The 72,089-nt window shown below is 36.0% G+C and overlaps 1 protein-coding gene across 3 annotated transcripts; it reads right to left on the bottom strand.

The window, feature by feature from the left end:
• Positions 1-35,564: 35,564 nt before the first annotated feature.
• Positions 35,565-55,090, bottom strand: RGD1561230 (similar to RIKEN cDNA 4921511C20 gene). Of its 3 annotated transcripts, none has more exons than XM_063279948.1 (2): positions 55,032-55,090; positions 35,565-37,743 (listed from the first exon to the last, which is right to left on the bottom strand). In XM_063279948.1, exon 2 carries the CDS (start codon positions 37,646-37,648, stop codon positions 35,618-35,620), a length of 2,031 nt encoding a protein of 676 aa, XP_063136018.1. In that variant the 5' UTR covers positions 37,649-37,743; positions 55,032-55,090; the 3' UTR covers positions 35,565-35,617. The 3 variants fall into 3 exon arrangements, with proteins under 3 accessions (XP_063136018.1, XP_063136019.1, NP_001100438.1); XM_063279949.1 differs by lacking the exon at positions 55,032-55,090 and adding an exon at positions 43,493-43,765; NM_001106968.1 differs by lacking the exon at positions 55,032-55,090 and having other exon boundaries at positions 35,571-37,648.
• Between the last annotated feature and the right edge of the window lie 16,999 nt (positions 55,091-72,089).

Genomic DNA, 72,089 nt, shown 5'->3' with positions numbered 1-72,089 from the left:
CTAATACAGAGGCGTATGCTTTCAGCCAAGTATTGAACTGAGAATGAGGTCCCCATTGGAGGAGTAATAGAAAGGATTGAAGGAGCTGAAGTGGCTGGAGAAGCTTGTAAACTTATAAGAACAATAAAACCAACCAACCAGAGCTTCTATGGACTAAAATACCATCCAAGAAGTACACATGGACAGACCTATGGCCCCAGCTGCATATGTAGGAGAGGATGGCCTTTGGGGCACCAATGAGAGGAAAAACCCTTGGTCCTGCCAAGGCTAGACCACGTAGTATAGGGTAATGTCAGGGTGGGGAGGTTGGAAGGGGTGGGTGGTTGAGTCGGGAAGTACCTTCATTGATGAAAGGGGAGGAGGGATAGGATAGGGGTTATAGACAGGAAACTAGGAAAGAGGATGACATATGAAATATAAATAAAAATTATCCAATACAAAGAATTATTATAGAATTAATTTTTTTACAAAGTAGATTTCAAGGAAATTAATGAGTCCTTATTTGCTTTAAATTTAGAATAGATTAGGCTTTTATTAATTAATTAATTTATTTATTTATTACATCCCATATGCTGCCCCCTTCCAGTCCCTTATCAATGAGTTTGCTCCCCCATTCCCTCTCCCGTTTGCCACTGCATATGCATCTATCCTACTGCTTCAAGTCTCTGTAGGATTAGGGTATTCCTCTTCCCACTGAGGACAAACAAGGCACTTCTCTGCTACCTATATGCCTAGGTCTTTAGACAGCCCATATAAGTTGTTTGGTTGTTGATTCAATGTCTGGGAACTCCCAGTTATCAAGGCTAAATTTTGGATCATAGCCCTCTTTTGGATGGAGAGTTAGTACAGTCTTTTCCAAATCTTCTGGTTACCTTTTTGTCCTATTGACAGTGTCCTTTGCTATAAAGAAGCTTTTTAGTTTCATGAGGTTTTACTCATCAATATTTTATCTTAGACCTTGAGACATTAGTGTTCTGTTCAGGAAATTGTCACCTACAACAATGCACTTAAGGCTATTTTCTACATTATCTTCTATTATATTCAGTTATCCCGTTTATGTTGAGGTCCTTGATCCACTTGGACAAAAGCTTTGGGCAGGGTAAAATTATGGATCTATTTGCATTCTTTTACATGTAAACTACCAGTGAGAACGGCACCATTATGCTGAAGATGCTTTCTTTTTTTCATTGTATGGTTTTGGCTTCTTTGTCAAAAATGAAGTGTCCATAGGTGTGTGGGTTTATTTATGCGTCCCTGATTCTATTTATTTGATCAGACTATTTTTGTTCCTAACTGATGTGTTTTTTATCACTATTTTTCTGTAGTGCAGCTTGAGGTCAGTGATATTGATTTTCCCAGAAGTTTTTTATTCTCACAATTGTTCTGGCTCTCCTGGGTTTTTGTTTTACATATGAAGTTGAGAATTTGTCTTTCAGGGGTTAAGAACACAGTGTACTCTTCCTGAGGACCTGGGTTCAATTCCCAGCACCAATATGGCAACTTCATATAACTTTTAAATTGACAAATTACTTGGGGTAAGTTTCTAGAAGGAACACATAATCAAACCATATGGATTGTAAGTTGGAAATAGCCCAGATGTCCCATGATAGAAGAATGCATACACAAAATGTGATTCATTTACACATTAAATGTGTAATGAACTATTTCAGCTATTAAGAATGCGGGCATCCTGAGTTTTGCAGTCAAATGGATGTAACTAAGTAAGGTAACTCGGACCCTAAAGGAGCAGAAGATTCTATAGAAATCATTGACACAACTGCAAAAGATAATGTAAAACAGAAAAAGATACTGGCCCAAAACATGCAGGAAATCCAGGACACAATGTGAAGATCAAACCTAACGATAATAGGTATAGAAGAGGGTGAAGACTCCCATCTCAAAGGACCAGTAAATACCTTAAACAAAATGATAGAAGAAAACTTCTCTAACCTAAAGGAACAGATGTCCATAAACATACAAAAACCCTACAGAACTCCAAATACATTGGACCAGAAAAGAAACTCCTCCTGTCACATAATAGTCAAAACACCAAATGCACAAAACAAACAAACAAAAAAGAATATTCAAAGCAGTAAGGGAAAAACCTCAAGTAACATAAAAAGGCAGACCTATCAGAATTACACCAGACGTCTCACCAGAGACTATGAAAGCCAGAAGAAGATCCTGGACAGATGTCATACAGACCCTAAGAGAAAACAAATGCCAGCCCAGGTTAAGGTATCCAGCAAAACTCTCAATTAACATAGATGGAGAAACCAAGATATTCCATGACAAAACCAAATTTAAACAATATCTTTCTACAAATAGACCCCTACAAAGGAAAAAAATGGTAAAGCCCAACATAAGGAGGCAAGCTACACACTAGAAATGCAAGAAACTAATCATTTTGCAACGAAAAGAGAGAGAGAGAGAGAGAGAGAGAGAGAGAGAGAGAGAGAAGACAAGCACATAAACATAATCTCGCACCCAAACACGAACATAACAGGAAGCAACAATCACTATTCCTTAATATTTCTCAACATCAATGGACTCAATTCCCCAATAAAAAGACACAGATAACAAACTGGATATACAATGAGGACCCAACATTTTGCTGCCTACAGGAAACACACCTCAGAGATAAAGACAGACATTGCTTCAGTGAGAAAACATGGAAAACAACTTTCCAAGCAAATGGTCTGAAGAATCAAGCTGGAGTAGCCATTCTAATATCGAATAAAATCAATTTTCAACTGAAAGTCATCAAAAATTTAAGGAAAGAAACTTCATATTCATCAAAGGAAAAAACCAGCAAGATGAACTCTCAATCCTAAATATCTATGCTCCATATACAAGGGCACCTACATACATAAAAGAAACCTTACTAAAGCTCAAAGCACACATTGCACCTTAAACAATAATAGTAGGAGATTTCAACACCACACTCTCTTCAGTGGACAGATCATGGAAACAGAAATTAAACAGAGACATAGACAGACAAAGAGAAGTCATGAACCAAATGGACTTAACAGATATCTATAGAACATTCTATCCTAAAACAAAAGGATATACCTTCTTTTCACCACTTCATGGTACGTTCTCAAAAATTTACCACATAATTGGTCACAAAACAGGTCTCAATAGATACAGAAAGATAGAAGTAATCCCATGCGTCCTATCAGAGCACCATGGGCTAAAGCTGGTCTTCAAGAACATAAGGGAAGAATGCCCACATATACCTGGAAGGTGAACAATGTTCTGCTAAATGATTGCCTGATCAATGAAGAAATACAGAAAGAAAATAAAGACTTTTTAGAATTTAATGAAAATGATGGTGCAACATATCCAAACTTATGGGACACAATGAAAGCAGTGCTAAGAGGAAAACTCATAGCTCTGAGTGCCTGCAGAAAGAAACAGGAGAGAGCATATATCAGCAGCTTGACAGCATACCTAAAAGCTCTGGAACAAAAAGAAGCAAATACATCCAGGAGAAGTAGAAGGCAGGAAATAATCAAACTCAGAGCTGAAATCAAACAAGAAACAAAAAGGGCTGTACAAAGAATCAACACAACAAAAAGTTGGTTCTTTGAGAAAATCAGTAAGATAGATAAACCATTACCCAGACTAACGAAAGTTCCCAGAGAGCATGTCCAAGTTATCAAAATCAGAAATTAAGATGGAGACATAACTACAAAATCAGAGGAAATTCAAAAAAATCATCAGATCCTACTACAAAAGCCTATGTTCAACAAAACTTGAAAATCTCCAGGAAATGGACAATTTCCTAGACAGATACCAAGTACCAAACTTAAATCAGGAACAGATAAACCATTTAAACAACTCCATAACTCCTAACGAAATAGAAGCAGTCATTAAAGGTCTCCCAACCAAAAAGAGCCCAAGTCCAGATGGGTTAACTGCAGAATTCTATCAGACTTTCATAGAAGACATCATACCAATACTATCCAAAGTATTCCACAAAATTGAAACTCCCTTATAAATATCAATGCAAAAATACTCAATAAATATCTTGCAAACCGAATCCAAAAGCATATCAAAACAATAATCCATCATGATCAAGTAGGCTTCATCCCAGGCATGCAGGGATGGTTTAATATATGGAAATCCATCAAAGTAATCCACTATATATATATATATATATATATATATATATGTGTGTGTGTGTGTGTGTGTGTGTGTGTGTGTGTGTGTGTGTGATATGTGTGTGTGTGTGTATATATATATATATATATATATATAACTGAAAGATAAAAACCACATGATCATGTCATTAGATGCTGGGAAAGCATTTGAGAAAATTCAACACCCCTTCATGATAAAAGTCCGGGAATGAATAGGAATTCAAGGACCCATACCTAAACATAGTAAAAGCCATATACAGCAAACCAGTTGCTAACATTAAACTAAATGGAGAGAAACTTGAAGCAATCCCACTAAAATCAGGGACTAGACAAGGCTGCCCACTCTCTCCCTACTTATTCAATATAGTTCTTGAAGTTCTAGCCAGAGCAATCAGACAACAAAAGGAGATCAAGGGGATACAGATCGGAAAAGAAGAGGTCAAAATATCACTATTTGCAGATGACATGATAGTATATATAAGTGATCCCAAAAGTTCCACCAGAGAACTACTAAAGCTGATAAACAACTTCAGCAAAGTGGCTGGGTATAAAATTAACTCAAATAAATCAGTTGCCTTCCTCTATACAAAAGAGAAACAAGCCGAGAAGGAAATTAGGGAAACGACACCCTTCATAATAGGCCCAAATAATATAAAGTACCTCGGTGTGACTTTAACCAAGCAAGTAAAAGATCTGTACAATAAGAACTTCAAGACACTGAGGAAAGAAATTGAAGAAGACCTCAGAAGATGGAAAGATCTCCCATGCTCATGGATTGGCAGGATTAATATAGTAAAAATGGCCATTTTACCAAAAGCAATCTACAGATTCAATGCAATCCCCATCAAAATACCAATCCAGTTCTTCAAAGAGTTAGACAGAACAATTTGCAAATTTATCTGGAATAACAAAAAACCCAGGATAGCTAAAGCTATCCTCAACAATAAAAGGACTTCAGGGGGAATCACTATCCCTGAATTCAAGCAGTATTACAGAGCAATAGTGATAAAAACTACATGGTATTAGTACAGAGACAGACAGATAGACCAATGGAATAGAATTGAAGACCCAGAAATGAACCCACACACCTATGGTCACTTGATTTTTGACAAAGGAGCCAAAACCATCCAATGGAAAAAAGATAGCATTTTCAGCAAATGGTGCTGGTTCAACTGGAGGGCAACATGTAGAAGAATGCAGATCGATCCATGCTTATCACCCTGTACAAAGCTTAAGTCCAAGTGGATCAAGGACCTCCACATCAAAACAGACACACTCAAACTAATAGAAGAAAAACTAGGGAAGCATCTGGAACACATAGGCACTGGAAAAAATTTCCTGAACAAAACACCAATGGCTTATGCTCTAAGATCAAGAATCGACAAATGGGATCTCATAAAACTGCAAAGCTTCTGTAAGGCAAAGCACACTGTGGTTAGGACAAAACGGCAACCAACAGATTGGGAAAAGATCTTTACCAATCCTACAACAGATAGAGGCCTTATATCCAAAATATACAAAGAACTCAAGAAGTTAGACCGCAGGCAAACAAATAACCCTATTAAAAAATGGGGTTCAGAGCTAAACAAAGAATTCACAGCTGAGGAATGCCGAATGGCTGAGAAACACCTAAAGAAATGTTCAAAATCTTTAGTCATAAGGGAAATGCAAATCAAAACAACCCTGAGATTTCACCTCACACCAGTGAGAATGGCTAAGATCAAAAACTCAGGTGACAGCAGATGCTGGAGAGGATGTGGAGAAAGAGGAACACTCCTCCATTTTTGGTGGGATTGCAGACTGGTAAAACCATTCTGGAAATCAGTCTGGAGGTTCCTCAGAAAATTGGACATTGAACTGCCTGAGGATCCAGCTATACCTCTCTTGGGCATATACCCAAAAGATGCCTCAACATATAAAAGAGACAAGTGCTCCACTATGTTCATCGCAGCCTTATTTATAATAGCCAGAAAATGGAAAGAACCCAGATGCCCTTCAACAGAGGAATGGATACAGAAAATGTGGTACATCTACACAATGGAATATTACTCAGCTATCAAAAACAACGAGTTTATGAAATTCGTAGGCAAATGGTTGGAACTGGAAAATATCATCCTGAGTGAGCTAACCCAATCACAGAAAGACATACATGGTATGCACTCATTGATAAGTGGCTATTAGCCCAAATGCTTGAATTACCCTAGATCCCTAAAACAAACGAAACTCAAGACGGATGATCAAAATGTGAATGCTTCACTCCTTCTTTAAATGAGGAAAAAGAATACCCTTGGCAGGGAAGGGAGAGGCAAAGATTAAAACAGAGACTGAAGGAACACCCATTCAGAGCCTGCCCCACATGTGGCCCATACATATACAGCCACCCAATTAGACAAGATGGATGAAGCAAAGAAGTGCAGACTGACAGGAGCCGGATGTAGATCGCTCCTGAGAGACACAGCCAGAATACAGCAAATACAGAGGCGAATGCCAGCAGCAAACCACTGAAGTGAGAATAGGTCCCCTGTTGAAGGAATCAGAGAAAGAACTGGAAGAGCTTGAAGGGGCTCGAGACCCCAAAAGTACAACAATGCCAAGCAACCAGAGCTTCCAGGGACTAAGCCACTACCTAAAGACTATACATGGACTGACCCTGGACTCTGACCCCATAGGTAGCAATGAATAGCCTAGTAAGAGCACCAGTGGAAGGGGAAGCCCTGGGTCCTGCTAAGACTGAACCCCCAGTGAACTAGTCTATGGGGGGAGGGCGGCAATGGGGGGAGGGTTGGGAAGGGAACACCCATAAGGAAGGGGAGGGGGGAGGGGGATGTTTGCCTGGAAACCGGGAAAGGGAATAACACTCGAAATGTATATAAGAAATACTCAAGTTAATAAAAAAAAATGGGTTTCAGAGCTAAACAAAGGATCCAGAGCCGAGGAATGACAATGGATGACAAACACCTAAAGAAATGCTCAACATCTTTAGTCATAATGGAAATGCAAATCAAAACAACCCTGAGATTTCACCTCATACCAGTGAGAATGGTTAAGATCAAAAACTCAGATGACAGCAAAGGCTGGCAAAGATTTGGAGAAAGAGGAAAACTCCTCCATTTTTGGTGGGATTGCAGACTGCTACAACCATTTTTGAAATCAGTCTGGAGATTCCTCAGAACATTGGACATTGAACTGCCTGAGGACCCAGCTATACCTTTCTTGGGAATATAGTCAAAAGATGCCCAACATATAACAAAGACACGTGCTTCACTTATGTTCATAGCAGCCTTATTTACAATAGCCAGAAGCAGGAAAGAACCCAGATGCCCTTCAACAGAGGAATGGAGGATACAGAAAATGTGGTACATCTACACAATGGAATATTACTCAGCCATCAAAAACAATGACTTTATGAAATTCATAGGCAAATGGTTGGAACTGGAAAATATCATCCTGAGTTAGGTAACCCAATCCCAGAAAAACACACACGGTATGCATTCATTGATGAGTGACTATTAGCCCAAAAGATGCACAGAACACATGAAACTCAAGAAGGACTACCAAAATGGGAATGCTTCACTCCTTCTTTAAATGGGGAACAAGAATACCCTTGGCAGAGAATAGGGAGGTGAAGTTTAGAACAAAGGAAGAAGGAACACCCATTCAGAGCCTGCCCCACGTGTGGCCCATTCATATACAGCCACCAAAGTAGATAAGATGGATGGAGCAAAGAAGTGCAGGCCAACAGGTACCAGGTGCAGATCTGTCCTGAGAGACACAGCCAGAATACAGCAAATACATAGGCAAATACCAGCATTAAACCACTGAACTGAGAATGGAACCCCCGTTGAAGGAATCAGAGAAAGTACTGAAAGAGCTTGAAGGGGCCTGTGACCCCATATGAAGAGCAATGTCAACCATCCAGAGCTTCCAGGGTCTAAGCCACTACCCTAAGTAGATATATGGACTGACCCTGGGTTCTATCCTCATAGGCATCAATGAATAGTCTAGTAATAGCATCAGTGATAGGGGAAGCCCTTGGTCCTGCCAAGACTGAAAGTCCATTGAATGTGATTATAGGAGGGTGGGCGATAATGTGGAGGGGAACACCCATTGTGAAGAGGAAGGGAAGGGATTAGGCTGATGTTGGCCAAGAAACCGGGAAAGGGAATACCAATCAAAATGTAAATAAGAAATACCCAAGTTAACTAAGATGAAAAAAAAAAGAAAATTGGTTATAGCTTTTATTACTAAATGGTAAAAGATTTACCTATGGAAACTCTCAAGAATAAGGAGGAATAGCAGAAAGATCCTAAGCAGGGCAGGAGGAAAGTATTCTCTCATTTTTCTCTTTGGAGCAATTAACTTCTACTGAACCAGTAGAAGAGAATAACACTCAGAGAAAGGCAAACTTTTACATAAACAAGTACACATAAACTTTCATAAATTCATATAGAAATTCACACATGTTTATTTGTACATTTCTATTTATATCAGTTGGGTCCAAAAGTATACATTTTCATAATTACATACTTACACACACATATCCATATTTGTATATGCATTTGGAGCAAAAGACGAAGCAGCAGAGCAGAAAAATTCACATATTATGGATGAAAAATGAGCTCCAATCTTTATTGTATACAAAAGTACGGTTTTTAATTTTTACTGCTAAATGAAGTAAACCTATGTCTATAAGAAGAATGCTTTGTTCCTTTTAATGAGACTAAGCCTTTCTTGTTATTAAGAAAAGCCCTGACCATCCCACAGTTCCCTGTACCCAAATACCGTGGGGAAGAGAGTGGAACACCCAGAAGTACAGACATCCTGGGACTGCAGGACAGGCTACCATCTCTGCACACCTAGGTCCACATTCCTGGTCCGAGGGGTAACTGTACAGTGCCTCTGGATATAGGAACAGACAGCTGCTGGTACCCTTAGTTCTGGTCTGTGCCCAGGACCGAACAGAACTGGCCAAAGATCTTCCTACACCCAAATCTTGTGGGAGAGGGCTGAACCCTCAGAAATGTGGATAATCCTGAGAAGTCAGAGGAGAATACCCTCTGCCCACAGTCCAGACCCAAGAGGGAATCACATAGTGCCAACTGTGCCCGCTGGGTTTAAGGACATACACAAGCTAGCAGGGGCAGGACCCTTTGATTCCTGTCCATGCTTAGAGCTGGAATATAGTCTCCAGATGTGCCGACACACCTGAAATTAGAACACCTGTTCTCAGGAAAGGCTGAAAGAAAACAGGAAAACAGTTCTACAGGAGTGCTGACACAGAGGCCTACAGCAGGGTCAAGTTACTCTCAGAAACAGCAAGACAAGCAAATATCAGAAACAACCCAATGGCTAGAGGCAAGTGCAGGAACCTAAACAACAGAAACAAAGACTACTTGGCATCTTCACAGTCAAATTCTCCCACCAAAGAAAATACTGGAAATTCAAACACACCAGAAAAGAAAGATTTAAATTTAAAATCGTATTTTTGATAATGATGGGGGACTTTAAGGAAGACATAAAGAACTCCCTCAAAGAAATACAGGAAAACACAAGAAAACAAGTAGAAGCCCTTAGAGAGGAAACACAAAAATCCCTGAAAGAATTACAGGAATATACAACCAAACAGATGAACTAATTGAAAATGTAAATAGAAGCAATAAAGAAAGCACAAAGGGAGACAAGGCTGGAAACAGAACAACAAAGGAAGAGACAAGGAGCTGTAGATACAAGCATCACAAACAGAATAGAACAGATAGAAGAGAGAATCTCAGGGGCAGAAGATACCATAGAAAACATTGACACAACTCTCAAAGATAATGTAAAACCCAAAAAGTTCCTAGCCCAAAACATACAGGAAATCCAAAACACAATGAGAAGATCAAACCTAAGATAATAGATATAGAAGAGGGTGAAGACTTCCAACTTAAAGGGCCAGTAAATATATTCAACAAAATAATAGAAGGAAACTTCCCTAATCTAAAGAAACTGATGCCCAAAAGCATACAAGAAGCCTAGAGAATTGCAAATAGATTGGACCAGAAGAGAAATTCCTCCCATCACATCATTGTTAAAACACAAAATGCATGAAACAAAGACAGAATTTTAAAAGCAGTAAGGGAAAAATATCAAGTGACATACAAAGGTAGACCTATAAGAATTACACGAGACTTCTCGCCAGAGACAACGAAAGCCAGAAGATTCTGGACATATGTCATACATGCCCTAAGAGGACACAAATGCCAGTCCAAGTTACTGTATCTAGGAAAACGTTCAATTAACATACATGGAGAAACCAGGATATTCCATGACAAAACCAAATTTATGAAATATCTGTAAACAAATACAGCCCTACAAAGGATAATAGATGAAAAACTGCAACACAAGAAGAGAAACTACACTGAAAAAAAAGCAAGAATATAATAATTTCCTTGCAATGAAACCAAAAGAGAGAAAAACAAATTCCACCTCTAACAATGAGAATAATAGGAAGCAACAATCGCTGTTCCTTAATATCTCTCAACAGCAACAGACTCAATTCCCAAATAAAAAGACATAGACTAATAGAATAGATATGTAAAGAGGACCCAGAATTTTGCTGCATGCAGGAAACACACCTCAGAGGTAAAGATAGACACTACCTCAGATTAAATGGCTGGAAAACAACTTTCCAAGCAAATGGCCCAAAGAAACAAGATGGAGTTGCCATTCTAATATCAACCAAAATTGACTTTCAGCCAAAAGTCATTTGAAAAGATAAGGAAGGACACTTCATATTCATCAAAGGAAAAAAATCCACCAAGATGAACTCTCTATTGTAATTATCTATGCTCCAAATGCAAGGGGAACTACATTCATTAAAGAAACCTTACTAAAATTCAAAGCACACATTGCACCTCACACAATAATAGTAGGAGATTTCAACTCCCCACTCTCATCATTGGACAGAACATGGAAACAGAAATTAAACAGAGATGTCGAAAAACTAACAGAAGTTATGAACCAAATGGATTTAACAGATATGTATAGAACATTCCATCCTAAAACAAAAACATTATACTTTCTTCTCAGCACCTCATGGAACCTTCTCAAAATTGACCATATAATCAGTCACAGAATAGGTCTCAACAGATATAGGAAGATAGAAATAATCCCATGCACCCTTTCAGATCACTACACACTAAGATTGGTCTTCAATAACAAAAATAATGACCAAAAACCCATATATACATGGAAGTTGAACAATGCTCTATTCAATGACAACTTAGTCAAGGAAGAAATACAGAAAGAACTTAAAGACTTCTTAGAATTTAATAAAATGAAGATACAATATTGCCAAATTTATGGGACACAATGAAAGTGGTGCTAATAGGAAAACTCATAGCTCTGAGTGTGTGCAAAAAGAAACAGGAGAGAGCATATGTCATCAGATTGACAGCACACCTGAAACTTCTAGAAGAAAAAGAAATAAATAAACCCAAGAGGAGTAGATGGTAGGAAATAATCTATTTCTGAGCTGAAATCAACCAAGTAGAAATGAAAAGGACTATACAAAGAATCAAGAAAACCAGGAGCAGGTTCTTTGAGAAAATCAACAAGATAGATAAACCCTTAGCCAGACTAATGAGACGACACAGAGAGTGTGTCCAAATTCACAAAATCAGAAATGAAAAGAGAGTCATGACAACAGAATCAGAAGAAATTAAAAAAAATATCATCAGATCCTACTACAAAAGCTTATATTCAACAAAACTGGAAAATGTGCAGGAAATGGAGAATTTTCTAGACAGATAACAGGTACCAAAGTTAAATCAGGAACAAATAAATCAACTAAACAACCCCACAACTCCTAAAGAAATAGAAGCAATTATTAAAAGGCTCCCAAACAAAAAGAGCCCAGGTCCAAATAGGTTCAGTGCAGAATTCTATCAGACCTTCATAGAAAACCTCATACCAATACTGTCCAAACTATTCCACAAAATTGAAACAGATGGGGCACTACCAAGTTCCTTCGATGAAGCCACAATTACTCTTATACCTAAACCACACAAAGACCCAACAAAGAAAGAGAACTTCAGACCAATTTCCCTTATGAATATTGACACAAAAATACTCAATGAAATTCTTGCAAGCCGAATATAAGAGCACATCAAAATGATCATCCATCATGATCAAATAAGGCTTCATCCCAGGGATGCAGGGCTGGTTTAATGTATAAATATCCATCAACGTAATCCATTATTTAAACAAACTCAAAGATAAGAACCACATGATCATTTCATTAGATGTAGAGAAAAATTTGAAAAAATTCCACACCCTTTCATGATAAAAGTCCATGAAAGATCAGGAATTCAAGGCCTATATCTAAACACAGTAAAAACAATATACAGCAAACCAGTAGCCAACATCAAACTAAATGGAGAGAAACAGTAAAATCAGTGACTAGACAAGACTGCCCACTCTCTCCCTACTTATTCAATATAGTATTCGAAGTCCTAGCCAGAGCAATCAGACAGCAAAAAGGTCAAAAGGGATAAAAAAATGACAGGAAAGAAATCAAAATATCACTATTTGCAATGATATGATAGTGTCCTTAAGTGACTACAAAAGTTCCACCAGAGAATTATTACCCTTATAAACAACATCAACAAAGTGTCGGTGTAAAAATTAACTCAAACAAATCAGTAGCCTTCCTCTACTCAACAGATAAACAGGATGAGAAAGAAAATAAGGAAATAACACCCTTCACAATAGTCCCAAATGATATAAAATATCTTGGTGTGACTTTATCCAAGCAAGTGAAAGATCTGTATGACAACAACTTCTAGTCTCTGAAGAAAGAAATTGAGGAAGATCTCAGAAAATAGAAAGATCCTCCATGCTTATGGTTTGGCAGGATTAATATAGCAAAGATGAGCATTTTGCCAAAAAGCAATCTACAGATTCAATGCAATCCCCATCAAAATTCCTACTCAATTCTTTATAAAGATAGAAAGAGCAATTTGGAAATTCATTTGGAATAGCAAAAAGCCAGGATAGCAAAAAACTATGCTCAACATTAAAAGAACTTCTGGGGCAACCACCATCACTGACCTCAAACAGTATTACATAGCAATAGTGATAAAAACTGTATGTTTTTTTTTTTTTTTACAGAGAGAGGCAGATTGATCAGTTGAACAGAATTGAAGAGCCAGAAATGAACCCACATACCTATGGTCAATTGATCATTGACAAAGGAGTTAAAACCACCCAGTAGAAGAAAGATAGCATTTTCAACAATTGGTGCTGGTTCAACTGGTGGTCAGCATGTAGAAGAATGCAAATCAATCCATTGTAATCACCATATACAAAACTTAAGTCCAAGTGAATCAAGGACCTCCACATCAAACTAGATATTCTCAAACTAAAAGAAGAAAAAGTGGGGAAGAGTCTTAAACACATGGGCACTGGGGAAATTTTTCTGAACAGAACATCAATGGCTCATGCTCTAAGATCAAGAATTGACAAATGGGACTTCACAAAACTACAAAGCTTCTGTAAGGCAAAAGACACTGTCATTATGACAAAATGGCAACCAACAGAATGGGAAAAGATCTTTACCAATCCTACATCTGACAGAGGGTTAATATCCAAAATATGCAAAGAATTCAAGGAGTTAGATTCCAGATAGATGAATAACCCTATTTTAAAAATGGGGTACAGAGCTAAATAAAACATTCTCAGCTGAGGATTATCAAATGGCCAAAAAGCACCTAAAGAAATGTTCAAAATCCTTAGTCATCAGGGAAATGCAAATCAAAACAACCCTGAGATTCTACCTTGAACCATTCAGAATGGCTAAGATAAAAATATCAAGTGACAGCAAATGCTGGCAAGGATGTAGAGAAAGAGGAGCACTCCTCCATCGCTGGCAGGATTGCAAACTGGTACAACTACTCTGGAAATCAGTCTGGAAGTTCCTCAGAAAATTGGACATTGCACTACCTGAGGACCCAGCTATACCTCTCTTGGGCATATACCCAAAAGATGCTCCAACATACAACAAAGACACACGCTCCACTATGTTCATAAGTAACCTTAATTATATAAGCGAGAAGCTGGAAAGAAACCAGATTCCATTCAACAGAGGAATGGATTCAAAAAATGTGGAACGTCTACACAGTGGAATACTACTCAGTTATCAAAAGCAATGATTTCATGAAATTCATAGGCAAATGGAATGAACTAGAAAATATCATCCTGAGTGAGGTTGCTCAATCACAGAAAAACGTACTTGGTACGCACTCATTGGTAAGTGGATATTAGCCCAAAAGCTTGAATTACCCAAGATGCAATCCATGGACAACAGGAATCTCAAGAAGAAGGATGACCAAAATGCAGATGCTCCCACTCCTTCTTTTTTTTTTTTTTTTTTTTTTTGGTTCTTTTTTTTTTCGGAGCTGGGGATCAAACCCAGGGTCTTGCGCTTCCTAGGCAAGTACTCTACCACTGAGCTAAATCCCCAACCCCCTCTCCCACTCCTTCTTAAAAAGGGGAAAAATATCCATAGGAGGGGTTACGGAAGCACAGTTCAGAGCAGCGACTCAAGGAATGGCCATTCAGAGCCTGTCCCACATGTGGCCCATATATATATGCAGCCACCAAAACTAGATAAAATTGACAAAGCTAAAAAATGCATGTTGAAAGGTACCGGATATAGATCTCACCTGAGAGACACATCCAGAGCATCTCCAATTCAGAAGTCAATGCTAACAGCAAACCACTGAACTGAGAATAAACCCCCTTGTGTGGAATTAGAGGAAGTATTGAAAGAGTTGAAGGAGCTTGCAACCCAATAAAAACAACAATGCCAATCAACCAGAGCTTCCAGGGGCTAAACCTCTACGGAAAGACTATACATGGACTGACCCAGGGCTCCAACTGCATATGCAGCAGAGAATAACCTTGTTGGGGAACCAGTGGAAGGGGAAGCCCTTGGTTCTGCCAAGGTTGGACCCCCAGTGCAGGGGAATATGTGGAGGCAATAAGGGGGATTTATAGGCGGAATACCTCTATGGGGGAGGGCAAGGGGCGGGAATGTGGTCTTCTGGACAGGAAACCGGGATGGGGAATAACATTTGAAATTTAAGTAAAGAAATATATGTAATAAAAAAGAAAAAAAAAAAAGAAAAGCCCTGTTCTGTCCCATGTTGAAGATAATTCTACCTTATCCTTCTCCTCTCTCTTGAGTTCTGTTCAGATCTGAGTAAAAAAGTTCTGACTAAAAAGTTCTCAGCTCAGTTCTGACTCTTCTTTTTTCTTTGCACTTATACATCTTTCAGAATACAATATCACATGCTAAAAATTTCATCACAAGTTCACATATAAAATCAAATCATAAATTGAAATATAAGTTTACAACAGAGAATGCTTACATGCATAGCCACTACTATTAATTATCTGGCTAAATATGCATCACCAGTCATAGCTCCACAGGTTCATTGAATGTTAAAAAACATAACTATGTTATTTGTGAAGTTTTGTATAGATAAACCCAGTCTATATTTTATCTTTTGCCTAGCACCTGTAATAAATCATTAGTTCCCTTTTTATGATGTTCTGTTAATGATTTCAAAACCTCTTGGAATGTTTTCTGAGTAGTAAATAGTCTGGTTACTATCTAGAAGCAAATAACTGGTGAAAATGTGAAAATGGCAGAGTTCTCATTGCAGTTTTGACTGTCATAAAAGGACCTAATTGCACCCCCACTATAAAATAGCTTAATAAATTCTGATATAATTTTTGAAATTCTTATCAGATCACCATTAAGAATTATGAAGTCATCCATTTGTATATATTCCATTTGTATATATATCATCACTGCAAGACAGTACATCTTTGAAGATCTGCAGAGATGTGATCAAAAGTGTGGGCTAATACCTAGTGATTGTTACACATATTTAATAGTAACAGGAAAAGCATATTAAAAGCAGGAATCTTTCCTAAAATGATTTTTTCCTGGGCCTGGCCCAAGGGACCAAATATGTTTTAGATTATAATCCAAAACAGTCCATCTCTGGAAGATCACCTGATAATTATTATTAGCTTGTTGTTTGATATCTCCATACAGTGTTTCTTCAGGTTATGTGCAAACTCTGTAAAGGTGAGAACTCACATGTAGGCCTAGTCCTTCTGGTACAGAATTTAGCATTAGAATGTATAACAACAGTCCAAACCTAGCAACTGTGACCTAGGCAACTTATAAATATGAGTATAAAGTTGGGGGCTTTCTTAATGTTTCAGAAGTTTAGTCCATGGCTCATTGCAGCATGCAGGAAGATAGGCACGGTACTAGGGCAATGGCTGAAAGTTTACATCTGGATCACAAATATACTGGTTACTTTGGGCTAAACATACCTCAAGCTAAAACCACCAAAGAGGAAGGAGCCTCATTTGAGGAATACTTCAATGAAATCCAGCTGTAAGTCATTTTATCAATTAGTGATTACATGGAAATGGCCCAACAATTGTGGGTAGTGCCATCTTTGGACACCTGTTCCTAGGTATCATAAAAAAAAAGGCTGTGCAAGGCAGTAAAAACAAGCCCATTAGCAGCACCCATTCAAGGCTCCATCAGGTCCTGCCTTGAAGTTCCTGCCCAGTTTAAATTCCATTCCTGACTTCTTTTGGTTATGAATAGCAATATGTAAGTAAAAGCTGTGAAAACCTTTTAATCCAAACTTTCATTTTGGTTATGCTGTTTGTCTTAGCAAAAATATTCTCAAACAACAAGAGGCAGAGAAAGATTTAGACTGTGTCTGGCCTGAGATTTTGTAACCTCAAAACCCATTATTAGTGAGTGACACATCTCTTCCTATAAGGCCATATTTCATAAACCACCCGGAAAATGTTCTCCCATCTAGAGACAAAGTATTAAAATATATGAGCCTATTTATGTGTGGAGGGGTCTTTTACTTCATCACTATGACAAAATTTTTAAAAAACTATTGTCTATAGGTTATGGTAAAGTAAGTTCTGAAAATCAAATTTATAGTGCTACCGGTGTATATCACAAACTTAATAACACAAAAATGAAGCTCGAGGCCTTCGTAAAATAATACCAGATCAAGGCTTAATGTGGTGAATGGAAAGAAATAATAAAAATCAAGTTAGACCCAACCGCCTGGTCAGGTGGGCACTCCTGAGGCTGCAGAGCGGAAGAGACCACCAACACTGCTCACCCCTGCCCACATCCCTGGCCCAAGAGGAAACTGTATAAGGCCTCTGGGCTCCCGTGGGGGAGGGCCCAGGAGCCGCAGGACCCCTGCCTGAGACACCTCCGGAACCTGAGGGAAACAGACCGGATAAACAGTTCTCTGCACCCAAATCCCGTGGGAGGGAGAGCTGAACCTTCAGAGAGGCAGACAAGCCTGGGAAACCAGAAGAGACTGCTCTCTGCACACACATCTCAGACACAAGAGGAAAAAGCCAAAGACCATCTGGAACCCTGGTGCACTGAAGCTACCGGAAACGGCGGCACAGGTCTTCCTGGTTGCTGCCACTGCAGAGAGCCCGTGGGCAGCACCCTACGAGCGAACTTGAGCCTCGGGACCACAGGTAAGACCAACTTTTCTGCTGCAAGAAAGCTGCCTGGTGAACTCAAGACACAGGCCCACAGGAACAGCTGAAGACCTGTAGAGAGGAAAAACTACACGCCAGAAAGCAGAACACTCTGTCCCCATAACTGGCTGAAAGAAAACAGGAAAACAGGTCTACAGCACTTCTGACACACAGGCTTATAGGACAGTCTAGCCACTGTCAGAAATAGCAGAACAAAGTAACACTAGAGATAATCTGATGGCGAGAGGCAAGCGCAGGAACCCAAGCAACAGAAACCAAGACTACATGGCACCATCGGAGCCCAATTCTCCCATCAAAACAAACATGGAATATCCAAACACACCAGAAAAGCAAGATCTAGTTTCAAAATCATTTTTGATCATGATGCTGGAGGACTTCAAGAAAGACGTGAAGAACTCCCTTAGGGAACAAGTAGAAGCCTACAGAGAGGATTCGCAAAAATGCCTGAAAGAATCGCAAAAATCCCTGAAAGAATTCCAGGAAAACATAAATAAACAAGTAGAAGCCCATAGAGAGGAGACACAAAAATCCCAGAAAGAATTCCAGGAAAACACAATCAAAGAGTTGAAGGAATTAAAAATGGAAATAGAAGCAATCAAGAAAGAACACATGGAAACAACCCTGGATATAGAAAACCAAAAGAAGAGACAAGGAGCTGTAGATACAAGCTTCACCAACAGAATACAAGAGATGGAAGAGAGAATCTCAGGAGCAGAAGATTCCATAGAAATCATTGACTCAACTGTCAAAGATAATGTAAAGCCAAAAAAGCTACTGGTCCAAAACATACAGGAAATCCAGGACTCAATGAGAAGATCAAACCTAAGGATAATAGGTATAGAAGAGAGTGAAGACTCCCAGCTCAAAGGACCAGTAAATATCTTCAACAAAATCATAGAAGAAACATTCCCTAACCTAAAAAAAGAGATACCCATAGACATAAAGAAGCCTACAGAACTCCAAATAGATTGGACCAGAAAAGAAACACCTCCCGTCACATAATTGTCAAAACACCAAACGCACAAAATAAAGAAAGAATATTAAAAGCAGTAAGGGAAAAAGGTCAAGTAACACATAAAGGCAGACCTATCAGAATCACACCAGACTTCTCGCCAGAAACTATGAAGACCAGAAGATCCTGGACTGATGTCATACAGACCCTAAGAGAACACAAATGCCAGCACAGGTTAATGAATCCAGCAAAACTCTCAATTAACATTGATGGAGAAACCAAGATATTCCATGACAAAACCAAATTTACACAATACCTTTCTACAAATCCAGCACTACAAAGAATAATAAATGGTAAAGCCCAACATAAGGAGGCAAGCTATACCCTAGAAGAAGCAAGAAACTAATCGTCTTGGCAACAAAACAAAGAGAATGAAAGCACACAAACATAACCTCACATCCAAATATGAATATAACGGGAAGCAATAATCACTATTCCTTAATATCTCTCAATATCAATGGCCTCAACTCCCCAATAAAAAGACATAGATTAACAAACTGGATACGCAACGAGGACCCTGCATTCTGCTGCCTACAGGAAACACACCTCAGAGACAAAGACAGACACTACCTCAGAGTGAAAGGCTGGAAAACAACTTTCCAAGCAAATGGTCAGAAGAAGCAAGCTGGAGTAGCAATTCTAATATCAAATAAAATCAATTTCCAACTAAAAGTCATCAAAAAAGGTAAGGAAGGACACTTCATATTCATCAAAGGAAAAATCCACCAAGATGAACTCTCAATCCTAAATATCTATGCCCCAAATACAAGGGCACCTACATACGTAAAAGAAACCTTACTAAAGCTCAAAACACACATTGCACCTCACACAATAATAGTGGGAGATTTCAACACCCCACTCTCATCAATGGACAGATCATGGAAACAGAAATTAAACAGTGATGTCGGACAGACCAAGAGAAGTCATGAGCCAAATGGACTTAACGGATATTTATAGAACATTCTATCCTAAAGCAAAAGGATATACCTTCTTCTCAGCTCCTCATGGTACTTTCTCCAAATTGACCATATAATTGGTCAAAAAACGGGCCTCAACAGGTACAGAAAGATAGAAGTAATCCCATGCGTGCTATCGGACCACCACGGCCTAAAACTGGTCTTCAATAACAATAAGGGAAGAATGCCCACATATACGTGGAAATTGAACAATGCTCTACTCAATGATAACCTGGTCAAGGAAGAAATAAAGAAAGAAATTAAAAACTTTTTAGAATTTAATGAAAATGAAGATACAACATACCCAAACTTATGGGACACAATGAAAGCTGTGCTAAGAGGAAAACTCATAGCGCTGAATGCCTGCAGAAAGAAACAGGAAAGAGCATATGTCAGCAGCTTGACAGCACACCTAAAAGCTCTAGAACAAAAAGAAGCAAATACACCCAGGAGGAGTAGAAGGCAGGAAATAATCAAACTCAGAGCTGAAATCAACCAAGTAGAAACAAAAAGGACCATAGAAAGAATCAACAGAACCAAAAGTTGGTTCTTTGAGAAAATCAACAAGATAGATAAACCCTTAGCCAGACTAACGAGAGGATACAGAGAGTGCGTCCAAATTAACAAAATCAGAAATGAAAAGAGAGACATAACTACAGATTCAGAGGAAATTCAAAAAATCATCAGATCTTACTATAAAAACCTATATTCAAAAAAACTTGAAAACCTTCAGGAAATGGACAATTTCCTAGACAGATACCAGGTATCGAAGTTAAATCAGGAACAGATAAACCAGTTAAACAACCCCATAACTCCTAAGGAAATAGAAGCAGTCATTAAAGGTCTCCCAACCAAAAAGAGCCCAGGTCCAGACGGGTTTAGTGCAGAATTCTATCAAACCTTCATAGAAGACCTCATACCAATATTATCCAAACTATTCCACAAAATTTAAACAGATGGAGCACTACCGAATTCCTTCTACGAAGCCACAATTACTCTTATACCTAAACCACACAAAGACACAACAAAGAAAGAGAACTTCAGACCAATTTCCCTTATGAATATCGACGCAAAAATACTCAATAAAATTCTGGCAAACCGAATTAAAGAGCACATCAAAACAATCATCCACCATGATCAAGTAGGCTTCATCCCAGGCATGCAGGGATGGTTTAATATACGGAAAACCATCAACGTGATCCATTATATAAACAAACTGAAAGAACAGAACCATATGATTATTTCATTAGATGCTGAGAAAGCATTTGACAAAATACAACACCCCTTCATGATAAAAGTCCTGGAAAGAATAGGAATTCAAGGCCCATACCTAAACATAGTAAAAGCCATATACAACAAACCAGTTGCTAACATTAAACTAAATGGAGAGAAACTTGAAGCAATCCCACTGAAATCAGGGACTAGACAAGGCTGCCCACTCTCTCCCTACTTATTTAATATAGTTCTTGAAGTTCTAGCCAGAGCAATCAGACAACAAAAGGAGATCAAGGGGATACAGATCGGAAAAGAAGAGGTCAAAATATCACTATTTGCAGATGACATGATAGTATATTTAAGTGATCCCAAAAGTTCCACCAGTGAACTACTAAAGCTGATAAACAATTTCAGCAAAGTGGCTGGGTATAAAATTAACTCAAATAAATCAGTTGCCTTCCTCTATACAAAAGAGAAACAAGCCGAGAGAGAAATTAGGGGAACGACACCATTCATAATAGGCCCAAATAATATAAAGTACCTCGGTGTGACTTTAACCAAGCAAGTAAAAGATCTGTACAATAAGAACTTCAAGACACTGAGGAAAGAAATTGAAGAAGACCTCAGAAGATGGAAAGATCTCCCATGCTCATGGATTGGCAGGATTATTATAGTAAAATGGCCATTTTACCAAAAGCAATCTACAGATTCAATGCAATCCCCATCAAAATACCAATCCATTTCTTCAAATAGTTAGACAGAATAATTTGCAAATTCATCTGGAATAACAAAGAACCCAGGATAGCTAAAGCTATCCTCAACAATAAAAGGACTTCAGGGGGAATCACTATCCCTGAATTCAAGCAGTATTACAGAGCAATAGTGATAAGAACTGCATGGTATTGGTACAGAGACAGACAGATAGACCAATGGAATAGAATTGAAGACCCAGAAATGAACCCACACACCTATGGTCACTTGATTTTTGACAAAGGAGCCAAAACCATCCAATGGAAAAAAGATAGCATTTTCAGCAAATGGTGCTGGTTCAACTGGAGGGCAACATGTAGAAGAATGCAGATTGATCCATGCTTATCACCCTGTACAAAGCTTAAGTCCAAGTGGATCAAGGACCTCCCCATCAAACCTGATACACTCAAACTAATAGAAGAAAAACTAGGACAGCATTTGGAACACATGGGCACTGGAAAAATTTCCTGAACAAAACACCAATGGCTTATGCTCTAAGATCAAGAATCGACAAATGGGATCGCATAAAACTGCAAAGCTTCTGTAAGGCAAAGGACACTGTGGTTAGGACAAATCGGCAACCAACAGATTGGGAAAAGATCTTTACCAAACCTACAACAGATAGAAGCCTTATATCCAAAATATACAAAGAACTCAAGAAGTTAGACCGCCGGGAGACAAATAACCCTATTAAAAAATGGGGTTTAGAGCTAAACAAAGAATTCACAGCTGAGGAATGCCGAATGGCTGAGAAACACCTAAAGAAATGTTCAACATCTTTAGTCATAAGGGAAATGAAAATCAAAACAACCCTGAGATTTCACCTCACACCAGTGAGAATGGCTAAGATCAAAAACTCAGGTGACAGCAGATGCTGGGGAGGATGCGGAGAAAGAGGAACACTCCTCCATTGTTGGTAGGATTGCAAACTGGTACAACCATTCTGGAAATCAGTCTGGATGTTCCTCAGAAAATTGGACATTGAACTGCCTGAGGATCCAACTATACCTCTCTTGGGCATATACCCAAAAGATGCCCCAACATATAAAAAAGACACGTGCTCCACTATGTTCATCGCAGCCTTATTTATAATAGCCAGAAGCTGGAAAGAACCCAGATGCCCTTCAACAGAGGAATGGATACAGAAAATGTGGTACATCTACACAATGGAATATTACTCAGCTTTCAAAAACAACGGCTTTATGAAATTCGTAGGCAAATGGTTGGAACTGGAAAATATCATCCTAAGTGAGCTAACCCAATCACAGAAAGACATACATGGTATGCACTCACTGATAAGTGGCTATTAGCCTATATGCTTGAATTACCCTAGATGCCTAGAACAAATGAAACTCAAGACGGATGATCAAAATGTGAATGCTTCACTCCTTCTTTAAAAGGGGAACAAGAATACCCTTGGCAGGGAAGGGAGAGGCAAAGATAAAACAGAGACTGAAGGAACACCCATTCAGAGCCTGCCCCACATGTGGCCCATACACATACAACCACCCAATTAGACTAGATGGATGAAGCAAAGAAGTGCAGACCGACAGGAGCCGGATGTAGATCGCTCCTGAGAGACACAGCCAGAATACAGCAAATACAGAGGCGAATGCCAGCAGCAAACCACTGAACTGAGAATAGGACCCCCGTTGAAGGAATCAGAGAAAGAACTGGAAGAGCTTGAAGGGGCTCCAGACCCCATATGTACAACAATGCCAAGCAACCAGAGCTTCCAGGGACTAAGCCACTACCTAAAGACTATACATGGACTGACCCTGGACTCTGACCTCATAGGTAGCAATGAATATCCTAATAAGAGCATCAGTGGAAGGGGAAGCCCTGGGTCCTGCTAAGACTGAACCCCCAGTGAACTAGACTGTTGGGGGGAGGGCGGCAATGGGGGGAGGGTTGGGAGGGGAACACCCATAAGGAAGGGGTGGGGGGAGGGGGATGTTTGCCCGGAAAACAAAGAATTATTATTACGTATTAAATAAATTTAAAAAAAATAGAATAAAAAAAAGAAAAAAAAGAAAACAAGTATATAGTAAAATATACTACACTCCATTATATTGGAAAATATAAAAGAAATGGGTATATTTCTAGATATATGATATATAATATCATACAGATAGAAATATATATTTCTAGATATATATTAAAAACAGCATTGTGATTAGTTCAGAAATTAAAATTTGATAATTAAAATGAAACTCAGAACTGAATGTATTACCATCCTATATTTCAAGTTATATTACAGAGTTATATTAACAAAACAGCATGGCCTTGGCATAAAAGACACATTGATTGACGTGAAGGACCAGATATAAATCCACACAAGTATGAAGACTTTCCAAAGATGCAAAAAAAAAAATACAAACTGGAAAATAACATAATCTTTAACAATTGGTTCTGTTCAAACTGGAAAATTGAATGTAGATTTATGAAATTGCATCCATATCTCTTACCCTGCACAAAGTCCAGCTACAAATGGACCACAGACCTCAATATAAGACAAGAAACCTTTATCTGATAAAAAGGAAAGAAGAAAATAGCCTCAAATTCATTCTTACAGAAATGGACTTACTGAACAGAACATCATTAGCTTTGACAATAAGAAAAAAAAAATTATCAAAATGGAACTTCATGAACCTAAAACGCTTTGGTAGAGCAGATGGCATCACAATTCAAGCAAAGGGGAAGCCTAAGCCATTGGGAAAAAACTTTTATAGCTATATATCTGATAGAAGATTAATTTCTAGAATATTTAAAATACTAAAAACAAAATAGAACATCAAGAAAACAAAGTAATTAAATATGGAATTTAAAACTAAATGGGTAGTTATCAAAAGATAAAACACAACTAAGAAACATGTAAATAAATGTTCACAATCTTAGTCATCAAGGATATACAAATTAAAACTGCTTGAGACTTCATCTTATTCCAGTCAAAATAGCCAGTCTAAATACCCAAGATCAATAAAATTAATTATATCACATGCTGCTGAGCATCCAGGAAAAGAATAATTACTCATTACCAGTCATAGTACAAAGTAAAACAGCACTATGGAAATCAATATGAAGATTCCTCAAGAAGCTGAAAATTTAATTACTCCAGTATCCAGCTGTACATACAACATTTGGGCACATAACCAAAGAACTCTACATTTTATTGCAGAGATACTTGCCCATTCATGATCATGTGTCATTTATTCATAATAACTGCAGATTGGAAGTATCCTAGATATCCATCAACTGATGAATGGATAATGAAAATGTTATACATTTAAAGAATAGGACATGATTTTTCAGTTGTTAGCAAAAGCAAAAATATGAAATTTTCAGGTAAATGTATGAGTCAAGATATAATCATATTGAATGTGTTAATCTAAATTCCAAAAGGCACATATTGCTTTTTTCTATTATATAAGGAGTTATAATTTAAAGGTTTTAAAATATGTGGTTTAAAAGAAAAACAAATAACCACAGATACTTGACTCAAAGTAAGAAGAAGGGAGGAGTATAACACTACAAAAATACAAAAGGGGAAGTAGAGTTGGAGGGTAAATGAGTAATTTGAGTGTAGATTAGGATAAAAGAAACCATAAGGGGAAGGACAACTAACACTCTAACACTAAATGATTTTGGAAAATGTTATGGAAATCTACTACTGTGAAAGCTTCCTAAAATATATGCATATATATGTAACATGAATATAAATGGTGTTATCATATAGTGAGGGAGGCAGTGTCTAATGCATATATCTTATGCCACTACATAAAATCTACAGGGTCAGGAATGGGATATATCTTGTTTAGTCATGGCCCAAAGGTGTCCCATGTGCCTATGAAATATCCCAGTCTATTGCTAAGGTTATTGGTAACTCTTTACAACCTGATGGTCCTATTATTGAAAACATTATTTACTTACATAGCTTCAAAAATGGAGAAATTTCACTGGGGCTCAGTTAGAAATTTTACTCCTACTGATTAGTGTTCCTGGTACTAGAAGGTACTATGCATACTACTGGAAGAAGAAAGCAGTCATCTATATCATCCAGCTACAAAGTCTAAGACTCACAGGAGTGACCATCTGCAAGAGACACAGATGAAATAGTAGCACAAATGTTATACAAGTAGCCAACTACTTTTTAAATTGGGTTGAAAGCTTGTGCCATGAAGTAGAATCCATACCCAATACTGCTCGTATCTTAGTGGCCAAGACTGAAACTAGATAGATTATTGTCCTAAGGAAATGTTTCTGTTTTTGTCATAAAGGAACACAACACCAGATTATTCCTAATGACAAACAGATAGTGTTTACTCTAACAATATAGTATCTTCCATAAAACCCATGAACAATACCAATATAAACTCATAGGGATTGTGACAGAAATCACAAGACCTGTACAGGTATAAAACCAAACAAAATTCCTATAATGAGAAAGGAAATTCGACACACAAAGCCCCTAAACAAGGAGGTATCTGCAACAAATACCTGCTGGGGAAAATCAGTTTTCTTGATTAGAGGGTCAAAGATATATTAGCCAAATCCATGACAGGCTGCATGCCAAGGAGTAGCTTGCCAATACAAAACTGACAATTTGTGTGTGTGTGTGTGTGTGTGTGTGTGTGTGTGTGTGTGTGTGTGTGTGTGTTAATTTTAACATTTATTCCTTACATGTATTACATCCTGACCACAGTTTCACTTATGTCCATGCTTTCCTACCCTTCTCCCCAAGTTCATCCTCAACCTCCCCACCACCAAAATAAAGTGCAGGCCTCCATGGAATATCAAACAAACATGACATAACAAACTGCAATACAAATGGGCACAAACTCTCACATCAAGGCTTGACAAGACATCTCTGTAGCAGGGAAAAGACACCAAGCATAAGCAAAAGATTCAGAGATGCCCCCTACTCCCACTCTTAGAAGTCCCACAAGAATACCAAGCTACACAACTATAAAATATATGCAGTATATGTAGATCAAACCTATACAGAGTCCATGACTGGCACTTTAGTCTCTGTGAGCCCCTATGAATCCAGCTTACTTAATTCTGTGGGTCATATTTTCATGGTGTCACGATTCGTTTGGATCTAATAATTTTTCTCCTCTATCATTATGGATTTCCATGTGTTTGCCTAAAGTTTGACTTTGGATCTCTCCATCTTTTCCCAACCGTCACTGGATGATGCCTCTCTGATGTCAAATTGGTTACGCACACATCAACATAGCAGAATATCATTAAGAAGCATTTTATTGACATTATTTATTTATTTACTCGTGTATTTATTTATAGTATTTGGTTCTATCCTATATCTCAGAGATGGACAGTTTCTACTTTCTGGCTATTGAAACAGTGTCAGGAATGAACTAACTTTCATGGCACAGGGCTCAAGTTATACTAGTCAATGGTGGCAACTGTAATGCTGCTTCTACTGTCTTAATGAAACATCATGATAAAAAAGCAAATTTGGGAGAAATGTTTTATTTTATACTTCTATATTTCTGTTTATAGCCAAAGGAAGTCTGGACAGAAACTCAAATGCGGCAGGAATCTGCAGGCAGGTGGTGATACAGAGGTCATGAAGAGTTGCTGATTTTACTGGATTGTTCCTCTTACTTTCTTATAGAAGCCAAGACTACCAGTCTATGGATGGCACCAGCCACAATGGACTGCGCCCTTGCCCATTGATCAGTAATTTTGAAAATGCTTTACAGCTATAACCCATAAAGTCATTTCTTTAACTGAGGCTTCTTTCTTTCTGAAGATTCTAGATTGTGTCATGTTGACACATAAAATCAACTAGCACAGCAACTCTTGCAAGGTCTGTATCACCTTTATCTCAGTACATATTGCAGGCAGGACAGATTGTAGGTCAAGGTTTTTGTGGCTGTACTGATTCCCAATTCTCACTAATAGAAGCCTTGTGTAGTTATAGAAGATGACCAGTTCCAGTAGGCTCTGTATTCCCTACTACTAAAAGAGTTTTTTAGTGTCACTCTTGGAGATTACAAGGAGTTTCCACTGAACTAGGATTTTACATTGCCTTCCAAGCGTCCCAAATTCCAGTCATCTCTCTGAGTATTCTCTCCCTCCATTCTGCTTCTAGTCCACATGTCCTTGTTCCCATTCTTAACTACCCCCAATAAACATGCAAAATATAATCTATCTCCCCTTGCCGTGGAGGTTCATTATCATCCCCTGAACTCTCAAACCTCTCAATTACTTAGCCTATTTGGATGTGTGGATTTTGGCATTATTATTTTTTACTTAAAAGATAATGTTCATTTATAAGTGAGTACATATATGTTTTCTTTCTGAATCTGGGTTACCTCACTCAGAATAAATTTTTCTACTGAAATCCCCTTGCCTACAAGTTTCATGATGTCATTTTTCAACAGCTGAGTAATATACATTGCATAAATGTACAATACATTTCTTATCCATTTTTCATTTCAAGGATATCTAGGTTGTCAAAAGTTTCTTGCTATTATGAATAAAACTGCTATGAATACAGTTGAACAAATGTCCTTTGTGTAGGATATACTTTTAGATATATGCTCAAGAGTAGTATAGCTGGTTCTTGAGGTAGATTTATTTGCATTTTTAAGGAAACTCCATATTGATTGACAAAGTAACTGTACAAATTTATGCTCCCACCAGTAATGGAAATGTGTTGGTTTCCCCTTGTTCCACATTCTTGCCACAATAAACTGTCATTTAAGATTTTTATCTTAGTCATTCTGAACTTTGTAAGAAGGAATCTCAAAGCAATTTTGATCTTGATGGCTAAGGTGAATTCTCTATTGAGAACTGTATATCCCATTGTTAATTGGATTATTTGGATTGCTGATGTCTCATTTTTTTTGAGTTCTTTATATATTTTGGACATCAGGCCTTTGTAAGGTATATAAAAAAAACCTTTTCCATTCTATAAGCTTCTGTTTTTCCAATTGATGGTGTCCACTGGCTTTAGGTGTTTCTCAGCCATTCGGCATTCCTCAGCTGTGAATTCTTTGTTTAGTTCTGAACCCCATTTTTTAATAGGGTTATTTGTCTCCCTGTGGTCTACCTTCTTGAGTTCTTTGTATATTTTGGATATAAGCCCTATATCTATTGAAGGATTGGTAAAGATCTTTTCCCAATCTGTTGGTTGCCATTTGTCCCTAACAACAGTGTCCTTTGCCTTACAGAAGCTTTGCAGTTTTAGGAGATCCCATTTGTCGATTCTTGATCTTAGAGCATAAGCCATTGGTGTTCTGTTCAGGAAATTTTCTCCAGTGACCATGTGTTCTAGATTATTCCCCACTTTTTCTTCTATTAGTTTGAGTGTATCTGGTTTGATGTGGAGGTCCTTGATCCACTTGGACTTAAGCTTTGTACAGGGTGATAAGCATGGATCAATCTGCATTCTTGTACATTCTGACCTCCAGTTGAACCAGCACCATTTGCGGAAAATGCTGTCTTTTTTCCATTGAATGGTTTTGGCTCCTTTGTCAAAAATCAGGTGCCCATAGGTGTGGGGGTTCATTTCTGGGTCTTCAATTCTATTCCATTGTTCTGTCTGTCTGTCTCTGTATCAATACAATGAGGTTTTTATCACTATTGCTCTGTAATAGTTATGAGTTCAGGGATAGTGATTCCCCCTGAAGTCCTTTTATTATTGAGGAGAGTTTTAGCTATCCTGGGTTTTTTGTTATTCCAGATGAATTTGCAAATTGTTCTGTCTAACTCTTTGAAGAATTGGATTGGTATTTTGATGGGGATTGCATTGAATCTGTAGATCGCTTTTGGTGAAATGGCCATTTTTACTATATTAATCCTGCCAATCCATGAACATGGGAGATCTTTCCATCTTCTGAGGTCTTCTTCAATTTCTTTCTTCAGAGTCTTGAAATTCTAGTTGTACAGATCTTTTACTTGCTTGGTTAAAGTCACACCAAGGTACTTTATATTATTTGGGTCTATTATGAAGGGTATCGTTTCCCTAATTTCTTTCTCGGCTTGTTTCTCTTTTGTGTATAGGAAGGCTACTGATTTATTTGAGTTAATTTTATACCCAGCCACTTTGCTGAAGTTGTTTATCAGCTTTAGTAGTTCTCTAGTGGAACTTTTGGGATCACTTAAATATACTATCATATCATCTGCAAATAGTGATATTTTAACTTCTACTTTTCTGATCTGTATCCCCTTGACCTCCTTTTGTTGTCTGATTGCTCTGGCTAGAACTTCAAGAAATATATTGAATAAGTAGGGAGAGAGTGGGCAGCCTTGTCTAGCCCCTGATTTCAGTGGGATTGCTTCAAGTTTCTCTCCATTTAGTTTAATGTTAGCAACTGCTTTGCTGTATATGGCTTTTACTATGTTTAGGTATGGGCCTTGAATTCCTATTCTTTCCAGGACTTTTATCATGAAGGGGTGTTGAATTTTGTCAAATGCTTTCTCAGCATCTTATGAAATGATCATGTGGTTTTGTTCTTTCAGTTTGTTTATATAATGGATCACGTTGATGGTTTTCCGTATATTAAACCATCCCTGCATGCCTGGGATGAAGCCTACTTGATCATGGTGGATTATTGTTTTAGTGTGCTCTTGGGTTCAGTTTGCAAGAATTTTATTGAGTAATTTTGTTCCGATATTCATAAGGGAAATTGGTCTGAAGTTCTCTTTCTTTGTTGGGTCTTTGTATGGTTTAGGTGTAAGAGTAATTGTGGCTTCATAGAAGGAATTCGGTAGTGCTCCATCTGTTTCAATTTTGTGGAATAGTTTGGATAGTATTGGTATGAGGTCTTCTATGAAGGTCTGATAGAATTCTGCACTAAACCCGTCTGGACCTGGGCTCTTTTTCGTTGGGAGACCTTTAATGTCTGCTTCTATTTCCTTAGGAGCTATGGGGTTGTTTAACTGGGTTATCTGTTCCTGATTTAACTTCTGTACCTGGTATCTGTCTAGGAAATTGTCCATTTCCTGCAGATTTCCAAATTTTGTTGAATATAGGCTTCTATAGTAAGATCTGATGATTTTTTGAATTTCCTCTGAATCTGTAGTTATGTCTCCCTTTTCATTTTTGATTTTGTTAATTTGGATACACTCTGTGTCCTCTCATTAGTCTGGCTAAGGGTTTATCTACCAAGATGAACTCTTAATCCTAAATGTCTATGCTCCAAATGCTAAGTCACTTACATTCATAAAAGAATCCTTACTAAAACTCAAAGCACACATTGCATCTCACACTATAATGGTACGAGATTCCAACACCCCACTCTCATCCATGGACAGATAATGGAAAAAGAAACTAAACTGAGACATAGAGAAACTAACATAAGTTATGAACCAAAAGGATTTAACAGATATTTATAGAACATTCCATCCTTAAAGAAAATGATATACTTTATTCTCAGAACTTCATGGTACCTCCTCCAAAATTTATCATAAAATCAGTCACAAAACAGGTCTCAACTGATATTGAGGTCTGATATATTCAGTTCTCAGGAGTCCTATCAGAGGACCACAGACTAAAGCTGGCTTTCAAAAACAAACAAAGAAACAACAACAACAAACAACAACAACAAAAAGGACATAAAGCCCACATATACATGGAAGTTAAACAATGCTCTATTCAATGATAACATAGTCAAGGAGGAAATAAAGAAAGAAATTAAAGACCTTTTAGAATTTAATGAAAATGAAGGCATAACATACCCTAACTTATGAGACTCTTTGAAAGCAGTGCTAAGAGGAAAACTCATAGCTCTGGGTGCCTCCAAAAAGAAAATGGAGACAACATACATTAGCAGCTTCACAGCATACCAACAAGCTCTAGAACAAAAAGAAGCAAATATACCCAAGAGGAGTGGACAGCAGTAAATAACAAAACTCAGGGCTGACATCAATGAAGTAGAAACAAAAAGGACAATACAAAGAATCAAGAAAATCAGGAGCTGGTTCTTTGAGAAAATCAACAAGATAGATAAACCCTTAGCCAGACTAATCAGAGGGTACAGAGAGTATATCCAAATTAAGAAAATCAGAAATCAAAAGGGAAACACAACAACAGAATGTGAAGAAATTAAAAGAAATCATCAGATCCTACTACAAAGGCCTATGTTCAACAAAACTGGAAAATCTGGATTAAATGGACAATTTTCTAGACAGATACCAAGTACCAAAATAATATCAGGATCAGATAAACCATCCCAACAATTCCATAATTCTTAAAGTAATATAAGCAGTTATTAAAAGTCTCTCAACCAAATAAAGGCCAGGACCAGATGGGTTTATTATAGGATTCTATCAGACATTCATAAAAGACTCATAGCAGTACTGTCCAAACTATTCCACAAAATAGAATAAGAAGGAGCACTACCCAATTCCTTCCATGAAGCCACAAAACTCTTATACCTAATCCACACAAAAACTCAACAAAGAAAGCAAACTTCAGACCAATTTCCCTTATGAATTCTGATAAAAAATTTCTCATTAAAATTCTTGCAAACCAAATTCAAGAGCACATCAAAAAGATCATCCATCATGATCAAGTAGGCTTCATCTCAGGGATACAAGTGTGGTTCAATGTATGGAAATTCATTATTGTATTCCACCATACATACAAACTCAAAGAAAAAAAGACACATGTAATTTCATTAGATGCTGAAAATCATTTGACAAAAGTCAACACCCCTTCATGATAAAAGTACTGGAAAGATCAGGAATTCAAGCCCATGACTAAACATAGTAAATGCAATATACATCAAACCAGTAGAGAACATTAAACTAAGTGGAGAGAAACTTGAAGCAATCCACTAAAATGAGGGACTAAACAAGTCAGCCCACCCTCTCTCTACCTATTTAATACAGTACTCCAAGTCCTAGCCAGAGCAATCAGACAACAATAGGAGGTCAAAGGGGTAGAAATTAGAATTAAGAAGTCTAAATATCACTATTTGCAGATGATATGATAATGATAGTATACTCCAGCAGAGAACTACTAATCCTGATAATCAACTTCAGCAAAGGTGCTAGATATCAAATTAACTCAAACAAATCAATAGCCTTCCTCTCCTTAAAGGATCAACAGGCTAAGAAGAAATTAGGGAAATGACACCCTTTACAATAGTCACAAGCAAAATAAAATACTGTTGTGTGATTCTAACCAAGGAAGTGAAAGATCTATATAAAAAGAATTTTAAGTTTCTGAAGTGAAAAATTGAAGAGGATCTCAGAAGATGGAAAGGCCTCCCATGCTCATGGTTTTTAATATTAATATCTTTAAAATGGCCATCTTTCAGAAAGCCATCAACAAATTCAATTAAATCCCCATCAAAACTCCAGATCAATTCTTCACAGCGTTATAAAAAGCAATTTGCATATTCATTTGGAATAACAACATCATCATCATCAACAACAACAACAACAACAACAACAACAACAACAACAACAAGAAAAACCCCAAGGATAGCAATAACTGTTGTCAGCAATAAAAGCACTTCTGACAGAATTATCATCCCTGACCTAAACCTGTATTAAAAACCATAGTGATAAAAACTGTATGGTATTTGTACAGAGACAAGCAGGTAGATCAATAGAATAGAATTGAAGACTCAGAAAAAACACACACACCTATTGTCACTTGATTTTTGACAAAGGATCCCAAACCATCTAGACGAAAAAAGAAAGAATTTTTCACAAATGTTGGTGATTCAACTGGTGGTCATGATAGGAAATGCAATTTGACCCATTTCTTTTGTTTGACTTGTACAAAACTCAAGTCCAAGAGGATCAAGGACCTCCAAATAAAACAAGATACACTCAAACTAATAGAAGAGAAATGGGAAAAAGCCTCAAACACATGACCATAGGGGAAATTTTCCTGACCAGAACACCAGTGGTTTATGCTCTAAGATCCAGAGTCAACGAATGAGACTTCTTAAAATTGCAAAAGTTCTGTAAGGCAAAGCTCACTGTCATTAGGACAAAATGGCAACCAAAAGATTGGGAAAAGATCTTTAACAATCCTACATCTGGTAGAGTTCTGATATCAAAAATATACAAAGAACTCAGATTAGATTCCAGAGAATCAAATAACCACATTAAAAATGGGGTACAGAGCTAAACAAAGAATTCTCAGGTGAGGACTATGAAATGGCTGAGGATCACTTAACGAAATGTTCAACATCTGTAGTTATCTGGGAAATGGAAATCCAAATAACCCTGATATTTCATCTCACACCAATCAGAATGTCTAATGTCAAAAATTCAGGTAACAACAGATGTTGGCAAGGATGTAATGAAAGAAGTTCAGTTCTCCATTGCTGGTCATATTGCACTCTGGTACAGGCACTCTGGAAATATGTCTGTAGTTTCCTCAGAAATTTGGACATAGTACTATCTGAGGACCCAACTATACCAACTCCTGGGAATATACCCAAATGATGCTCCAACATATAAGAAGGACACATGCTCCACTTTGTTCATAGTAGCTTTATTTATAGTAGCCAGAAGCTTGAAAGGAACAGAGGAACAGATACAGAAAATGTGGTACATTTACACACTGGAGTACTACTCAGTTATTAAAAACAATGAATTCATGAAATTAATAGGCAAATGGATGGAACTGGAAAATGTCATCCTGAGTGAGTTAACCCAATCCACCCCCAAAAAATGATATGCACTCACTGATAAGTGAATATTAGCCCAAAAGCTCAGATTACCAAAGAAACAATCCACAGACACATGAAGCTCAAAACGAAGGATGAAGTGTGGATGCTTCAGTTCTTTTTAAAAGGTGGAAAAAATATTCATAGGAGGAAATATGGATAAAAAGTTTTGAACAGAAACTAAAAGAAAGGCCATCCAGATACTGTCCCACCTGGGGATCCAGCCCATATACAAACAGCCATCAATCCCAGACAATTTTGCTGATGCCAAAAATACATGCTGACAGGAACCTCATATAACTGTCTTCTGAGAGGCTCTGCCAGAGCATGACAAATAGAGAGGTTGGCTCACAGCCAACCATTGAAATGCAAACAGGGTCCCCAGTAGAGGAGTTAGAGAAAGAATTGCAGGAGTTAGAGAAAGAATTGAAAGGATTTGCAGTCCCATAAGAAGAACTGTATCAACCAACCATACCCACCAGAGGTCCCAGGGACTAAACCACCATCCCAAGCATACACAGCAATGGACCTATGGCTCCAACTGCATTTGTAGCAGAGGTTGGCATTCTAGTGCATTAATGGGAGGAGAGTCCCTTGGTCTTGTCAAGGCTCAACGCCCTGGTGTAAGGGATTTTTAGGGAAGTGATTTGTGAGGTAGTGTGTTGAGTGGGTTTGGCAGGAACCTTGTAGAAGCAAGGGATGATGAGATGAGTTTCTGAAGGGGAAAGCATGAAACAGGATAACATTTGAATTGTAAATTTAAAAAAAATATACAATAACAGAAGAATTTTTTTAAACAGAAGCAAGAAACAAAAAGAGCACAACTAGGTTATGGTTTTAAAAGTTTACCAGGTATTACTTGGATTAAAAATCAAAATATTGTGACATTTGTTGAGGTGCATAATAAAATTGAAAAGTGTTGTACTGATATATCATAAACATTAGCAAGACTGTGGTACATATAGAATATATAAATGGAGTAGGTGTTTAAAACCATGATTTGTGTGCTATGAAAGGTGTTATAAAAACAAGTCTGCAGCACAAATAAGAAACAAGTGGGTACATATTGCATACATTTAAGTGGAAGCATTTGATAGTTCACTGTGTCACATTTTTGGGTGGACAATGTATATATGGAAATGTGTCAAAACTGTGCCTACAATTCATTCACTACATTTATTAAGAAATACTTTTTCACAGTAAATTCTTGTACCAGGTTGGAACACATTTTATTGAGTTTTAAATCATTTTCTTTTCTTATGGTCTCCAAGGATGAGTCTTAGGATGTGTTTGTTGTTTCAATTTGTGGAAATCTTCAGAATCATCGTGTGGGGAGTTTGGGGTGGGTTTTGAACTATGGGGAACATCTTTTTTCCCAGAAAACCTAGGTGGTTCCATGGTTATCTTGTAAAGACAGGTGTTCTTAAGATTCTCCAGTTGAGAGTCATACTTTATGACAACTGAAAGGTAATACTTTTCAAGATCAAGGATATGGTCAATTGCTTCTTGAACTTTCTCAGGGAGTCCAATCACAGTGATGTTAGTATTCCAGGATCCTTTTGGAGGTAACCGGATGTCTACATGTAATTGTTCATTAAGTCTGTGGATGTATTTTCCACCAAATCCAAAAATACTGTCACGAACCTGGGGGTTTACTGGGATTTCTTTAGAAACTGTTTTTTCTATTTTATATAGCATTCTCATTATTGCATCTTTAGCAGCTAAGGTATTATTTTTATAGCCTGTAATTGTGATTTGGTCTTGTATCTCACGGTTTGATTTCTTTGGAAAATGAATATTTACATCATGCTCTCTGCAAATTTGAGCAATAAACAAGCCCTTATGACCAGTGATCATGGAATGGTATTTTGCATCTAGAGTAAACATTAGTTTAAAGTTTCTTAGTGCTCGATCTTCTATTTCTGTTTGTAAGGCATTAATTTGCTTCTCTAATTTAATCTTGGCTTGATTCACCTTTGCAGCCAGACCCATTATGGATATGATATCAGAATTGCCTCCAGGTTGTGACACTTGGGTATGAACATCAAATTCACTCATTATCTTCTTTATCCCACTTCCTTTGTGACCAATGATGTAAGGATGTAGGTGAGAGGGCACCTGGACTTCAGCAGTGAAAGGAATTAGATACTCAAGAGCTTCCATGGCTGCTTTGCAATTTTCCATTTGACCTGAGATAAGTATCGTTTTACTTTTCCTTTCATTACTAAAAACAAGTTCTTTACTGTTCTTTCCCCACTTTTCTTTCTCAGTTTCCTGAACCACTGGATGTACATACATAGTTGTCTTTCCTTTGTCTGGAAATGCAAGTTGAACTTTGAAATCTCTAGCAATTTGTTGAACTTTAGAACAGAGTGGTCCCATAAAAAATGTATAGAATTTTTGAGGAACAACATACTGTGTTGTGACATGAGAACCCAAGGGCTCAAAAATCTGTTGGACATGTTTCTTTGCTGCTTCAACACAAGCCTTTTCTCCTTTCATTGTAACTCTGATGCTCTGTTTTCCTTCATATGTGAAATTAATAATCATACCAGCATAGACTTCAGTCATTTCTCGAATAAGCTGGTCCCTTCGCATGATAAAATAATGGTGAAATTTACGATTTATCAGTATGCTATCCTCCACCACATACTCTAAGTCTTTCAACAAAAGGTCTAGTTCTTTTTGTACTTCTTTAACAGCCTCCTCTTTCCCTATGATCGTTACCAAATCCTGATTCTTATTTTTAAGAGTAGGGAAAATAGCACGTGCCCCCAGTTTTACACATGTATTGGGAAGATTGCCACCATTCTTATTCTTGAGAAACTGATGATATTTTGACTTGACAGGGACAGCTAAAGAATAATTCTGGGCTTTCTCTTCTTCTAGTAGTTGAAGAAACTTTTTCTTTATCTTTTCAATATTTTCTATAGGGCCTCTAATAATAACTTGTTGAAGATTTGATTTTCTATTTGAAAAATAAATATTGAATGTTCCACATTCTTCCATGATTTTGTCAATTAAATGTTTCTGTGGACTGATAAGGGATTTATATGAACTAAAAGGAATAGAAAACTCCACTTCTGACATTTTGACTGTCCCTTTCTGCATTGAAACAAACCAACTTTCAGCTAATTCACAGTTTTCTGGATTTCTGACAACTATATCATTATCCAAATCCCAATCTGATAGAAGATTAACATTTATTTTTGAATTCGAGGGCATAATATGATGCTCCGTTTGAAAACACCTGTCCGGCTGCACAATGCAAGTTTTGTTGGATGTCATTGTTGAATTTCAAGCAATTATAGTCCAGATGTATTGCCGAGAAACTTTTAGTAGCCAAAGTGAAACCTCATGCAGCTGCCTTTTTTCATATTACTCTAAGGGAAAAAATAAATACTTTAAATATAGAAAATCATTCCCCAAATAATCTATAAGCTTGCAATAATAAAATTATATTGTTCTACTCTACCAATTTGGCAAAAAATATATTTTTACATACTGATATATTTCTTATATGAGCAAAAGATGCTCTCAAAATGAGAGTAGTAGGAGGAAACAAATATCTTTTTATCTAAAAGTATATCATCTTTTAAATATTCTTTGATAGTCATAAAGTGACATTTATTTTTCAAATCCCTGCATTTTAATTTATTCTGCACTATCAAATGTTTATTAAAAATCACATCTGAAAAACACGCAATTTTCTAGTTGTTTTATATGTGGAAAATAGAAAAGAGAGCTTATAGGATCAAACGTGCATTCATAGGATCTGGCTTTCTCCAAATATACATTGGATTCAGTAGGTCAGAAATCAATAGTATTCAGTATCTATAAAAGGGTAATTTTATTAATAATAACAGTGAGAAGGTTGATTAATTCTTATAGATAATTTCTAGAGCTAATTGGTTGCAAATCGATGCTCTTAATTGTACTAAAAGTATAATCCTCATCAATAAATTCATACATATATGAGAAGTCAGATTATAAATACAGTGTGTCAATATCAGGTTACTCCTTCAAATAACAAACAATACTTTTTATGTGAGATAAAAAGTAATGCTATATTTACCAGTGCTTGCATTTTTAACAGTTTAATTGCGGAATATCTTAGAAAATTCAACTATTTCATATCTGCAATCCATAGATATTAATTGATTAATTTGCAATTCTGGACAAATATTACAACTCAGGTTTATAATGTTTCCATAATCTCACACATGTGATCATCATTCACAAGGAACCTTGCTTTCTTTCATCTCACCTAAGAAACATAATTTTAGATCTCTAAAGTTGTCTTTCCTAAAACTTCATGAAAATAGTATCATATAGCTGGCAGTGTGTTGAATTTTAAGTCTTTGCCTTCTTATCATTTTGAGGTTTATCCATATTAAAGTATAAAAATGTATTCCTTTCTGCTATTGAATAAGACATTATTCTTATTTAATTTTTATTTCAATTACTATTCTGACTCAATTTTCTTTCCTGATTCTACCATGAAGAGTAGAATTCCATACATAAGTATTACTTCTTGTCTTAGAGCAATATTTTCTCTAACTGTTCCTTATGCAATATAATTTGATCCATAACTTTGAGGATTCACAACTTTGAATAGTATATGACATTATTTTTTTCTTAAATATACACCCATAATTCTGAGCTGTAATATTATATCCACTAGTTCACTATCACCACTTTCACATATCATAGTCAAATTATCCTTTCATTGCATTCATAGATTTTCTCTTTCTGGATTAATCTCACATTTTTAAAATGATATTTTATTTTCGTATAGCTTGTCAAGCACTTGGTCTCATCATTTAGCCCTCATGTCATTTCATGTAACACATCTAAAATAAGAGAATTACTATCCATCTACAAACAAGTTTTCATAATTTTTATATGAATTCCTAACATTAACCAATATATCATCATACTAACAAACACTGAATGAAGAATATTGCTTCTACATTCTCTGGTCTCTATTGTGAGAAGCAGACAAATTTTTCTTAGGCAGGATGAAGTATAGATTTCCCCTAAGCACCATATAGCAGAATATGATTGCAATTAAAACAAAATGAATCCTCTTAAACAAAAATTATACGAAATATCAAAACACCATTTTAATCTTAAAAAGGACTTATTAGTATTCCCTTGTTTTCTACTTCAGTGATCACAGCAATCACCATCTTCTACCTAATACAATATACTACTTCAAATTTGGCCCAACTCTTCCTTGACTGTAAACCATAAATTTGATTTTCTGGACTTCAGCATATGCTATGCCTATATCAGAATTTTTCAAGGGCTTTTCCTCCAGTTTCTGGCTTATTATCCAGAAGTCAACTCACATGTCATCTCCAAAGAATGAATTTCCCCATGATTAGAATACAAAACCTCCTAATTCTTATTGTTTTACTATTTTCCCTCTTATCCACATTATTTAATGGACATAAAGTTTATACCTACTTACATTTTTCTCTCTTATAGACCTCTGTATCAAATGTTAGATTATTCATCATTTTATTTTCATTGCCTGCTAGCATTTGTGCTGTATTATAACTACCTATTCAAACTTTACATAACATGAAAAGAACCAAACCATGGAAAATTACAAGATAATATAAGAAATATAAAATTAGTAACACATACCGTAGTCAGAAACTAGATGAGAAAATGTTATTGCTAATTAAAGAAAAAATAGTCCATATTGTTCAATATTAAGAAAAGTTTGAATGAATATCTATACTCTTACATTCTTCATAACGTGGGCAAATAATATGTTAAACTGTATCAAGTGCTAACTTGAGCAATTCTTCCTCTCAATTACTGGACTTAGGTTATAGTTGATGTGCAAACTTTGGAGATTAAACTGGTCAGTGGTACAACTCTTGAACATGGGAAAGGTATGTGTGGAGCTAAAATTCTGATAATGACCCTTTCAGCTGAACGTGTCACATTTTTGAGTCCTTTGTAATTATATAATGAACCAGGCACACTGTGGTGGTTTAAACATGCTTTGCCTAGGGAGTATATTAGGAAGTGTAGCCTTGTTTTAGTAGAGTTGTCACTGTTGGCGTGGGGTTTGAGATGTTCCTCCAAACCACAGGGAGACAGTCCTCTCCTGTTTGCCTTTGGAATAAGATGTAGAAGTCTCATGTCTATCATCATACCTTCCAGGATGGTGCCATTTTTCCCACCATGACAAAAATGGACTGAAGCGCTGAACGTGTATGCCATCCCCAATTAAATGTACTTCATAAGATTTAGTCATGGTATCTCTTCACAATAGAAACCCTAACTAAACTTCTTTACTTTTTAAAAATTTTACACTGATAGCAATCAAGTGACAGGCTTAGCACATGCCATAAAACATTCCATCACTTGGCCATTTCCCTACCAACAATTGTTTATTGTCTAGAAATACATAGCTACGTGTATCAATATGCTCATAGTTGAGTTGGTCATATTGATGAAAAACTTCAGAGTACTTATAGGACTAATAATAGATATGTATATTTCAACTATATTTAGACTTTCACAATTTATACTAAATGTCAAAATACAATATGTTGTAGATTAAAGAAATAGTAATACTAAATTATTGGATAAAATTTTTAACTTTATAGCATTATGTCCTCTATACTTAAAACCACATTTAACAACTAAAAGAAGTTATATATTGTTAACATTTGTTGGAGACATTTGTGCAAATGCACAGAAAAATTCTCCAGAATATATGTATATATATATATATATATATATATATATATATATATATATATATATATAATGATGCATTAAACAAATAGATTCAGGACAAGACACAGTAGTCAATGCCATGATACTTTTAAACAAACTCTACATTATTGAAATATGATAATGATAATTATAATCATTAGGAATTTAATGTTTACTCTAAAACTTTAAAAACAATCTACAAGACTTCTTTTCTTCTCTGTTCTCAGCACAAATAGGTAAGGGTCTTCAGGCTTTGAAAAGTGGGATGAAACTCTCATGATCTGCTTAGCTTCTGATACCCAACACTTAATTGGTCCCTAGACCATGAAGTCCTAATCCATACCTCCCTAGATCCCCTGTCCTGGTTCTGAGAGATAAATAGTCTTTAGAACATCAGCCTTTGTTCCACATTCCAAACAACCAACTATCTTCAAATTTGCAAATTCTAGTTAAAAAGAAGAAATAACAAGAAAATCCAAAACAATTTAAAGAACAGGGTAAGGTATACTTTATTATGATGTAAAGGATAAGTACATCTAAGAGTTCACAATAAATAATTAAAACACCAGTGCAGTTAATAAAAAGGTATTATCAAACACCCCATAATTTTAAAAAATGACAGGAATTAATGCATATATTTTAATAACAATTAAATATTAGTGATGTCAGTTCCAAAATAAAAATACAGAGATAAGGAAACCATTGAAAAATAGCTTTCATCTGTTTGCTAAGTCAAACAAACAATCCTTAATATCAATAAAGAGGCAAGTTGGGGTAAAAGAGATGAAAAATGTAAGTCAAACAAACAATCCTTAATATCAATAATAGAGGCAAGTTGGGGTAAAAGAGATGAAAAATGTATGCTAAGGTAAGGAGAGACATACATATAATTACCATAGTAGGGCAAGATATACTTCAAATGAAAAAATAAACAGAATAAAAAGGACACATCATATTCATAAAAGTAACACTCTACCAAGAGGGTGTAACAATTCTAAATATACACACGCCAAACATATGTGTACTCAATTTCATATTAAAAAATCACATATTATAAGTAAAATCACAGACTAAGTTCAAAAGAATTGACTCAATGTGACCAATGGACTAGTAATATTGAAAAAATCTAAGCAAAGCATCATTAAATTAAATGGTACCATAAACCAAATGAATGAAGGAAAATTCTACCCAAACATAAAATAGTACACAGCAGTCCATTGAACATTATACAAAATAAATCACATATTAGAACAAAAACATTCCAAAATATATGAAAATTGAGTAACATTCTATATTTTATCTGAGCACAATAGAATGCAGGTAGATATCAAGAGCAACAGAAAGTATAGGAATTCATGGAGAAAAAACAACAATCTATTTAATAATACTTTGCGGAAGAAATAAATAATGACATAGAAATTCCTTTTCTTGAATCAAAATGAAAAACAACATAAAATTTTCTATAGAACACAGTGAAGGCAGTCCTAAGAGAAACATCTGAAGAACATTTGAGACCTCCAAAGTCCAATGACTAAATTTTACAACCAAAAGTCATGGAAAACCATTCACCCCAAAGAGTACACTGGAATATATTATCAAAATAATATCTGAAATTAATAAAATAGAAATAAATAGAAGTAAAATAAAACAATAAATATAGTGTATTCTTTTGTAAAGAAAGAAGAATGATGTCCAAGTAACTTTCCTGTTGTGACAAAACAGCATGAAACAATGAACTTGCAGAGGAAAGGGTTTTTCTTTTTTTTTTCTTTTTTTTTTGTCTTACAGTATTTTTCTCATCCTCAGCACTTAATAAAAAACAATGAAGAAATTCAGGGCAGGAACCAGGAAACTTAGAACTTATGCATAAGCCAAGAAGGAACAATAATTACTCGTTTGGTACTTATGGCTTACTAAGCCTTTTTTTCTTTTTATTAATACTCAGGATCACTTTGAACATCTGCATCCTGTCAAGAGATCAGAACCACAAAGATGGAAATTTTCATTTGCTGGGATAATTGATAATGGATTTTTGGTCACTGTCCTTAAGAAGAAATCAGCATTATTGAGGTCAAATATTTTGGTAAGTGTTTCCTTAGGATCAAAACATAGAACATAGATATAGTGATGAGGTGGCAAGGAAGTTAAATTGTCCTGTGATCTAAACTACTTAAAGTATAGGAGTCTCATAGCCAATTCTTCAGCATCAACTGACAAATAGCACATATTATTAATTTAAAGTATCAGATGGCTATATAATCATAAAATAAAGATGTTGCAGCATAGACATAATATGCTGAAGCTTTGAAAATAAAGGGGGAAATTTAATGGTTCTGATAGGGAAAATCTGATAGGGAAAATCAACATAAGAACATATGATTACATTACCTTTCAAGACTGTACACATACAGGTACCAGAGCAGACTGGACATACTATGTCGTTTCTATCCTCAAAATGAGAAAATAAAATAAAGAAAACTTTAAATCTGGATGGACATAGTTAACTAGAAATGGATATTTAAAGCTTATATCAGAACAGGGAATATAGGTCAATGGCAAAAGTATTGACTCTTAGTGTGAACATCAGTTTATCAATCTTACAGAGGCATTTTCTCTTTTGCATACCAATTTTTCTCTTCCCATAAATGTGTATGTTTGTATCAAGTTAAAAAAATCCAGCAAGCATAATTGACCTATGGTTAGCTTGACATACAGACACATCAGTATTAAAATAGACTCTTTCTTGTTTATCTTCAAGGTCTCAGCAAAATTTCTTTAGAGTCAATCTTTAAAATTAAAAGTCCCAAAAAGATCAGCCTCTTTAAAATATTCCAAATCACTCCAAACCCTACAAATTTCTCTAAAATCCCAGAATGTGCTAACAATGAGCTCCATCAAAAATCAACATACAAGTTATTCAACAGGGAATAATTAAGATACAATCACAGCCAAGAGCAAAACCTAAGTTTGAAAACATAAAACGTGAAGAATTATGCATGTGCTATTCACTTATGATCTTCTTGTTTCCAAAGTACTTGTGAAGCTCCATAACTCCATCTCTGCTTCCATAACACATAGATCTTGTCTTTTAGGGTCATTGTAACTCTATTCCAACATCCATTTCTACCCTAGGTAGGTACCTCATTGCTCTGTTATCTCCAAAATATTCCACTGCAAGTGTAATGGAACTTAAAAAGTAACCTATCCTAAACTCTCCATTGATATATTACCACTGCCCAAGACTTCTTTAGTCTTAGGAGATTCTACTTCAAATGAGTTTGAACCTTCACACAACTCAGAACCACCTGCCCAGGGTTGGAACTACCCACAGTGAAATAAACACCACCATCATTCATTAATCAAACATACCTCCACAATCTTGCCTACCAGTCAGTGTTATAAAAGAATTTAGTTTGTATCAATTTGATTAAACAAGCAAATGAACAAAAAACACAGCTGCTAAAGTTTTGGTCAAATTAACCAAAGAGAGAACACCCAAATCACTGAAATCAGAAACAAATGGTGGGACATTAAAACTGAAATTAATGAAATTCTATTAAATTCATAAATGTCATGAGTTAAAAGTGGAAATTTGTGAAGAGGAAAAATCTAATAGATATGGATGAACTTTTAAATGCATAAACCTGTCAAACTTAGGATCAAAGAGCTCAACATAAGACCTGGTTCTCTGACACTGGTAGTGGACAAATAACTTGTACTTTCTAATTCATAGGCATAGGAAAGGAATTTGATTCCATTGACATAGAAAATAAAACAAACAAAGAAACTGGATCTAATAAAAATATAAAGCTTCAATTTCCTTTGTTGCAAGTGAGTAGACAGACAATGTAGCACTGAACAAAAAATTTCAAAAGGAAGAATTGCAAATATTTTGGAAACAAATCCAGTCATCAGATTAAATCTACTTTAATATTCCACGTCACATACATTAAAATTACTATCATCAAATGATAAGAGAAGTCAGTATTGTATAGCAATAAAAGATCACTAACATACTTTTGGGAGGAGTATAAACTACAACATATACACTAAAAAATATGTCTGCATGTTTCTCATATAACAAACCAAAACTCGTGCTATACAAAAGAGAGAGCTGCACATTTGTGTAAGGTGCTGTTTTTTTCATAGTAGGTAGGGAATGAAATAAACGTAGATGTACAGTGACTGAAAAATTGCTAAGAGAGTTGTATCACTCATACAAAGTGGAAAATTACTCAGCTAAAAAGAGAAATGAAATGATGGAAAGTGTAGGGACCTGAATGAATGGACCTGTAACAAAAATTATACTGAATGAGCTAACTTATATCTAGAAAGACAAATGAGTATCATCTCTCTCATATTTAAAATTTAGCTTTGAGTCTTTTATGTATTTGACCTGGAGCATGAGTGCAATCCAGAAAAGTAGAAATGGGCCTTGTGGTCAAGAAGAGGTTTAGAGAAGTGAAAAAGTAGATTAAAGGTAAAGTGAATTTAGTGAGATTGAATACTGGCAGTGGAGAAACTAAAGCAAGGAGGGGTGTGGGTGTATAGGAGAAACTAGAGTACAAAAGGGTATAAAAAGCCATGTCAACTCAACAGATACAGAGAGATAGAAATAATCTCATGCATCCTATCAGGCCACCACGGGCTAAAGATGGTCTTCAATAAAAATAAGGAAAAAGGTCCACATATACATGGAAGTTAAACAATGCTCTACTCAATGATAACCTCGTCAAGGAAGAAATAAAGAAATTAAAGACGTAAATGAATATAATGAAAATGAAGGTACAACATAACCAAAATTATGAGACACAGTGAAAACTGTGCTAAGAGAAAAACTCATAGCTCTGAGTACCTGCAGAAAGAAACAGGAGAAAGCATATATCAGTAGCTTGACAGCACACTTAAAAGCTCTAGAACATAAAGAAGCAAACACACCCAGGAGGAATAGAAGGCACGAAATAATCAAACTCAGAGCTGAAATCAACGAAGTAGAAAAAAAAAAAAGGACTATACAAAGAATCGTCAGAACCAAAAGTTGGTTCTTTGAGAAAATCAACAAGATAGATATAACCTTAGCCAGACTAACCAGAGGACACAGTGTTTGTCCAAATCAACAAAATCAGAAATGAAAAGAGAGACATAACAGCAGAATCAGGAGAAATTAAAAAATCATCAGATCCTACTATAAATGCCTATATTCAACAAAACTGGAAAATCTGGAGGAAATGGACAATATCCTAGACAGATAGAAGGTCCCAAAGTTAAATCAGGAAGAAATAAACCATTTAAACAACCCCATAACTCCTAAAGAAATAGAAGCAGTCATTAAAAGTCTTCCAACCAAAAAGAAGCCAGGTGCAGATGGGTTCAGTGCAGAATTCTATCAGATCTTCATAGAAGACTTCATACCAATACTATCCAAACTAGTCCACAAAATTGAAACAGATGGAGCACTACTGAATTCCTTCTATGAAGCCACAATTACTCTTATTCCTAAACCACACAAAGACCCAAAGAAGAGAACTTCAGACCAATTTCGTTATGAATATCAAAGCAAAAATACTCAATAGAACTCTTGCAAACGAAATCCAAGAGCGCATCAAAACAATCATCCATCAGGAAAAAGTAGGCTTCATCCCAGATATCCAGGGATGGTTTAATATACAGAAAAGCATCAATGTAATCCACTAAATAAAGAAACTCAAAGGTAAGAACCACATGATCATTTCACTAGATGTTGTGAAAGCATTTGAAAAAATTCAACACCCCTTCATGATAAAAGCCCTGGAAAGAACAGGAATTCAAGGTCCATACCTAAACATAGTAAAAGGCATATACAACAAACCAGTAGCGAATATTAAACTAAATGGAGAGAAACTTGAAGCAGTCCAACTAAAATTAGGGACTAGACAAGGCTGCCCAGCATCTCCCTACTTATACAATGTAGTTCTCAAAGTCCTAGCCAGAGCAATCAGACAAGAAAAGGAGATCAAAGGGATACAGATTGGAAAGGAAGAAGTCAAAATACCACTATTTGCAGATGATATGATAGTATATAAAAGTGATCCCAAAAGTTCCACCTGAGAATGACTAAGCCAAGTAAACACTTTTAGCCAAGTGCTGGGGTATAAAATTAACTCAAATAAATCAGTAGCCTTCCTCTACTCAAAAGAGAAACAAGGATGAGAAAGAAATTAGGGAAATGACACCCTTAATAATATTCCCAAATAATATAAAGTACCTCGGTGTGACTTTAACCAAAAAAGTGAAAGATCTGAAAGGTAAGAAGTTCAAGTCTCTGAAGAAAGAAATTGAAGAAGATCTCAGAGGATGGAGAGATCTACCATCCTCATGGATTCGCAGGATTAATATAGTAAAAGTGGCCATTTTACCAAAAGCAATCTACAGATTCAATACATTCCCCATTAAAATTCCAAGCAAATTCTTCAGAGAGTTAGACAGAACAATTTGCAAATTCATCTGGAATAACAAAAATCCAGGATAGCTAAAACTAACCTCAACAATAAAAGGACTACCTGAGGAATCCCTCTCTCTGAACTCCAGCAGTATTAAAGAGCAATAGTGATAAAAACTGCATGGTATTGGTACAGAGACAGGCACATGGACGAGTGAAATAGAACTGAAGACTGAAAATGAAGCAACACACCCATGGTCACTTGATTTTTGACAAAGGAGCCAAAACCATCCAATGGAAAAAAGATAGCATTTTCAGCAAATGGTGCTGGTTCAACTGGAGGTCAGCATGTATAAGAATGCAGATCAATCCACACTGGTCACCCTGTACAAAGCTTAAGTCCAAGTGGATCAAGGTCCTCCCCATCAAACTAGATACATTCAGACTTATAGAAGAAAAAGTGGGGAAGAATCTTGAACACATGGGCACTGGAGAAAATTTCCTGAACAAAACACCAATGGCTTATGCTCTAAGATCAAGAATTGACAAATGAGATCTCGTAAAACTGCAAAGCTTCTGTAAGATAAAGGACACTGTTGTTAGGACAAAACGGCAACCAACAAATTGGGAAAAGATCTTTACAAATCCTACAACATATAGAGGGCTTACATCCAAAATATACAAAGAACTCACAGCAGGGGACAAATAACTCTATTAAAAAATGGGGTTCAGTGGTAAACAAAGAATTCACAGCTGAGGAATGCTGAATGGCTGTGAAGCTCCTAAAATATGTTCACCATCTTTAGTCATAGTGGAAATGCAAATCAAAATGACCCTGAGATTCTATCTCACACCAGTCAGAATGGCTAAGATGAAAAACTTCGGTGAAATCTGATGCTGGCGAGGATGTGGAGAAAGAGGAACACTCCTCCATTGTTAGTGTGATTGCAGACTGGTACAAGCATTCTGGAAATCAGTCTGGAGGTTCCTCAGAAAATTGGACATTGAACTAACTGAGCACCCAGTTATACCTCTCTTGGGCAAATACCCAAAAGATGCTCCAACAAATAACCAAGACTCATGGTCCAATATGTTCATAGCAGCCTTATTTATAATAGCCACAAGCTGGAAAGAACCCAGATGCCCTTCAACAGAAAAATGGATACAGAAAATGTCGTACATCTACACAATGAAATATTACTCAGCTATCAAAACCAATGACTTTATGAAATTCATAGGCAAATGGTTGGAACTGGAAAATATCATCCTGAGTGAGGTAACCCAGTCACAGAAAAATACATGTGGTATGCCCTCAATTGATAAGTGGATATTAGCCCAAATGCACGAATTACCCAAGAAGCACAGAACACATGAAACTCAAGAAGGATGATCAAAATGTGAATGCTTCACTCCTTGTTTAAAAGGGGAACAAGAATACCCTTGGGAGGGAATAGGGAGGCAAAGTTTAGAACAGAGGCAGAAGGAACACCCATCCAGAGCCTGCCCCATATGTGGCCCATACATATACAGCCACCAAACTAGATAAGATGGATGAAGCAAAGAAGTGCAGGTTGACAGGAACTGGATGTAGATCTCTCCTGAGAGACACAGCCAGAATACAGCAAATACAGAGGCGAATGCCAGCAGCAAACCACTGAACTGAGAATGGGACCCCCGTTGAAGGAATCAGAGAAAGGACTGAGAGAGCTTGAAGGGGCTTGAGATCTCATATGAACAACAATGCCAACCAACCAGAGCTTCCAGGGACTAAGCCACTACACAAAGACTATACATGGACTGACCCTGGGCTCCAATTGCATAGGTAGCAATGAATAGCCCAGTATGGGCACCAGTGGAAGGGGGTGCCCTTGATCCTGCCAAGACTGAAACCCCCAGTGAACGGGATTGTTGGGGGGAGTGCTGTAATGAGGGGAGGATGGGGAGAGGAACACCCATAGAGAAAGGGAGAGGGAGGAGTTAGGGGGATGTTTGTCTGGAAACCAGGAAATTAATAACAATTCAAATGTAAATAAGGAATACCCAATTTATTAAAGATGGAGAAAAATAAAAATAAATAAATAAATGAATAAATAAATAAATTCAAAATAAAAAAGCCATGTTATAGCCTACTTCTATCTTACAACCCAACTTATTTAAGTGAAAGGACTACAGAACATACCTGAAAGGAAAGAAGAGTGGTGATATTACCAAAGGAAGAATTAATCTCTATAATTGAGGCTGGGAGTGGCCCTGGTATACAGGCATAAACAAATATTTAGAAAGCACTTTGACAAAACATTTCACAAAGTATCATTAGAAATTTCCATATTAGAATCCATGTCCTCCAGAACCATGGCCTTTTGATCAAGACTACACTATTGGTCATGAAATTCCTCCAGCAGAGCAAGCCTCAAATCTGAGCAGAAAAAAACAAGAAGACAATCAAAGACAGCATTGAAAAACTAATTACCTACACTGTTTTGAAGAAAATGGGTTACAGAGGCTATGTTGCAAACAACCAATTAATTAATATTTCTCCCAAGGGGCCTCATTATTGTCACAAGTTTTTGTTCCTCACTTTTTCTTATAAGTCTACATTTTCTCTGAAGACAAATATCAATAACGTGAAGTACATGCTGAGCCGTGTAGAGGAGACAGGAAGTTTTCTTATAGAAATCTCTGCTCCACTAGATTTATTCTCTGTGCAGTCAGGAGATATCTTATGATAGCAGAAGAATCCATGAACATAAAATTAAAACAGAACTGTATACCTCAAACCAGTAATACAAGTCTTTTTGTCAACAGCAGTTAAATACACTTAAATCAAGGCTGATGCTATGGTCAACCAATACATCTTGTTAAATGTAAAAGGTTACATGTTTATTAGTCCTATCCTCAGAGAAGTTAAATGAGAAATCAATGGTAAAATAATCAGAAAACTGCAGATAGTGAGTAATCTGATTTGAACTATATACTGGGTAAAAGACGTAAATTAGGAATGTTGAAACAAAACAAAACAGAACAAAATAATAGTACTATAAAAGTGGGTGAAATTTCAGAATAATAAAGTTGACGAGTATAAAACTTTCATCTTGTGAAAGAAGAGGGTTTAGGAGGGGTAGAATTTTTAGGCAGAGAAGAGAAAAATAAATCACAAAAAAATCTTACAATTGAAAAATTCATACGAGTCTAAAATTTTAGTCCATCTAACTAACAAAAGAACAAAACAAACAAACAAACAAATTAACTTTCTAAAGGAACCCCAACAGAAATATAATGTAGAATAAAGCTCTATTAGCTGAAAACATAAAAAAGAAAATTTACAAAACTAACTTTTAAGGCAATATGATTTTCAATACATTGACCTCTACAAGATGTCTTTCATTATATCAGGAAACACATTTGTTGCTGTGCAAACTTAGAAATAAAATGTCAATAAATCAATGAATTTGCTTTGCAGGAAAGTATAATCTTTATTTACTAGCTAATCAAAAACACCTACTTAGGTGCATCTCAGTAGTAGAACATTCATATAAAAGGCATCATTTCTTAGTAAGAGACATAATTTTCTAGATTTGATCCCTAGCAATATAGACATATATTATATATATATTACAATTATATCAATACATATATTATATATTATAGATAATCCAAATTTACATCAAAAATAATTTTTCAATGAAAAATATTTGAGAAACAACTCTTAGATATTTACTATTCATATAAGTACTATCTATGAACAGGATGAAGAAAGTCTACCTCAATTACTTTATTATTATTAACAAGACATTCCATCTAAAATAGTGAACATTTTGCAATTATGAAATTGCTTAATTATAATTACATTATAGTGTTATTAAAAGCTATCTAATACAAACTGATAACTGTATTTTAATTTTTTAAAAACATTACCATGTTGAAACATTTAACAAGAAATTATCATTGTTTTGCTTAAAATTCTTTCATGAATAAATAATTTTAGATTATAACATCAAAATGTATTTTAAATGTTTGTTGTTTCTGTCTATCTTACTTTTTTTTCAAGTCCAGTTTGCAAAGTCTATTTTTTGTTAGATTTAGAAAGAATAATCTTTCAAACTTACAAAATAATTAGAAAACAAGTTCATGGAATTGCTGATTTGAAGTGAAAAGCTGAAATTAAAAATGCTAGGCTTCCAGTCCCTGAAACTTAAGATGCCAGAATGATTTTGTTAAAACACCATGTACAATCCTTTCATTAAACAAACATCTTTAATAGATATTGATTGATAGATTGATAGATAGTAGATATGTAGGTAGGTAGAAATTGATAGATAGATAGATAGATAGATAGATAGATAGATAGATAGTAGATATGTAGGTAGGTAGAAAGATGTATGAGTAAATGGGTAGATAGATAGTTGAGCAGATAGATAAATGAGTAGATGAGACAGATTTTGGAATAGAAAAAGGCCTGTATCCCAAGTAACATTGAAAATACACATTAAACTTAGCTATAAGACTGTTTCCACATAATACTATTGCTATAAAAATATAAAATAGCCTTTGATTTTGACCTGCGAGAAGAAATTACATTTGACATACAGTATTCCTAGATATTAAGAAAAAGTAAAATTTAATGCAATTTTTTAGTAGAAACTAATGCGTATTTCTTTCTAGGTACAACCCCCTTGTATTGTTTAATAAATGGTTTATCAGTTTTCAAATTTATGACCATTTTCAAAATCTCATTCAGGTTTAATCTATATAGCTAAAACAAAACAGACCCTATTCTTTTAATAATGCTTTTTGCAAATAAGAATAGGTACAGTCACGTACAAACTCCTGAAAAAATATTGTCAGATGCTTCCTAAACCTGTATTCTAACAAATACAGCCTGTATAAAAAGTTAAGTATCTATTGGGAGTTTTAAATACTGACATAACATAAAGGTTGTTACATCTAAAGGAATATGGCCAATCAAATAAGCTTGAAAGTTTACAACAAATATATTGGTGTTTATAAATACAAAGATCCCATTGAAAAGTGTGTGTGTGTGTGTGTGTGTGTGTGTGTGTGTGTTTGTTTGTGTATGTGTGATGGGTATGTTAATATTTTTCATGTAAGTGATCAGTTATCAAGTACGTACAGACTTTTTCTAAAGCAGTGTACATTATAATTCTTATGCTGTAATCTTCATGAATTTACATGGTTGTGATTTTAAGTTTATTTTTATATATTAATATAATGTGCTACATTAGGAGAATCAAGTTTTGTCATTGGGTAGAAGAAGGAGCTTCATCAGCTCATATGAGAAATGTTCCTTAAAACTATATGTGTATTTTTATAAACAATTATAACTATTATATATTTTATAGTAATTAATAGGAATTTGTCTGATTCCTTGTGGCTTTTTCAGGTGTATTTATTGTTTTACCTCCCTTCCTCTATCTTCTGAATTTACCTCCTTCATCTTTCCCTAAAGAGTGTCCCATTTTCCAATTTACTCTAACAAAAACCCCAATGATATACAAGCCCCTAAACTTAAAGTGAACAGAAAGCCCACCCCTTGAGGACAAGCTTTCAAGGTAACAAATGGCAACATGCAAAATTCCAAAGGAGAGAGGCAGACAATAACCCTAACCAAATATGTTGTCTGGGAACCACATCAACTAATACTGTGGCAGCATAACCTTAAGGTTACCTTGGGGTTAAACAGCTCTCTAATTGAAATTAAGACTGGCTCAAAAAGAAGGAGATTAATGATACTGGAAAACTAGCTAATTACTCACTGTTAGTATGGTCATGGTTACTGAAAAGAGTCTACATCCTTTAGTTTACTAAACAAATATAATTGCACACAACATTCCATAAACATTTGTCTTTGAATTCTCAGATATGTGTAGTTTTCACCCCTAATCAAGAAAACTCTTTGCAACAAAAACCAAGAAGAGTTATGAAGACTAATCCCAATAAATAAATTGACAAGACATTCCTTAGCCTAATGTTCTCTGTTCATTGCAGGAAAGGGAGAAGGCAGATTTTAAGAGCCAGGAGAACAGGAAATTTTCTTTGAGAGTAACAAAATCTACTACTATAAGCATTAGCAGCTATACTCATAAAATGTCACCAACATGAGTCCTCAAATGTGAGTCTAACAAGGGCAGCACCAATAGGCATGTTTATGTCGATGGAGGAATGTCCACAAGGTCTCAAGCTTACAGAAAGAACTATAGGCAACTGGAAGATCTGGGAATAAGAGAGCTGATTATCTTGAATAAAGAGCACAATTGTTTGTCCACTGTAAAAAGGTCATCCCTGAAAATATCTATGTAACACCATTATACAGACTAATAGGTTATATTTAGGATATATATATATATATATACATATATATATATATATACATATATATATATATATATATAAACTATTAATGAAACAAAATAAGAGGCCATAAATTTAAAGGAGATTGGAAAAGAATATTAAAGAAGGAAAGAGGGAGGAAACTGATGGTAGAAACGTTATAGTTAAATTGTAACCTCAGAAAATAAGGAGTTGTCAAAGTTCAAGGGTAAACTAAGAAACAGAAAAAAATCTAGAAAATATAAATTTTACTATATGTTAATCAACGAAACATCTGACTGATCTGAAATTCTATGTATATGAATCCTGAGAGGCAAATGAAGATCATGAAAATTCCGATTTTATAGTCTAAAATCTGCTAAGTATTATATATAGAGTACAAGTTGATCCTCTATTAAAATTAAAGATACAATGAACCCATAATAAACTTATAAATATAAAAATTGCAAACAAAAATTTATGATATTAAATATGTAATGTTTATAATAAACACTAATATTTTCAATTCTATGAATATAATATTATTAAGTATACATGAAATATATTTTAAAATAGACCAATAGAAACTAGATTAAGTTCCTAATATTTTTATAACTGAAAATATATCAAATTAAAAATTATGAATATAGGTAAATCAATATTTCAGTATAAGCTGAAAGAATTTTAAGACTGAAGAAAATGTCTCTCCTCTAAAATTTAGAAATAAGTGGAAATGTAAGGAAAAATTGAAGTTTCATATTAGTCTTAGATCTCACTGCAAGTCTGATCACAAAAATATCTTCTACTAAAAATTAAAATGTTGAGAGATTTTGACTTTATAATACAAAAGAAAATGAAGATGGTGCCAAGGTATGTGCTTTGATAGGACAGTAAGCCTTAATATGAACAGAAAACATTCCTGTATTTGCATAAATAGTTGTGAAATAATTTGAGATGAAGTGGTAAGGAATGAATAATTTATAAAGAATAAGACTACAGTGCCAAGTAAATAAGAGAGATTATTCAAAATAAGATTAAAAAATTACAGTGAAAAAATAAGTAACCTAAGTCAGAAGAGGTGAAGCAAACAATTATCTTAAATATATACATATATAATCTACTAGAACATTTAAAATTCCAAAAAGTTACTAAAAACCCAGTGAAAACTAACAAAAATGTTACCTCGAAAGGATGAGCCACCACACTGTGCCAACTTTGACCTTACTGAGAATATAGAAAGGCTTCCATGACAACAGAATTGTGAAGAAGGCTTTCCTCATAATGAAAAAAAACAGTCAAAATGGCCAGAGGATCTCACTACCAGAATGGTCCTAGTCAATGTTACCAAGATTTAGATGTGCAGCTGATAAAATATTAAGGAATAAGTACAAGACTATTCAGATAATAGAACACTAAACTATTAAGGAATAACATTGCAAATAAATAACTTTAACGGGGTAAAGAAAAAGTACTAAATGGTATGTGACAGTGTGCTAAAAGCAACAACAGCAATAAAAATTATACATACACTTAAAATAGAATGAAAATCTTTTGGAAACAATAGATCAATTTGAAAATTACAACACTATGTTGTGAAAGCAATAAAGCAAAGATGAAAATGTACATATAGGGATTATCTAATGGAAACACTAAAATTCATAGGTGTAGTTAAAAAATATACAAATTCATGAAGGTAGCCAAAATTAGATAATTCAACTATTAAACACTTAAGGTTTTTAAATAGTAAAGAAAAAATACATTGTTGTTAAAACCATAACATCAGTACTTTAGAAAGTATAACAAAACCTAACCAGAACATATGATAGTCTGTTAGAAAGAAAGGTTGCTATATATTTACTGCAAAAACAAACACATCTTGAGATGCGTTGGTGAAGAATTTGGCTGCTTTTGCCCTTCTCTGAAAGTCTGCCTGAATCCTAAATGAAGAGTTATTTTTAACAATTTTAGCTGAGGAGATTTCCAGACAGCTTCATATTGAATGTGTTGCTTGGCTATTAGCGGTCACACTTAAACAGATATAATGAAAGGCAGCAATATAAGTAACCAAAAATAAAAAAAAAAGTACAGTCTGAGGAAAAAATAGAGCACCAGGAAAAAGTTGAAGGAAAAGCCTGGGCCTAAATGGAATAAAGAGTTGTAATGTGAGGACAGGACCCCATTGAGCTAAACTTCCAACTTGTGAAAATGAATTAAAAAAAGATAGTATTAAGTGTGGTGGCACATGACTTTAAACTCAGTACTCAGGAGGCCAAGGCTGATGGTTTTCTGAATTCAGGGCCAGTCTGATCTACACAGTGAATTCAAGGACAGCTAGGGTTAGGCAATTAAAGAAAACAAACAAATAAACAAAAAAAAAACCCAGAAAACTGATGAAAATTTATTTGAAAAAGGAGATCATATTCCAGCCCCACCAAGTAACAACACTTGACAGCATTTGTCATACATTTCTGGCTTTGGAGTTAAATATAAAAGAAAGAGGTTATAGAATGTACCTCTATAACTAAAGACAGCTGCTGATGCCAGGCATGTCAGGAGTGTCTGCACTGACTCCTGGAGAAGCCATTGCATGAAGGTTTTAAGATGAAGCCTGGATTGCTTTGGAGACCCTAAGATGGTGAAGACACCAGAGTCATGGGATACCTGCTGAGGCAAGCTGCTAATAGAGAGTGTAACCACTCTAAGAGAGAGAAGAATGTAGCAGTCAACAAAGATTAGAGGTTAGAGATCTGAAGAGTGTTTTGACATGGGACATGGTAATCTAGAATTTAGAGTTTACCATGTTGGTTTTTGACCTTGCTTTGGTCCAGGATTTCTTCACAATACACTCTTTCCTCCCATTTAGAATTGTAATGCATATTCTTTGTCATTGTATGTAGAAAGTATGGTATGTGCTTTCTGATTTTGATTTTTACAGAAGGTTACAATTAAGAGGTTGCTAGGAGTCTCAAAAAGAAATCCTTGAACTTTAAAATAATGTTAGGATTCTTCATAGCAATAATTAAAAGAAAATACAAGGCTTATATTTATATTTCTACAAACTTCAAGTCAACAGATATAACTATAACTATAATAGACACTGGAAAAAGGAAGAAAGTAATAGATATTACAGTGTTCTACTAATGATTATTATATCAATTATAGTCACAATGAAACTAAAAATTAATAGGTATGATGCATGAAAACTAGGGATAATCTGGCATAATACAATGTAGGGTTCCTAACAAATATATACCACAAGGACCATGACAGAATTGATCAAATACTGATATTTGAATAGGAAAATTAGTTGTCTGTTATCATATTTGGTTTATACACTTATGTAAATATATGTGCTCTTTATGAATATAAAATATAAGAGCAGATGCACACAAGTTAAAAAGACACAGGAGGTTCTGTTACATTCAAACCAAGAAACTGAGTTAAGAACTTGGACTTTTCAAAACTCTCACGTCCTACATAAGGATCCAAGTCCTTTCTCTCTCTTCCTTTCTCCTTCTCTCTCTCTCTCTCTCTCTCTCTCTCTCTCTCTCCCCCCCCTCTGTGTGTGTGTGTGTGTGTGTGTGTGTGTGTGTGTGTGTGTGTTTAACCATTCTCCTGCCACCATGTACGTCCTAGGAATTAGAACTCAGTTTCTCAGGCTTAGTAGCCAGTACCTTAACTAATGAGCAATTACACTGACCCAATTTTTCATTTTTTTAAATGAAGTTTTACAATAATTTCCAAAATTGTGTGTTGCTTTAATGAAGAGAAATTCTATCAGGGGAGCCTATTTGAAGATGATTATTAGAGATGGCTAGCTGCTATGCTTTTTTAAGATCTCTGAGTTCTTCATTTTATCATATAGTTGTTCAACCCCTTTCAGCATTTGAGTTTATATCTACTGATTCATATCAGAGCTGTTCAAAGGATCAGTTATCCCACTCTGTGTCATTACTCCAATGTAGATCTCAGAAATCTATCACTGAAGAGAAGGAAAATGTAACCCACTCTCTCCCTACTTATTCAATATAGTTCTTGAAGTTCTAGCCAGAGCAATCAGACAACAAAAAGAAATCAAGGGAATACAGATTGGTAAAGAAGAAGTCAAAAGATCACTATTTGCATATGATATGATAGTATATTTAAGTGATCCCAAAAGTTCCACCAGAGAAATACTAAAGCTGATAAACAACTTCAGCAACGTGGCTGGGTATAAAATTAACTCAAATAAATCAGTAGCCTTCCTCTACACAAAAGAGAAACAAGCAGAGAAAGAAATTAGGGAAACAACACTCTTCATAATAGACCCAAACAATATAAAGTACCTTGGTGTGACTTTAACCAAACAAGTAAAAGATCTGTACAATAAGAACTTCAAGACTCTGAAGAAAGAAATTGAAGAAGACCTCAGAAGATGGAAAGATCTCCCGTGCTCATGGATTGGCAGGATTAATATAGTAAAAATGGCCATTTTACCAAAAGCGATCTACAGATTCAATGCAATCCCCATCAAAATACCAATCCAATTCTTCAAAGAGTTAGACAGAACAATTTGCAAATTCATCTGGAATAACAAAAAACCCAGGACAGCTAAAACTATTCTGAACAATAAAAGGACTTCAGGGGGAATCACTATCCCTGAACTCAAGCAGTATTACAGAGCAATAGTGATAAAAACTGCATGGTATTGGTACAGGTACAGACAGATAGACCAATGGAACAGAATTGAAGACCCAGAAATGAACCCACACACCTATGGGCACTTGATTTCTGACAAAGGAGCCAAAACCATTCAGTGTAAAAAGATAGTAATGTAAAAATTCAGCAAATGGTGCTGGTTCAACTGGAGGTAAACATATAGAAGAATGCAAATCGATCCATGCTTATAACCCTGTACAAAGCTTAAGTCCAAGTGGATCAAGGACCTGCACATCAAACCAGATACACTCAAACTAATAGAAGAAAAACTAGGACAGCATCTGGAACACATGGGAACTGGAAAAATTTCCTGAACAAAACACCAATGGCTTATACTCTAAGATCAAGAATTGACAAATGGGATTTCATGAAACTGCAAAGCTTCTGTAAGGCAAAGGACACTGTGGTTAGGACAAAACGGCAACCAACAGATTGGGAAAAGATCTTTACCAATCCTACAACAGATAGAGACCTTATATCCAAAATATACAAAGAACTCAAGAAGTTAGACCACAGGGAGACAAATAACCCTATTAAAAATGGGGTTCAGAGCTAAACAAAGAATTCACAGCTGAGGAATGCCGAATGGCTGAGAAATACCTAAAGAAATGTTCAACATCTTTAGTCATAAGGGAAATGCAAATCAAAACAACCCTGAGATTTCACCTCACACCAGTGAGAATGGCTAAAATCAAAAACTCAGGGGACAGCAAATGCTGGCAAGGATGTGGAGAAAGAGGAACACTCCTCCATTGTTGGTGGGGTTGCAGACTGGTACAGCCATTCTGGAAATCAGTCTGGAGGTTCCTCAGCAAATTGGACATTGAACTGCCTGAGGATCCAGCTATACCTCTCTTGGGCATATACCCAAAATATGTCCCAACATATAAAAAAGACACATGCTCCACTATGTTCATAGCAGACTTATTTATAATAGCCTAAAGCTGGAAAGAACCCAGATACCCTTCAACAGAGGAACGGACACAGAAAATGTGGTACATCTACACAATGGAATATTACTCAGCTATCAAAAACAATGCCTTTATGAAATTCATAGGCAAATGGTTGGAACTGGAAAATATCATCCTGAGTGAGGTAACCCAATCACAGAAAAACACACATGGTATGCACTCATTGATAAGTGGCTATTAGCCCAAATGCTTGAATTACCCTAGATGCCTAGAACACATGAAACTCAAGATGGATGATCAAAATGTGAATGCTTCACTCGTTCTTTAAAAGGGGGAGCAAGAATATCCTTGGCAAGGAGTAGAGAGGCAAAGATTAAAACAGAGACAGAAGGAACACCCATTCAGAGCCTGCCCCACTTGTGGCCCATACATATACAGCCACCCAATTAGACAAGATGGATGAAGCAAAGAAGTGCAGACCAACAGGAGTCGGATGTAGATCGCTCCTGAGAGTCACAGCCAGAATATAGAAAATACAGTGGCGAATGCCAGCAGTAAACCACTGAACTGAGAACAGGACCCCCGTTGAAGGAATCAGAGAAAGAACTGGAAGAGCTTGAAGGCGCTCGAGACCCCTTATGAACAACAATGCCAAGCAACCACAGCTTCCAGGGACTAAGCCAATACCTAAAGACTATACATGAACTGACCCTGGACTCTGACCTCATAGGTAGCAATGAATATCCTAGTAAGATCACCAGTGGAAGGGGAAGCCCTTGGTCCTGCTAAGACTGAACCCCCAGTGAACGTGATTGTTGGGGGGAGGTCGGCAATGGGGGAAAGGTGGGGAGGGGAACACCCATAAAGAAGGGGAGGGGGGATTAGGGGGATGTTTGCCCAGAAACCGGGAAAGGGAATAAAAAAAAAGATAAGGAAAGAAAAGGGAATAAAATATCAACCTATATTACCCATGGTAGCAACCAATATTACTTTCTGTTCTCTGATATCGAATTATAATGTAAAATGTCTATATTCCTGTGAGTTGAAGTTAAAATAAAGTTGAAAGCCAAAAGAAAAAAAAAAGCCTGAGCAAACAACAAATAAACAAAAACCAGAAAGCTTGCAATCAATATTTTCTCAAACTTTTTTCTTTGGTGGTCTATTAGTGTGAATACACACATGTATCATGTTTGATGTAAATATCATATATATATATATATATATATATATGATATATATATATATCTGGCCAAGGAATATTATGTTATATTGTCAAACACTGTCTCAAACAATTAAAGAACAACGATAGCAGTAGAAAAAATAAGTAAAGAATATAAAACAATTATTCATTTTCCATATAAATATGATTTTAAAATCAGAAATTTATGGCTGGAGAGATAGCTCAGAGGTTAAGAGCATTGCCTGCTCTTCCAGAGGTCCTGTGTTCAGTTCCCTGAAACCTCTTGCTTGCTCACAACCATCTATAATGAGATCTAGTGTCCTCTTCTGGCCTACAGGCATACATGCAGGCAGAAAGCTCTGTGATGTATTCATAACAAAATAGAAATTTAATTAAAGTAATATTTCTCACTCATAACTATAATCATGAGGTCTTGGAATAAGGATGTAGACAAGTGGAACAATTTTTGCCTAACATATTTGAGGTTAATCAAGTTTAATTCCCAGTTCTGGACAAAATATTTCCTGAATCTTCTGGAGAGTTTTCTCAAGTCACGATACTGTCAACATTTAATTTTGAAACTCAGAAACAGGTTTTTGTGTTTGCATTTCTAACTAGTTTTCAGATTTTGATTCTCAAACCTAAGGAAAGAATGGTTTGGTAGTTCACCTCTGAGAAGAGTTTTGAGTCTTGTATGCTTGTATGTATGCAAATATATTTAAGATCGCCAATCAAGATTGTGTTATAGTGTCAAACTGTGTCTCAAACAATTAAAGAACCATAATAGCAGTAGGAGAAAAATAAATAAAGAGAAAATAAATATTCATTTTACAGCACCGTTAGAGATGATTCCAGCGTTGAGAAAAAAAATGATTTGTGAAAAATCTAAAATATGTACACATAAGGGCAAATAGATCACAACTTTATTTAACAGAAAGATTGGCCCATATCTTTTTATTTCTTTTGAGAATAGGTTTTATATCCCCCAAGACAGCCCAGAACCCACTATCTAGCCAATGAAAAGACGAGGTTCTGATCTTGTCTCCACCTCCCAAGTGCTAGGATAACAGACTTGTAACAAGGAGTCTGGTTTATGTGGAACTAGGGAGTCAATGCAAAGATTCTTGAATGCCACTTAAGCACTCTATCAACGGAACTATGTCCCAAGCTCTCATTTGTCCACATTCAAAAAGGAAAAATCAATCAAAAATACAAAAAAAAAAAAAAGAAATGAACAGCAACCATAAATTTTTCTTTCTACTTTATCCAAGAGTTCAGGGAGAGCTTTCATAAGACAGAAACCTTTATTATAACAACTTGTTTATAAGTCTCAAAAACAAAACAAGATGTAAAATCCATAAGAGCAGGGGGTGTTTCTACCAAAGTAGATGAAGTTTAACACCTTTGAGTTGCACAGCAGATGTGAAAGGCTGGTATATTGCTGCTTTATTCTTTTCTGAACTTCTTCACTACTGGAAACAGTCTAGTCTGGATTTTCTACACCCACCCACTGTTCACTGCTCTAGCCCTCTATCCTAATGTGAATCAATGGGAATTTCCCTCTCCCTGACTTTCATCGAGAGCACCTACTTACTTTTGGAACAGACTCTCAGATCTCAACCTAGGATGTGCATCAGTCACTGCCAATGAGTCATTGGCCAATAGCTCTGACACTCTGGGGTCCAGTGATTTTGCCACACATTGTATAGAAGGATTTTTCTTTTGAAAGGACATGTTCCAAGTATCCCTCCACATAGCCTATCCGAGTAGAGCATATGGACCTTTGGTGGTAGACTACTCAGACCAGACAATTAGGGATGATTTGGGGTCAGTAGCTAACATGCTACCAAACAATCAGAGAAGAGCGCAGAGCAATGCTGCTTTGCTCAAAGAAGCAGGAGGAAAAACCTCAGCTTACCCAAAAACTGTATCAACCTGTGGTCCATGATTAGCATCTACTAGCTTCCTGCTATCACTTTAACAAACCCATAACAGGTGTTCAGAGAGCCAATGGTTAATCTTGGTGGGCAGAAAAAGAAAGGTGGTAGTGTCAAAATGTAGATGAGCAGAAGCCAGTAAAATGATGATCTGAACAGAAATTTTACCTGAGTCTGTGAAGACCTTGAACAATTGTCAACTATAGTACATCAAAAAAAGACCAAAAATGAGGTTTTAGCTGCTGCTGCCTTTAAATCTGGAGGTGGCACTTCAGTATCTGTCCATTCCCATAACTTTCTTGGAAAACAGTGTAATTTCCTATGGATCTATATACTTTGATTATTTTCCTTCTGCTTTAAAAAGCACTGTAAAAAAAAAGGAAATCTAAGTTCTCAACCTTTAACAAGTAAAAATTAAAGCATAAGATAAAAATTTCACAGCATTGGTCTTGGCAATAATATCTTGACTATGAACCAAGTTTCATGTTTCAGAAGAAAAGAATCTCTGGAGAGATATCAGTAGTTACAAGGTCAATGTATTTAATGACACAGCTATACACTTTAAAATGAGTAAATTGCAACACTTAGTGTTATTTTATTTTATTGTAAAAGGTTTGAATATTATATCCATGGCAAGAGGACTAGCCCCATCCTTTGCTTGCTGACACACTGTGGAAGCAGTGGTTGAGGTCCAGTGGAAGCTCTACCCAAATTCAGGGTTTTAAGTTGTCCCACTCCAACATTTTCCCCATCTATGAGCTGCTGAAGCAATACGGCAGTCAGTTCTGTGGAGCCATAGCTAAAAATTCTCCTTGTTTCTGGGCAAAAACAGAATATCCAAGAGGAGTCTCAGTGAGGATCCTGTATAATGGTGCAAGTTAAGCAAGAGGCCCTGAATCAGACCAATATCTCATTGCCATAAACATTTGCATGTAAAGCTACTTGGGCAAAGGAGAATACTGTGGAACATATACATCATTTTCCAGTACCAACACACACACACACACACACACACACACACATACACACACACACACACACACAATCACACACACACATATATATATATATATGTATATGTATACATATATATATATATATATATATATATATACATATGTATATATATATGGAGAGTCAAAAAGACTCGGGAGACCAGAGCAGTGCATGTGCTGTGGAAAGGAGATGTTACAGCCATTGGCTGTGGGACAGCAGCCTGAAGTCAACAGAGCAGCAAATCATTATTCAATAGGATCAGCAGTATGGTGTGCAACAGCCTAGAGTTTGTGTTGACTCAGCCCTTGAACAAACTGCCCAACTACACAATCATCCTTGCTCTGAACTGTGACTGGATAAAGAATGGTCCTTTACTGGATTGGACTTCCTTAAAAGACCTCCATGATCTGTGCTTCTACTGATGGCTGTGCTTGTCTATGGCCTTTGATTCAGCATAGGACCATGAGTCATGCTGCCACCAGAGAACAGGCAGAAGATCTGGACATGTAATGATGCTGGTGCCCAAGTTAATGTTCCTAGTCCATGCTGTTGCCCGAAACCATATGGAAGCCTAGAATCTTTTCTCTAGCTGACTATTAAGAACATGGAAGCTACTTGAAGAAGCCATCATGCACACACAAAACAAAATCAAACACAGAAAATTGTGATAGTGATCCTAATGTATAGTCCTTCACAGTTGACAACATTTGGCAGGGGTGCATGTGGAGAAGTACTTAGCTTCACTTTTGCTGCTAGGAGTTTAACCAAGCTTCAATGAGGGTATGGGCAATGACAACAACAACAAAAAAATGGACTTATTGTTCCTTTTTCTTTTTATGGGGGGTGGGGTCATGAAAGAGTGTGATCCCACAAGAAGGGCTGTGAGTTGACCACAAACAGAATGCATGATGCGAGTTTCCCATGTAATCAATAAAAATATTATGTTTAAAATATGCATTTAGGGGATGGAGAAATAGCTCAGCAGTTAAGAGCACTGACTGCTCTTCCAGAGGTCCTGAGTTCAATTCCCAGCAACCACATGGTGACTCACAACCATCTGTAATGGAATCCAATGCCTTCTGGTGTGTCTGAAGAGAGTGATAGGGTACTCACATTCATAAAAAACATCACACACACACACACACACACACACACACACACACACACACACACATCTATATAACTCCTACAGCATAATGAAATTTATCCTCATACTGGGTTCCATGTCCTCACAATATATATCAGATTTATTGAGTATTTATTATAGGCCATGCATTATTCTGAATATTGCGATTCTGTTAATAAATTCAAAGTTCTAAATAACTGTATGTGGTTAGAATCTATTAATATTTAGGCTTCATGTGAATGAAACTCTCATTCTTCTAATAATATGTTCTGTACTAATTTTATGCTTAAAATTCACATGCATTTCTCCTCTACCTAATACCCATAAGCAATTCATAATTAATAAATATTTCTAAATTTTCTACAATCTAATTGTTGCAATTATTTTATAAGTGGCATTTCTTTTTCAATCCTATAATTTCCTGAAGTATTTCTATGATACCTATTCTAACATGTAACTATAGTTTATTTACTTCAGTTGTTCTTATAGTATACATATATCATATTTCTCTTTGAATTATGTTGTATTATCCATGAATGAATCTCTTATTTATTACCAAACATCTTCTACTGCACATTCTGGTACACAGAACACTCATCTATGAGTTTCTCTGGGGATATTCAGCAGTGCTATCACTGCTGCATGATATATAGACATTGTCTAGTTTACATGAGGAGGCCAGGTGTTCCACATTGCTTTATAGACTGTGTGGTAACTCAATGTAACCATTAGTAGATTATAAAATTCGCTTTGCCAAACATACTGTAGATACTTAGATTTCTATTTTCTTCACTTAATGTACTAAGAGATTTGCGATTGTGCATTGTGTTTTCAATAAATACATCATTTTAAATATTTTAGGTAATTTCTAATTCTACTTCCATAAAGCAACTGTTCACTGCCTGCCAAGAATATACTTGAGTAACTTTTATTTGAGGTTAATCACCTTTGGAGTATTTTCCTAGTGATAATAGAGTATTTTTACAGACAGAGAAACTACACCCACTTGAAATTGTTGCCCTCATAGAAATAGGTAGGTTAGCTCCATTTTATGGCAAAATGGAAATAATCACAGATATTTTGTTTGAGAGTCAGATGAAAGAAATATATGATCTTTTAAGATAGAAAAGAATTTAGCACTCTGTGTGTAAATAACAAGAAATAAACTGTACTGGGTTTACATAATGAACAAAAAATTAAGAGCACACATTCTTTTTTTTTTCTCCATCTTTATTAAGAAGTGCAGGCTGACAGGAACTGGATATAGATCTCTCCTGAGAGACACAGCCAGAATTCAGCGAATACATAGACAAATTCCAGCAGCAAACCACTGAACTGAGAACGGGAACCCTGTTGAAGAAATCAGGGAAAGGACTGAAAGACCTTGAAGGGGATTGAGACCCCATATTAACAACAATGCCAACCAACCAGAGCTTCCAGGGACTAAGCCACTACCCAAAGACTATACAAGAGCATACATTCTTAAACTGTTCAGATGTCACATAGGTGTCACGTTGTTTTTTTTTTAATATGAAATGCATCTTTGAGAAATAATCAGCAGTCCAGAAGTCTGAGTCTGTTTTCTTATCTTCCTTCCAACATACCCAGGCTGAGAATCTTTATCAATATCCTCAACTGATTTACCTATTATTTAGTCTGAGCCATATACTTTTCTGAGTGTTGAGATTTTATTAGCTCATTCAGTGCTTTAAATTATCTTATACAGTTAGCACTCTAATCCTACTGTGTATCTGCAGATACTAAGGGGCATCTCTATCAGCAACTAATATAAGCTGCCTTGCATCCCCAGTTCTTGACCACAGCCTACACCTATATACCATGGCAACTCTTGTGTCTAAATTCTATTATTCAATGAGAAAGCCTAGTATCTTGCCAGCATCTCCCTATTTCTGCAATAAATAAATAAAAACAGAACTTAATTATGTAAAGATAGTGAGGATGAAAAATTGTTGTGTATCCAGAAATTGTCTTGCATACTATAGAGTCTGGTCTGTTCAAAATCTAATTGTAGGTCATATACCTCTAGCAGGTTATTATAATTTGTCATCACATACATACATCTGGCCTTATCATCTTGCCTAATTTCACAGAAAAAAAAAAAAACATGATTCCCCTTAGCTCTTGGGAAGACGAGTGGTGAAGAGGTATTTTTGATAACTGCTCAAAACTTGGAAGGTGGTAAAGAACTTCCCTTTCTTAGAGATTATGGAATTCTGGGTTGGGGATTTAGCTCAGTGGTAGAACACTTGCCTAGGAAGCGCAAGGCCCTGGGTTTGGTCCCCAGCTCTGAAAAGAAGAACCAAAAAAAAAAAGGAGATTATGGAATTCTCACCCAAGTTAATCCAGTAAACAGTGAAAGACATTTGTGTCCTTTTATGGCATTGTTTTGAATGACAATTTTAAAAAAAGTATACTTTTTTAGGTAGTTTTTTGGTAGTAACAATTTTTTAACAAAATGTAATAGTCAAGGACAAATCTGTAGTTCCAAGGGCCAAGGGCCAAGAGGAGTATTAGAAAGACCTATATAAGGGAAGTAACCAAGACATTCAGTACCAAACTCAAAACATACAGTATCAAAATTTAGAATATTATCACTATGATTCAAATAACTTCTGGTGAATGTGGAAGACAAAGTCTATACATTTTGTTATAATATCTCTGTTCAACATATATTTGGTTAACAACAACAAAATATAAACAACAACCCTCCACCCCCAAATGCATGAGGAAGAAGTTTTTTCTTTCAGTTTATCTAAAACCTAGTCATTAATTTTGTTGAGTTAGTGAATATATTTTGTTTTGAAATTTAATAGTAGAATAGCCAATGTGTTTCAGTGTAAATGAGTTAGTTTTAAATATATAGTCTAGTAATATAAGAGAAAATGGGACAATACATCTATACTTTTACTTACTGTAATAATGTGTTCTATATCTCTGAGAAGGGTAATGAGTTGTGGGGTTCATTGAGCCTTACCAATTGCTGAGAAAGAATCAGATTGAGATTGGTTGTTGGTAGTATTATTAGAGGATAGTACATTAGTATAGAGGAGGTATGTATAAAAATTTGTCCCATACAAAAAAAGAAGTTTCCTAAATTGTAAAATAAAAGTTAGCTTTAGTGGTAAAGTGGTAGGTGAGTTTGATTTCTTTTCCTGGGTAGATTAAATTTCCATTAGAGGAGTTGTGATCAAAGATTGCAAGGAGCTCATTTTCTGAACGTTTACCATTCTTCTGGAGTAAATAGTCTGCAGTTTCAGGGATAGAATAGACTTCTGAGGAAAAAAATATTAAAAAGACTTTTTCACATTTTATAGGTTTTATCATGTAATATATTCTTGGAATTTTCTGATGATTACTGCTGGTAAGTCATAAATTCACAGAGAACCATATTTTTCAATACAGGTGTGTGAAAATATGAAACAGTATTATGACTTTAGCATATTGATAAAGGCATAAACAGAATTATTTTAAATGACAGTTTATTCAATCAAATGAAATTTTAACTGCAGTATAACTGAATAAGAAAGTTTAAAAGTATAGATTTCTACACATGAAAAGATTTGTGTTTAACTTCAATGCATTTATTGTGTCTATGTGTTATCAAGCAAGAACAAAACAATTGCAAAGTAAGACAAGGAACAAGTAAGAAAATATGGGAATTAAACAAAATAAGAGAAAGATTATTTTAAAAATTAATGTCATAAAATTTAGTATTCTGAACAAGAAAATAGTATTTATAAAACTATCTATGTGACCCAAAAGGAAATATAAGCAAATAAAATAAAAGCATAGGTAAAAGAAGATTAGCAACAGTAGATAGGTGATAGAATAGGGGTAGCAATATGTTAAAACTCAGTAAAGAAATCCAAACCGTGCTCAAGGCCATTCCTGGATTACAGCAAGAATACATATGTCTATATGTTAATTACATTTTTAGGAAGCATAAAGGAGAATTCCAATGACCCTGATAGCTAGAGCAGGCTTCATTAATTAAATGGATTTTATTTAATAAAGAGATGGTGTCTCAAGTTCTGGCCACATGGTTATCAGGGCACAGAACCTAGTCACTCAATGACAAAAGATCAAGAGAATATTGTTTACAACCCTTAAACTGCTGTTTTTGTAGCTGAGGATAAGGAAGAGTGAGAAAGGTTTTGTTTGGTTTTTGTTTATTTTTAAGTAGAATGTGGAATATAACTTAGACAGGTGCTTTTTGAAACTATAGGGTCTACTCTTTCTTTTTGTAACTACCCAATGTTTGGCATGGGAGGTCAGTTACTTTTCTTCTATAATCACCAAATAGTTGGCTTTCTGGAACGTTAAGCTCAGTTTAAGGCCCTGGTCTTTGGGGAGTATGTTATGTTTGATGCCTATGAAAAAACAAGGAAAAATAAAAGGGACAAAGTAAAATTTTAAAATATAAACAATAAAGTTTTGATTTATTTCAAAGTGAAGTGGATGACATCATAAGGCTTATATTGGAATGGGGCTGATTACTTGTGGAGATTCTCACTTCAGCTATTGAGCGGACTCAACAAGCTTTGCAACTATTTTAACGTCAGGCTAGGAAGGCACTCTTTTCTACCTCACTTGCTGTCTATTGGTGCTGCCATCCTAGTGAACCATCCAGTGAATGCCACCTAATCACACCTGTGTCACTCTGTCCTGTATTTTGCTTTATTGGAAGTTGGAAAAAACATAATAAAAAATCCATAAAATAAGATGGATGTAATGGAGCAGTTATAATCTAAATATTTGAAGTACTGAGGTACTATGGTGTTAACTTTAAAGTTAGCCTTGAATATATAACAAAACCTTGAGACTCGATAGGCCATAGATTTATTTTTATTTTTTGGAAGTTGGGAAAATATAATAGAAAATCCATAAAATAAGATAGTTCAATGGTGCAGAGCTATAATCTAAGCACATGGAAGAATGAGGCAGCATGTCCTTAAGTTTGAGGCTTGCTTAAACTATATAACAGTATATATACTAGATAGGCCATAGACATAGAGGAAAGTAAAATTTCATTTTTCAGCCAAAGGAGCACATTAAAAATGACTAGCAGTTTTCTCCAATAATCAAATATCAGATCAGTATCTCTTATTCAGGTATTATCAGAGAAGCTTCCTCTTTCAGTATATGGGAACAAATACAAAAAGAAACAAACAAAAAATGAAGAAAACCACAGATAGACAAAATGCAATGAGTGATAGACCTTGGAACATGCAGAACTAAATGGAATGCCTTCATCAAATACCTCCCCTCAGGAATTGGGAACTTATAAAGAAGAGGAGGCATCAGATTATCTCTAGTGTTACTTTGTTCTGCTATTTCTGACAGTGGCTAAACTGTCCTATAACCTGTGTGTCAGGAGTGCTGTAGACCTGTTTTCCTGTTTTCTTTCAGCCAGTTATGGGGACAGAGTGTTCTGCTTTCGGGCGTGTAGTTTTTCCTCTCTACAGGTCTTCAGCTGTTCCTGTGGGCCTGTGTCTTGAGTTCACCAGGCAGGTTTCTTGCAGGGGAAAAATTGGTCCTACCTGTGGTTCCAAGGCTCAAGTTTGCTCGTGGGGTACTGCCTAAGTCCTCTCCGCTGTGGCAGCAACCGGGAAAATCTGTGCCGCTCCTTCCGGGAGCCTCCGTGCACAAATTCATCAAATACCTCCCCTCAGGAATTGGGAACTTATAAAGAAGAGGAGGCAGAGAGATTTTAAGAGGTAGTGTGAATGAATGATACCAAGGAAACAAGGCCTTCAAGGTACCCAGGATTAATGCACATATTAATTTACAGAGATGGTAGTAATGTGTACAAGGCTTGCAGAAGTTTGAGTCAGATTGAATTCTCCCTCAATGAGGGAGAGTAGAAAAAATTCTCCATTGATAATTACTTGCAAGGGAAAAATCAGTTTTCTTCAAAGTAGTTTTAATGGTTATAGAAATCACACTTAAGTGTAGGCCCCATTCCTTGCATTAGATGACCAACATAAAATGAAGTCAATGGTATTCTATAGAATTTTTTGTCTCATATCACTTTGGACATTTTTTATCATCTGTTCCTTATATATTTTTGTTTCTCATTTTGTATTGTTATGGATTTTTTTGTACGTGTTGTACATGTGTTTTCTTGTTCTTTTTGCTGTGTTACTTTTTGTAAAATTCTGGATTGTTTGCTTTATCTTCCTGTTTAGTTTCTAACGACACAAAAAGAAAGAATGAATTTGGATGGGGGACATTGAAGAGATGATCTGGGAGGGGATGAAACTCAGCAGAATACATTGCATGAACATGAGTTAAAAACACAAAAGAAAGAAAGAAAGAAAGAAAGAAAGAAAGAAAGAAAGAAAGAAGGAAGAAAGGAGGGAAGGAAGGAAGAAAGAAAGGAAGGAAGGAACAAATAAAAATGTCAAACAGATGAGGGGCTGGAGAGATGGTTCAGTGGTTAAGAGCACTGGATCTTCCTCCAGGAAACCCACATCCAATTCTCTACCCATATCATGGTTCACAACTATCTGTAATTCCATGCCTGGGACAACCATTGATCACTCCTGACCTCAACAGGTTCCAGGAGTGAATGTAGAACACGGACAGAAATGAAACTACAACATTCATAATCACAAAAAAGTTAAAAATAATTTAACAAACAACAATAGCACAACCAAACTAAATCACCACAAAGAAAACAAAAATGATGGAAAGATATTTGGAATTTGTTCTAATGCTTTGTCTTAATTTGACTCCCAAAGACTGCTTCCAGAACTGATGGTCCCTGCCTTCAGCTGGCTTCGATTGATAATAAAGAATTGCCATATAGCCAATGGCTGGGCAGTGAGACAGAGGTGGGACTTTTAGATTGCACAGGCAAGGGACCAAAGAAGATGGAGGAAAAGAGGGTATCACCATGACTCAGAGAAAGAGAGATCAATTTTAAGAGCTGCAGGAGAGAAAGTATCCAACAACGTAGGTAGAAAAGAACTGCAGCCCTATGTGGTTAGCATTCCTGAAGCTACCAGGCAAGCAAAGACAAAATTATAGATTTAGAAGATGTTAAGCCAAGAGTACCAGAGGGAAGTGTGTGCTAACGGCCAGGAGATTTAGAAGTGCACATAGAGCTTGTCAAGGCATATGTCAAAATTGTCTGGTACACATGTGCATGTGTCTGTGAGTAAGTGTATGTGTGCATGTATGTGATTCATTCATGAATACAGATCTCTTGAGTGGAGGATGCATATGCATGACTCACCAGGAGCCAAAGCAGATTAATTAATCCACAGCTATAGATATCTATCTACTTCTATGTCTATGTCTATGTCTATGTCTATGTCTATGTCTATCTTCATCTATCTATCTATCTATCTATCTATCTATCTATCT

The sequence above is a fragment of the Rattus norvegicus genome, chromosome X, assembly GCF_036323735.1.
Source record: "Rattus norvegicus strain BN/NHsdMcwi chromosome X, GRCr8, whole genome shotgun sequence".
Lineage (NCBI taxonomy): Eukaryota > Metazoa > Chordata > Mammalia > Rodentia > Muridae > Rattus > Rattus norvegicus.
Note: the sequence above shows the minus strand (reverse complement) of the source record. Positions and strands in the feature narration are given on the sequence as shown.

Bases quoted from the DNA above. Each gene is read 5' to 3' on its own strand.
- RGD1561230 (XM_063279948.1), bottom strand. From the start codon at position 37,648: ATGACATCCAACAAAACTTGCATTGTGCAGCCGGACAGGTGTTTTCAA.